The 59,425-nt window shown below is 39.2% G+C and overlaps 1 protein-coding gene across 3 annotated transcripts; it reads left to right on the forward strand.

Moving 5' to 3' along the window:
• Positions 1 to 9,275: 9,275 nt before the first annotated feature.
• Positions 9,276 to 53,030, forward strand: ELF1 (E74 like ETS transcription factor 1; the record flags this gene model as incomplete). Of its 3 annotated transcripts, none has more annotated exons than XM_080689804.1 (8): positions 9,276 to 9,347; positions 31,016 to 31,193; positions 37,002 to 37,109; positions 39,373 to 39,540; positions 42,029 to 42,112; positions 42,827 to 43,019; positions 46,954 to 47,400; positions 52,418 to 53,030. In XM_080689804.1, the coding sequence occupies 8 exons, from the start codon at positions 9,276 to 9,278 to the stop codon at positions 53,019 to 53,021; spliced, it is 1,854 nt and encodes a 617-aa protein (XP_080545930.1). In that variant the 3' UTR covers positions 53,022 to 53,030. The 3 variants fall into 3 exon arrangements, with proteins under 3 accessions (XP_080545930.1, XP_080545931.1, XP_080545932.1); XM_080689805.1 differs by having other exon boundaries at positions 39,445 to 39,540; XM_080689806.1 differs by lacking the exon at positions 37,002 to 37,109.
• Positions 53,031 to 59,425: the final 6,395 nt, after the last annotated feature.

Consider the following 59,425-nt stretch of genomic DNA (forward strand, 5'->3'; position numbering starts at 1 on the left):
TCTTCTTTCACAGATTCTTTGTCTCAATCATTATCCTTTGGAGGTATACATTTAAGCTTGATCCATGGTATATTCTTATTCATCTTTCCAGTATAGGTATGCATATATCCTGTTTTACAAATTTGATTAGTTGCTTCATGAAGAGCCATTTAACCCATGGTAATGGATTTCAGGTTTTTCCTATAGGTAGTGGAAGCCATTGAATAGTTTTAAATAAGTAAGTTAATCGTATTTTAATATATTGGGGAATGTCTCCTGCTCCAGGCTGAGGAAACACTGGAAGAGAGCTAGAATAGAGTTAGAAAGGACAAATCAAATGAATTCATGAAGCAGCTCCCATCTAGTAATACTATGGCCATTACATGATTTATATGACCTTTAAGGTTTTCAGTTGATATGACTCTAACATAGGACTTAGAACAGTATAGATCCTATTTATTTATTTATTTATTTATTTATTTATTTATTTTTACAGAACTGGAGATTGAACCCGGGAACATTCTGTCTCTGAGCTACACCCCCAGCCCTATCATTCATTATTTTGAAATGGTCTCACTAAGTTGTGGAAGGCCTCATTAAGTAGCTGAGGCTGGCCTTGATCCTGTGATCTTCCTATCAGCTTCCCAAGTACTAGGATTACAAGCATGGGCCATCCTGCCTGGCCTTAGGACAGAATAGATTCTAAGAGAGTATTGTGCAAGTAGGACTTGGAGGTAGTGGAGACAGTCACGTAGTACAGTCACATGGAGAGACTTTTAAACAATGGATCAGTAACCTTTTCTACTTTGTCCATACCAGAACCTCACAGTGGGGTGTGTGTGTGTGTGTGTGTGTGTGTGTGTGTGTGTGTGTGTGTGTGTGTGTGTGTTACTGGGGATGGAATGTAGGGGCATTCTACCTCCAAGCTACACCTCCAGCCCTATTTTTTATTATTTATTTTGAAACAGGGTCTCACTGAGTTGCAAAGGGCCTCACTAAGTAATAGTTGAAGCTGTGATCCTCCTGTCTCAGCCTCCCAAATGCTCGGATTACAAGCATGGGCCACCACGCCCGGCTCTCACAGTGTTATGGATGGGAATCTTTTTTTTTTTTTTAAATTAAATTTCAGATGGGGGAAACCATTGCACCAATGCCTGTTTTTTCTAAGATGAAAATATTAACCAGGTGGAATAAACAGCAACAGAAGCGAAATACTATTTCCTTGCAAGTTAATTCTTGTTTGTTAGACATTTTTTAAACTGCCTGAACAGGCTATGCTGATAAGGGCATTTTAGCCTGTTTGTGTTCTGGGGATAGGTATGTTTTGTCAGAGTTCAGCTTTTGGATGCTAAAGAAGAAAGATTCCTCAGTTATTTGCATAAGGCATTAATTAATGGTGTTTGGTAATTATAACTTTCAGACATTTTGAAAAAGGAAAGAAGTTAAGCTTTCTTCACTGACCAAAGTGAAAACAGTATATGATTACTGTTGGACATTTCTCTCTTAGTTTTACATTCTTTCATTTTTGGAACATGCTTAGAAAAAGGGTTAATCTTGAGACCACAGGTATGGACAGGCCAAGGTATGTGAGCTGTTTGGTTGTTGCTAGGTGCTTCAGATGCAGCCTGAGTGTAATCTGACACCAGGTAGGCCCTGGTGGCCTAGGATGGAAATTGGAGAACTATGTGAAAGAACTGGAATTTCAGGTCTGGGGAGTAATTGTGGCCTGCTGTCAGAGTCCTGAAACTGTTCTGAGTGTTCAGCAAAAGGCAAAACATAAAGGAGTCAAGTCAGCTGGTTTGGTTTGATTATACTGGCCTTCCCTTCCCTGCCCTCCTCCCCCCTCCTCCCCCCTCCTCCCTTTTCTTCAAGGTTGAAGCTAAGGTGAACTTGATCAAGTTTAGGAAGACCTGCCTCATATTTGCATATGTCATGGGAAGCCTGACTGAGAGATACCCCCACCCCGACCCCTGCTGGGGATAGAGCTTCCTGTATCACTAGGCTAGTGCTCTGCCACTGAGATGCCCCCTCAGTCCCTAAGACTGTATGCAAAAAACAAATTTGTGTTTCATTTACATTTCATTTTAAAGTTAAGGGAACTCTTTCACCTCTGCATCCCCCCACCCCATTGAAAAATGCCAAATTTAAAGCCAGCCATGGTGGCATATGCTTGTAACCCTAGCACTTGAGAGACTGAGACAGGAAGATTGCAAGTTTGTGGCCAGCCTCAACTAGTTAGTGAGGCCCTCTGCAACATAGTGAGACCCCGTTTCAAAAATAAAGAAGCCAGGCCACACGCTTGTAGCTTCAGCAACTTGTAACACCCTCTGCAACTTAGTGAGACTCTATTTCAAAATAAAGAATATGAAATTGAGCTGGGGGTAGAACTCAAAGGTAGAATGCCTTTGGATTCAATCCCCAGTATCACAAAAATAAATAAATAAATAAAGCCTGATTGTTGTATTAAAGATACTGGGGTGAGCTGGGCATGGTGGCGCACACTTCCCAGCATTTGGGAGGCTGAGACAGGAGAATCTTGGTTTCCAGACAGCCTCAACTACTTAGTGAGGCCCTTTGCAATTCAGTGAGACCCTGTTTCAAAATAAAGAATAAAGCTGGGCGTGGTGGGTCATGCTTGTAATCCCCGTGCTTGGGAGGCTGAGACAGGAGGATCACACAGGTTTGAAGCCAGCCTCAGCTACTTAGGCTCTCAGCAACTTGGTGAGACCCTGTTTCCAAATAAAGTATAAAATAGGTCTGGGAGTATAGTCTGGAGGTAGAAAGCCCTTGGGCTCCACCCCCCAGCACCCCCCCCCCCACACACACACAGAATAAAAAATAAGTCTAGGGCCGGGCATGGTGGTGCACGCTTGTAATCCCCGAGCTTGGGAGGCAGAGACAGGAGGATCGCGCAGGTTCGAAGCCAGCCATGCGCCCTCGCTTAGGAGACCCTGTTTCCAAATAAAAATGTAAAAATAGGTGTGGGAGTATAGCCCGGAGGTAGAAGGGCTTCTAGGAACCCCAGTACCACCAAAAAAAAAAAAAAAAAAAAAATAGGTCTAGGGGTGTCGCTTGGTGGTAGAATGTCCCTGGGTTTTATCTCCAGTATCAAAAAGAAAGAAACTGGGGTGATATATGTGGTTCATTTACGAATTTAGAAGTCTGAAGCTTTGTTTTATAGTTCTGGGGATCAAACTCAGGGCCTCATGCATGCTAGGCAAGTGCTCTGCCACTGAACCTCTAGCCTTCAGAGATATTTTAAAATTTTTCTAAACCTTCTTAAAATTTTTTGAATATTTAAAAATTGAAAGTTTGAGGTGTAGAGGAATTTTCTTTTTTAATTTTTTATTGGTGCATTATATTTATACATTATATTGGGGCAAAAAACTTGTGGAATTTTGTTTTTGAACTAAATTGTGAGATTGCTGAATGCAGTGAGGAATGAATTGTTCCTCACTTTGTGACTTTAGTTTTTATGTATACTAAATGGTTTAGAGAGGGTTTTATTATGATAAAACTTTTATGGTGCATGGTTGGGCTTTGCAACTGTAATGGTGGTACAGCAAAACTCTATCAGCGTGAGATGTAGCCGTGGGTTCTTGTTCTTACCTATTTTAGAAAAGAATAGCCAGAACTTTTTTTTTTTTTGGCTGTAAGCTTAAGGAATTTTATTATTACAAAGACAGAAAGAACAAATATTAGATTAAAGCACAGCATTAAAGAAATAAATGCAGTGTAGCAACTTGAAAATAAGTTACTGAAGTTTTTGGATATAGAAGTTTTTAGAAAGATACATTATCCTTTATCTTGCTCAACCAATAATCCTCTGACTGGACTTGATCTGCCCCTTCTCCAGGGCAAGTCTTTTGATGAGGGGATTCACTATTTTACATCCTGTCTGACCAGAAGTCTTCCTATTGGTGTAAGCTCAAATCTTTAAGACCTCAGGTATCTCTTGAAGGCTTAGGCCCTCTTCCCACATCCTAGTCTGTCAGCTAGAAGTTACTTGCAAACTTGGCATTCTTTAAAATGCTAAGGCCCTGGGCTCCCTATATTTTCTTGCTAATCACCCTTAGTGCTGGAACTCTGCAGAGTTCCTTCCCTGTCTGAATGGCTGCCCACACCCAAGCTCTGACTTCCTAATACCAAAGCTATTTTCAAATACATTTTGAGGCCATTTCCCAATACTGGCACAGGTCTTATATTTTAAAATTACTGCAATGCACCGCCCCTCCCCACCGTTCAGCAAGAACTGAGATTATTACAGTCTTTCCTTGGGAAAGTTCAAATTTGATTGCTTAAATATAACTTTATTGTGGTATTTTTTCCTAATTGCTGTTTCCATTTCTACATTTGGGGGTACATACTGGGAACTGAACCAGAGGCATTTTACCTCCAAGCTACACCCCTAGCCTTTTGTGGTGGTGGTGTTGTCACTGTTTTTTTTTTGGGGGGGGTCTTTTTGGAACTGGCCAAGGCACTGCATTGCCACTAAAGTATATCCCAACTCTTTTTTTGTTTTGAAACAGTCTCACTAAATTGCTCAGGGTCCCCCTGTGATCCTCCTGTTTTAATCTCCCAAGTATTAGCATTACAGGCACGCGGCACTGCACCTAGCTCATATTCACTTTCTTTTTGGCGGTACTGGGATGGAACCCTGGGGCATTCTACCTCCAAGCTACACCCCCAGCCCTATTTTTTATTCTTTATTTTGAAACAGGTCTCACTGAGTTGCAGAGGACCTCACTAAGTAGCTGAGGCTGGCCACAAACCAGTAATCCTCCTGTTTTAGCCTCCCAAGTACTGGGATTACGAGTGTGCACCACCATGCCCGGCAGAGCTAGTGATGAATTGTCTTTCTCTCTCTCTCTCTCTCTCTTTCTTTCTTTCTTTCTTTCTTTCTTTCTTTCTTTCTTTCTTTCTTTTTCTTTCTTTCGTGGGTTTGGGGATGGAACCCGGGGCATTTGGCCTCTGAGCTACACCCCCTGCCCTATTTTTTATTCTTTATTTTGAAACAAGGTCTCACTGAGTTGCAGAGGGCCTCACTAAGGAACCCCGGCTGTCAGCGAACGGTGATCCTACATTCTCAGCCTCCCGAATGCTGGGATTACAGGTGTGCACCACCGTGCCTGGTTTGAGATGAAGTTTTAAAATAAATTTTATATATACATTTACTTAAGTCGTGTTCTAAACCTAATGGCATAAAGGGTTTCGGTAGATTTATGGCCAGGATTGTGTAGGGTTCTGATTTAGATAATGAGAATTCTAGTTTTAGCTCTGTTTTGTTCGTATAGTATAGGAAGAGGAGCAGGAAAGATGACAAAGTATCAGAGACCTAAGCCAGTAAAATGTTTTTGTTAAATTATACATTTTCATCTGGTCATGGTAGTGTATGCCTGTAATCCTAGTACTTGAGAGGCTGAGACAGGAGGATCATAGGATGGAAGTCAGCTTGGGTGATTTAGCAAGACCCTGTCGAAAAGTAAGAAAAAGAAGGGTCTTGGAGGTGTAGCTTCGTGTTAGAGCACCCCTGGATTCAGTCTTTAGTAACTGCCGTCACATTAAACATTTTCAGTTTTATAAGTCTTATAAAACTGAACAAAAATGAACAAAAACTGTGTGCCTTAGCTACAAGTGTCATAGTGCTGGTGGGGAGCCATTTCAGTTTGGGCTTATTACTGTTGACCATTAGCATGTATTATAAGGTGTGGATATGTTGATTACTTGTCCTTATTTTTTAGGATTTCTCTTTTATTCACTTATATTTTTGTGGTACTAGGGATTGAACTCAGGAGCATTCTATCCTGAGCTATACCCCCAGCCCTATTTTATTTTTACTTTGAAACAGGGTCTTGCTAGGTTGATGAGTCTCGCTACATGCTGCGGCTGTCCATAAACACTGTCTCAGCTTCCCAAGTACTGGGTTTAGAAGTGTGAAATTTCTGAAAGACAGTTATTAAACTACAATGAAAGTGTGGACATGCTAGTAAAAAAAAAAACTTCGTGATTACAAATAAAAAAGAAAGTGAAACTTTGTATAGCTGTATTCACGTTGATCATTAGTACAGTCACTTTGTAATTATGAACAAACAGGTTTTAGAATAGCGGTTGGAACCTGTTCTACAGACAAACTTCTGTGTCAGGAAACTTTCCTGGTTTTACATACGTAGATTGTGTGTGTGTATGTGTTTTGTATTGAGGATTGAACTCAGGCATTCTAGCACTGAGCTGTACATCTATTTATTTATGTAAGTATGTATTTATTTACTTATTGTGGTACTGGGGATAGAACTTGGTGATGTTCTACCTCCGAGCTATATCCCCATCCTGGTTTTTATTATTTTGAAAAAGGGCTTTGCTGAGTTGCTGGGGCTGATCTTGAACCTGAGATCCTCCTGTGTTAGCCTCCCAAGTTCTGGGATTACAAGTATGTGCCACCAGGCCTGGCTATTTTTTATTTTATTTACTTATTTATTTATTTTTTGTGGTACTGGGGATGAAACCCTGGGGCATTCTACCTCTGGGCAACATCTCCAACCCTATATTTTATTCTTTATTTTGAAACAGAGTCTCACTGAGTTGCAAAGGGCCTCACTAAGTAGCTGAAGCTGGCTTTGAACTTGTGTGATCCTCCTGTCTCAGCCTCCCAAATGCTGGGATTACAAGCGTGCGTCACCATGCCCAGCTATTTTTTTATTTTTTGAAATAGTATCTCACTAAATTGTTTAGGTTGACCTTGAACCTGTGATCTGGTCTCAGCCTCCCAAATATTGGAATTACACACATGGCACGCCATGCCTGATTTATATCTTATGTATGTATGTGTGTGTGTATATATATATATATATATATATTATTAATTTAAAACAAAATACTTAGAGTGGTGGCTCACACTTGTAATCCTAGCATTTGTGAGGCTGAGACAAGAGGATAGTGGTTCAAGGCCAGCCTCAGCTACTTAGTGAGGCACTTTGCTACTCATTGAGACCCTGTTTCAAATAAAGAATAAAAACTAGGGTTGGAGGTAGAGCTCAGAGGTAGAATGCCCCTGGGTTTCATTCCCAGTACCTAAAAGAAAAACCTAAAAAACAAAAAAAAACCTTTTTTTTCCTCCTCTAAATATGGTACATGGCTCCGAAACTACTAAACTATGCTAACAATACATTCTCAATGTTGGAATTGAACTCTTAATATTAAAAGTAGTGGAATGAATGGTAGTGAGAAACCACAGATTGGAATTGAGTTTAGGGAATAAAGATATGAATGAAATTATTAATCCTTGCCAAGTGTGGTGGCACACACTTGCAATCCCAGTCCTTGGGAGGCTGAGACAAGAGAATCAGGGTTCGCGGACAGCCTCAGCTACTTAGGCCCTTTGCAACTCAGTGAGACCTTATGTCAAAATAAAGAATAAAAAATAGGCCCAGGGTGTAGCTCAGAGGCAGAATGCAACTGGGTTTCATTCCCAGTACCACAAAAAAAATTATTGACCCTAATTTTATTTTGATTTTCACTAAGGAAATCACAATAATCCACAGTTATCTTTAGCACCCAGAAAATATAGGGAATTAACTTTACTGTAATTCGGAAATCTAGAACCAGATTTAGCTAGCACACACTAAACTATTGCAGGGAAACTGATTTACTATGTCTGCTTCATCCCCAAACTTATCTTTGAAATACTTAGTAAATTAATGGCCATCTTTTTTGGGATTCAACTTCTTTTTTGAAATATTTGTATAAAGAGCCGGGCGTGGAGGCGCACGCTTGTAATCCCAGCATTTGGGAGGCTGAGACCTGAGAATCACACACAAAAATATATATGTTTGTATAAAAACTACAAATGCTATTTTAAAGAACTAGATTTTATTTTTTTTATTTATTTATTTTTTTGTGAGTATGCCACTGTGGATTGAACCCAGGGCTTTTCTACCTTCGAGCCATATATCCTTAGCTCTTTTAATTTTTTGTTTAGAAACAAGGTTTCGGTAGGTTGTTGAGAGTCTGGCTAAGTTACTGAGGCTGGTCTTAAACCAATGATCCTCCTGTTTCAGCTTCCCATGTCTTAAACCAATGATCCTCCTGTTTCAGCTTCCCATGTACTGGGATTACTTACACACATACTGGGGTGTGTGCTACCATACCTGGTTGATTGTTTTTATATCTGTCTTTTCACATCTCATTTATGGCCTTAACTATTTGATATAATATTTAATAAAATTCTGATCGACACTGAGTTAAATTATTTTTTTGGGGGGAATGGTAGCTTTTTTCTTACTATACAAACATCTTTGGAACATTTTTAAAGCATTTCTTTCTCCACCATGATATTGTTTTGCTTGAAAGTTGTGTGTTTCTGTTTTTTCAAGTATTACAAAGTGCAGTTCTTTGCATGTTCTAATTTGCCATGACGTGGTCAAGTGCTGTTTCCTTCCTGTTGCTTGCAAGCCTGTGCTAGAGATAAGGATACATTTCAGTGCATTAAAAAAGAAGCCACTGAAGACAGACCTAAGCATGGTAACTCTTAGAGCGTTTTACTTATTAAAGCCTTTTATTTATTTTTTCAACAGAAAATGTGGGCTTTAATCTCTGCTTATTTTAAAAGGCTCTTAAAATAGTATTTAAATACTTAGAAATGTTAGGTCTAACAGGGATGTTGTCTGAACATTTCTTTTATAAAAAAGGCAAAAATAGACATAAAGTACTCATAGAGTTTCAGTTCCTATGTAGATGGTTTGCTAAGTTAGTGGAAAGCAGGAAATTGCTTATATGTCCTTTATTGCAGTTATAAACCTCATTATTGTTGCTAAATTTCTTGTTTTCATCTTGTTTCTTAGTATTCAGTACTTTAACTGAAGTTAACTGAGGAAAAGAGAAAAAGGTTTCATTTTCAGCAGTGAGAGGTGATCTTAGCAGAAATGAAGTCTTCAAAGATAATTATGTCTAACTTTAAAAACAGAAAACCTGTGTTCATTAGTCATGTTGATTTTATTTAACAGCAAGAAATACTGTTTTCTGGTTATATCTTAAAATGGATGGTTGCTTGTTCACAAACTAATTTAAACTGTTTTTTTTTTCAGGCCAAGAAACTTGAGAGGAGAAAAACTGCCTTCGTTTACTTAGATTATCAACAAACCAAGAAAATCTGAGATACCTTCCATAAAGAAAACCCGGTTATATGTAACTTCACAGACTTGGCTAAGGGATTTTACCCAGATTGGTCACTGGACTCTACTACTTGACACTTGTACCTGTTTGGAGTTTTTCTCATGTGGATCTAAGGGGAATGCTTTATTATGGCTGCTGTTGTCCAACAGAACGACCTAGTATTTGAATTTGCTAGTAACGTCATGGAGGATGAACAACAGGTATGAGACCTGAAGAAAATTGGATTTTAATAAATTTGTTATGAATTTTTTATTTGTATTAAAATAATTTACTTTAAAAGACAGAAGCTTTTAAATAAGAATTTGAAATTCAATAATTTGAAGGTAATGCAATTTAAAATAGTATTTTTAGTACTGGTTAATTCATTAGGTATAAATCTGTCCTTAATTTTTTTTTTTTTATGTGTTATAGAAAGTAATACTTTGGGGATTTAGCTTGTTTTTCTATAACAGTAAGTGCCTGAAGTAATTATTTTAAAGTATTTTAAAAATTTCTAGAAAACAATACATTTTAACACATATAATTACTATCTGTAATTCTGGAGCATTTTTCCAAGCAGGTGGAATGTTAGCAGTCCCATCATCACACACCATTTCAGCCCAAAGCATGTGACTCTGAGGAAGTCACCAGCTTCTCTAGATCTGGGTTTCATCATCTGTACGGGGGCTTAAACCAAAGGATTTCTAAATCAGCTCTCATTGAATTTATACATGATGTGCAAATTACTATCCTCAGTGTAAAAAAAGATCTAAGAGATACTAAGTGAAGAACTTAGTATTAATTCTTGTTGTCTCATGTCTGTCCCTACCAAAGGGGCTAGTATTTCTTGGAACTTCATAATTTATTTCATTTTAAACATATTATGTAGGAAATATAAAATATGATGTAGAAGAAATACTGTAAATGCTGGAGGAAGTCAATCAATTTACTAGCAAAAATATTTTGGGACCCAGTAGGCTAAAAATATGAATAATAAGGTTGATTTATATGCTGATATAAGGCTGATTCTAGATACCTAACTTTAATAGATCAATTATGATGTTATGCTTTTATTCTGGAAACAGTTATTTTAAATAATAAAATCGATTCTTAGTTTTGGCAGGAAATTATAATTTCTTAGCTATTTGTAGTGTTCACTGAAGTGAGTCTACAAAATAAAATGTCTATAAATAAACTTATAAAAGGTGAGAATTTGGATTAACTGAACTTCAACTCATGAGGAAAAATGAGGGAGAGGATTGTCTGGTTCCAACTAAATATATATTAATAATTATTTGGATTTAATTTAGAGACAATAGAAAAGATATTTTAGAAGAAGAAAGTGTTTTGAAATTAAGACAGGATGTTTGTATATACTAATGTTTGAAGACAGTATGTTTATTACTCACCCCCTTAGAAAAGATCATATGATAGATGCCAGCCTTGATGTGGTGAGGTTTGATGTTGGGATGTGGCAGCAGAGAACAGAGCCCTAAACCACTCACTGGTATTATGCTCTACTGCAGTGGCTTTTATGCTCTTTTTGACCATGAGAAAATCATTTGATATTATGATACCCTATAAATCCACACACACACACACACACACATACACGCACATATATATATATATATATATATATATATATATATATATATATACTTAAAGTTAGCAAAATAATAAACACTGTGTATGATGCACTTAGTTTATCTTCAAGAGGTTATGTCGAAGAGGTTATGTCTTTGGAATGCGTGCTATTAGCTTAACATGTTACAAATATATATTTTATTATTTTTAAATATATATTTTATTTCCTCTCCCTGTGTGTCTGTCTGTCTGTCTGTCTGTCTCTTTGGTGGTACTGAGGATTAAACCCAGAGCTTATACCTCAAAGCCCTATTTGTTTTTATTTTGAAATAGAGTCTCACTAAGTTAATGGGAGTCTCACTACTTTCTGAGGGTGTATCAAACCTGAAATCCTCCTGTCTCAGCCTTCCAACTACTGGGATTACAAGCATGTACCACCACACCTGGCTCTTCTTTTGTGTTTTTAATATAATGTTTGAGATTCAACCCAGAGCCCTCAGATGCATGCTAAGCACATGCTCCTCAACTTAGCTACACCTGCAGCCCTGTATTTTCTCAAGTTACTTATTTTCATTGAGCAAAATGAATCTATAAGTCAGATGTGGTGGTGCATACCTGTAATCCCAGAACTTGAAAGGCTGAGACAGCAGTATTGCAGTTAGGAGGCCAGTCTCAGCAGTTTAGTGAGAGCCTTAGAAATTTATCAAGACCTTGTTTCAAAATAATAGGATGGGAGTATAACTCAGAATACTCCTGGGTTCAATCCCTAGTTACCTCTCCCCCCAAAAAGAGAGAATATATTAGTTTTGTGCAGATATTATTAAAAGGGCTTTAATTATTAATCATGTGACATAAATATTAAAATCCTTATTATACAGTGAGGACATTTGAGATGTGAAGAGGTTAAATGACTTGTCCAAAATCAGTGTAAGAGCCACAATTTGAACTGTTCTGTTTGACTTTCACTAATAATGTTGTATACTCTTGTGGTGATCCATGACTGTCTTAATGTTTAACAGTCAGTCTTCAAAATGTTTGAAACTGTTGGTGAGGTTTAGAGTTCTTTCAATAAGTGATTATGAGTTTAGCAAACACTTAATTGCTTCATATGCATCTAGCCATTGGTGTCAGTTTCACCATCTTATCTCATCTGTGGTTCTGCCACTTTGTTTATTTTGTATTTAATATAAAATTAATAATTCCATTTATAAGAGAAGTCACCTAATATAAAAATAAATGAAAATCTCTGTTCACCCTTACTTAATCCTGTTCTCTGAGCGGAAACTAGTATTATGTCTTTCTGTCTTTCATTCTTTGGAACCCAGGGGCATTCTACCTCTGAGCTAGACCCTCAGCCCTTTTTATTTTTTATTTTGAGACAGAGTCTCAATATGTTGCTGAAAGTCTCACTGCATTCCCGAGGCTGTCCTTGAACCTGTGATCCTCTCTTTTGTCTCCCATTCCCATGTATTGGGATTACAGGTGTATGCCGCAACACACAGCTTATTTGTATATTTTTTAAGACAGAAGGCTAAGCAAATGTACAATATACTTACAAAACTGTATGCAGAGATTATTTTTAAGATACAGATGAAGTTATGCTAATCCTATTTTGTAACTTGTTTATACTTTATAAGCGTGTGTATGTGTGTGTTTATTATTTATTTTACTTATGGTGCTGAGGATTGAATGAAGTACTTCTGTGGGAGAACGGCATCAATATTGAAATGCAGTTTGCTTCTATATGAAGGTGCTTTGATTTAACGTACATGAGTTTCTAAACAGAAGGAAACTTGGTGATATATTCAAATATTCTAGGAGCTAATCTGATAAAAAACACTTGATAGTTTAATCCTTTTTTGTCTGTATTTGATGTTTTGTGATGACTGAACACAGGGGTATTCTACTTCCAAGTTAAAACCCTTTTTAGTTTCTTTTTTGAAACAGGTTCTCACTAGGTTTCTGAGCCTCACCAAATCTCTTGAGGCTAGTGTAGAACCTGTAATCCTCTTGTCTCAGCCTTCCAGTTACTAAAATTAAAGGTGTGCACCACTATGCCCAGCTAGTTTAATACTTTTTATAGTTTAATATAGTACTCTACGTTTTTTCAGTTGTTGGTTTTTGTTTGTTTGTTTGTTTTTGATGGTACTGGGAGTGGAACCCAGAGGCTTTCTACCTCCAGGCTACACTCCCAGACCTATTTTATACTTTATTTGGAAACAGGGTCTTACTAAGTTACTGAGAGTCTCACTGAGAAGCTGGGACTGGCTTTGAACCTGTGCGATCCTCCTGTCTCAGCCTCCCAAGCGCGGGGATTACCAGCGTGTGCCACCATGCTTGGCCAGTTGTTGGTTTTAAAGGTAGAATTTTTGACAAATTATAGTACTTATGTTTAATAGAGTAGGTCACAAGGGAGAAGCTTGGTGACATGCTTGGAAAAATATGAACAAGCAGAACAAATATTTTTAAAGATTCTTGTTACAATCTAAGAAGGCAGTTTTAGGACTTCCTTTCCTACGATGTAAATGGACTTGCTTTGATTGCTGTTTTGGAGGAGCATAATGGGTAACAGTGTCTTATTTATTTATTTATTTTTGTGGTACTGATGATTGTACAAATGGGCATTTTACCTCCAAGCTATATCTGCTGCTCTATTTTATTTTTAGTTTTGAAATGGAGTCCAGCTAGGGCAATGAAAGTCTCATTACTTGCTGAGGCTGTCCTTGAAGCTGTGATCCTCTTGTCTTAGCCTCCCAAGTAATGGGATTACAGGTGTGGGCCACCATGCCTGACTACCTTATTTTATTTTATTTTATTTGGTACTGGGGGTGGAACCCAGGGGCCTTCTACCTCCGGGCTACACTCCCAGACCTATTTTATATTTTATTTGGAAATAGGGTGTTACTAAGCTGCTGAGAGCCTCTCTCAGTAGCTGAGGCTGGCTTTGAACCTGCACGATTTCCCTTTCTCAGCCTTTCAAGTACTGGGATTACAAGTGTGTGCCACCACACCTAGCTTGCCTTATTATTATTTTTTAACAAGCTTTCAATGGTTTCTTATGCAGTTTTGGGGATTTATTACTCAATGTTAACAATAGGAATAAAAGCAAAGTGCTGAGTATACAGAGAAGGAAACATTTGACTGCACTGTGACTTTGGGAAAGCTTCTTTATGAAAGTTAAATTTGAACTGGATATTGAAGGCCAATTGGTTTGTTCTGCAGATATAGAAGGGAAGGTGTTCCTGAGCAGTAGAATGTACCAAAATGTTAAATGGTTTTCTCTTGATGTGTTATCAGTCCAAACACCGCTAGAAGCTTTTCACAGTGTGCCATGCTCTTACTTCTTGTTCTGCATACCTTTACCAGTATAATTTTCCTGAATGAATGCATTGTTGCTGTTTGCTTAAGAATGCTCACTCATATTTCACACCTGTTGCATATTTCAATCTTAATTATCTTTCAAGTTTATTTATGTTTTTGGTACTAGGGATCAAACCCAGGGACATTTACCTATGAGCTACATCCTCACCCCTATTTTTATTTAAAAAAAATAAGAATATTTTTCATTTTCAAAAATAAGATTCTCACTAAGTTGCAGAGACCCTCATTAAACTGCTGAGGCTTTGGGCGTGGTGGTATACACTTGTATTCCCAGTACTTGGGAGGCTAAGATGGGAGGATTGCAGGTTCATGGCCCTCAACTACTTAGTAAGACCCTGTTCTCCTCCCCTGTTCCGCGCCCCAAGAAAAAAATGATAAAAAATTTGGTTTGGAGGGTTAGTTCAGAGAATTCTCTGGGTTCAATTCCCAGTACCGAAAAGAAACAAAACAAAAATAAACTGCTGAGGCTGTCAGAACCTGCAATCTTGTCTCAGCCTTCCAAGTACTGGGATTATAGTCATATGTCACCATGTGTGGTTATTTTTCAAGATCTGAGAACGGAACTTACTTATTCCAGGAACTCATTCTAAAACAGTTTCCTCAGGAATTAATAATTTTAACTTGTATCACTTTTTGTCAGTGTTACACATTTGCCATGCTAAATTTTCATATACATATTATAAATTTTTCCAAATTAGTGCTAATTACTTGAAGACAGGGATCGCCCCCCCCTTATACCTGAAGCACTTGATATTGAGTGCTCTTAAAAGAGTTTTCCTCCTCCCTTCCTCTTCCTCGTCTTCCCCTTCTTCTCCTTCTCCTTCTTCTTCTCCTCCTCCTCCTCCAATCAACAACTCCAGCCCTGTTTTTTTATTCCTTATTTTGAAGCAGGGTCTCACTAAGTTGCAGAGGCCTCACTTAGTAGCTGAGGCTATTCGCGAACTCATGATCCTCCTGTCTCAGTCTCCAGAGTACTGAAATCACAAGTGGGCGCCACCACACCTGCCCTCTTCTTAATCTGTTGATAAAATGATTTGTTTTATATAATAGATAAAATTTACCTTTTGGTCAAATAATCTGTTGTAGATGTGTTGTCAGTTCTGGCCTTTGTGAGATCAGAAGATCTTTGGATGATGAGAAGTGACGCCTTGCTCTAACTTGACTATCTTTTCTTGGGACATGTTGTTCTCATTCTCATTTACCACATGGGCCAACAGTCATGGAGTCTTTTTTTATAATAGTATTAGGCATTGCCTTATTGTATATGCTTAGCGAAAACCACCTCAAATAACTTTTTGTGTGTGTGGCACTAGTGATTGTACCCAGAGGTTTCTACCACTGAGCTATGCCCTCAGCTTTATTATTATTATTAATTATTATTAATATTATTGTGCTTGGGGTGGAACCAGTTCTACCTCTAAGCTACACCTCCAGCCTTCTTTTATTCTTTTATTTTGAAACAGAGTCTCACTAAGTTAGTTGCAGATGGCCTTACTAAGTTGCTGAGGTTGTCTATAACCTTGCAATCCTCCTGTCTCAGTTCCCAAGTACTGGGATTAAAAGCATGTACCACCATGCCTGGCTTGTATTAAATTTTTAAAAACCAGATTCATGTACTTAGAGTCTGAAAAGTATAATTTTTATATATTTGCTTTTAAAGTTAGACCAGTATGTTTGGCAGTATAAACTAACTGCATAGTATATTTTTCTGCCTGGCTCCTAAGAGTTCTATTTATTTTCCTTTAAATAACACGAGTGGCCGGGCGTGGTGGCGCGCACTTGTAATCCCCGCGCTTGGGAGGCGGAGACAGGAGGATCACGCAGGTTCGAAGCCAGCCGCGCTGGCGTAAGAGACCCTGTTTCCAAATAAAAAAGTATAAAAATAGGTCTGGGAGTGTAGCCCAGAGGTAGAAGGGTTTCCAGGAACCCCAGTACCACCAAAAAAAAAAAACCCACGAGTGCGCATGGTGGCACACTCGTGTTATCCCAATACTTGAGAGACTGAGACAGGAAGATTACAGGTTTGAGGATAGATAGCTTCAGCAAGTAGTGAGACTCATCAACCTAGCAAGACCGTTTCAAAATAAAAATAAAAAATAGGGCTGAGGGTGTAGTTCAGAGGTAGAATGTCCCTAGGTTTAATCCTCAATATCTTAAACACACACACACACACACACACACACACACACACACACACACGAAGGTACTTATAAAGAGCTTGAGTTAATCAGCAAAATATTTATATATTATAAATATAAATTTATATAAAATAAATATTTATTTTTATAAGTATATAACTATTTATTTTTTGTGTGGGGATGGAACCCAGGGGCATTCTACCTCCAAGCTACACCCCCCAGCCCTATTTTTATTTATTTATTTATTTATTTATTTATTTATTTATTTGGTGGTACTGGGGTTCCTGGAAACCCTTCTATCTCTGGGCTACACTCCCAGATGTATTTTATATTTTTATTGGAAACAGGGTCTCTCAAGCCAGCGAGGTTGGCTTCGAACCTGCACGATCCTCCTGTCTCCGCCTCCCATGCATGGGGATTACAAGCGTACGCCACCACGCCCAGCCAAAAATATATATTTTTAATGGCAGGTTTTTCAAAGTATGCAGAAAATTTGACTGTGATATATTGTGGAAAACTTTGTGCTGGTCCTTGGAGATCTATTGCACAACCCTAGCTTGTTTTATGTAATACTTGATTTCTGAAATCATTTAAATGTACTCTGAAAATTGGTAACAGTGGCAGCCATTGGGGAGTGGCATTTCTGTGTTGCCGAGTATAGATAAGTTTGTTCACTATTTTTCTAAGAAAACTCTTTTTATTAAAAATAACTACAAACACCAGGCCTTTCAGTGTAAGATTGTATAGTATACCAACTTTAAAGAGTGTTTATAGCCAGGTGTGTTGATGTACACATGTAATCCTAGTATATGGAGTCTGAGACAAAAGGTTTACTGGTCTGAGGACAGCCTCATTAGCAAGTAATGGGACTCTCATCAGCCTCGTGAGACCCTGTTTCAAAATAAAAATAAAATAGGGCTGGAACTATAGCTTTGAGGTAGAAGGCCCCAGGGCTCAGTCCCCCATATTCTCTCACACACACATACACATAAAAAGAGTGTTTATAGCTGAGTCAGGAGGAGCTCAACTTTGAGGCTAGCCTCAGCAACTTAGTGATAACCTGTTTCAAAATAAAATATAAAAAGAGCTGGATATATGGTTCAGGAATGCCCCTGGGTTCAATTCCCAGCACCCCCCTCAATCAATATTTATTTCTATCCAAATCAAATATTGACAGAATTTTATTATAAAAAATTTTTCTTGCCAGGCGTGGTGGCGCACGCTTGTAATCCCAGCATTTGGGAGCCTGAGACTGGAGGATCCTGGTTCGCAGACAGCCTCAGCTATTTAGTGAGGGCCTCTGCAACTTAGATCCTGTTTCAAATTAAGAATAAAAAATAGGGCAGGGGGTGTAGCTCCGAGGTCAAATGCTCTGGACTCTATCCCCAGACCCGTGCCCCCCAAATATATATAATATATAAATATATATATAAATATATATAAATATAAATATATATATAAATATAAATATATACATAAAATGTATATTATATATATTTTTTTCTTGCCGGGTTTGGTAGTACATGCCTGTAATCCCAGTACGTGGGAGGCTGAGACAGGAGGATCACAGTTTTCAAGACTAGCCTCAGCAATTTAGTGGAACTCTCAGCAACCTAGGGAAACTGTATTTCAAAATGAATAATAAAAAGGGCTGAGGTTGTAGCTGGAAGGTAGAATGCCTCTGGGTTCAATCCTCAGTACCACACCAAAAATAGAAAAAAAATTTTTTTAATTCTTTACTATATGCCATTTACATTATAGCAAGTGATTTATTTATGTTTTAATCTTTAATTCTTACAATAACTAGAAGATATTATTGTTCTTATTTTAAACAGCTATAAGAACAAAATCTTAGGCTGAATAATTTGCCCAAGTTTAAATACCCAGATGGAAGTCTGGTCTTTTTTACACCCTATTTTCACCAGGTGTATATGTGCTGCATTCACTGCATGGTAAAATATTGTGAGATCATGGTGTGATAGAATTGCTGAGTTTTTTGGTTTGTGTTTTTCTTTTCAAAATCAGTGTTTCAAAATCAGAGGATTGTGGGGTGTGGTGGCACAGGCTTGTAATCCCAACATTCGGGAGGCTGAGACCAGAGGATCAGCCTCAGCTACTTAGGCCCTCCACAACTTAGTGAGACCCAGTTTCAAATTAAAGAATAAAACCTAGGGCAGGGGGTGTAGCTTGGAGGTCGAATGCTCCCAGGTTCCATCCCCAGACCTGCCCCCCCAAAAAAAAAAAAATCAGAGGATTGGCAGGGTGGTGCCTGTCTACTGTAGTCCCAGTATTTGGGAGGCTGAGATAGGAATGTTGAAGACCAGCCTCAGCAACTTAGACTCTCAGCAGACCCTAATTAAAAAATAACAAAAGGATGGATATAAGCTGGGCAATAGAATGCCTCTGGGTTCAGTCCCCAATAATGCACGTGCATGCACACCCAATGGTGAAGGAACTCATAAAAATAAGAGGACCTCAAAGTAGTGTCTTCAGACTTTGGGGCCTTGGGGCCCCAGTCTAATCAGAAGGCAGGGCATAGGGTTTTTTCTCAGAGATGTGTTTCCATCCAAGTGCACTATATTTGGTTTGTGTATTAACTGGAGAAGGTTTGGAGCCAGAGCTTTTGGAGACTGGGGAGAGAAAGGTTCCAGTCCACTCTTGATTTTTGTCAAGATTTTTGTCTTGAACTACTTCCAAGTATGCTCATTTTGTACCTCTGTCTTTATAGAAAGGATTATTTTCATTGGGGAAATTTTTAAAGACTGTTACATGCTTTTTATTTCAGGAAAGGTTTTTGCTAGATACTTCATTTTAAGCCATCTACATGGCAGGATGTTTCACAACCACCACGTAACAGATTGAGTTCTGCTATTAGAGAACCTTGGCAAACAAGTTTTATGAGAGCTCTTGGCCCTTTATATTCAAAACCTTGTTAAGCACACATGTTTACTTAAGAGTTGGAATAGTCATCTGTAGTTTCTTATATACCACCTAGGACTTTGGATTGTGCTATATTGCGGAAACAAACTGATTCAGGGGACTAACATATTTTACTGTTGACTCTGGTTGCATTCCTTCTCTTTTTAACTTTATGGTATTGCCACATATGTGATCTGCCACAACAAAAGGAAACTATAGTAGACAATGTTGAAATGTGAAACCGCGGTCACACTGGATGGGTAGAGTAACCCCTACTCCGGTATGGTTGGCATCCTTATGGAAGGGGGAAGTCTGGACAGATACATAGAGTGAGAAGACCATGGAAACGTGAAGACAGCTATCTCCAAGCTGGGCAGAGAAAGTGCTAGAACAGATCTGCAGAAGGAACTAACTCTACCAGCACCTTAATTCCAGACTTTTAGCCTTCAGACCCGTGAGACCATACATTTCTGTTGTTTATTAAAGCATGTAGTTTGTGTGCTTTATTAAGGCAGTTCTAGCAGACTATTGTTAAGTCCTAAGGAAAAAGATTTAGTTTCTCACTTTAAAAGTGTGTGTGTGTGTGTGTGTGTGTGTGTGTGTGACTAAGAATTGCATGGAGGAGCCGGGCGTGGTGGCACACACTTGTAATCCTAGTACTTGGGAGGCTGAGACAAGACAGGAGGATCGTGCAGGTTCCAAGCCAGCCTCAGCCACATTAGTGAGGCTCTCAGTAACTTAGTGAGACTCTGTTTCCAAATAAAATGTAAAATAGGTTGGGGGTTGTAGCCCGGAGGTAGAAGGCCCCTGAGTTCCATCCCCAGTACCACTAAAAAAAAAAAAAAAAAAAAAAAAAAAATTGAGTCGAGGGATGTTTTACCTCTGAGCAATACCCACAGCCTTGTTTTATTTTCATTTTGAAGCAGTCTCCTAAGGTTGGTGAAAGTCTCATCAACTTACATACCTAGGCTGTCCTCGAACCTGTGGTCCTCCTGTCTCAGCATCACAAGTACTGGAATTATAGGCCTGCTCCACCATGCCCAACTTTATGATGATTTTTATTCCACCCTCTTTGAATAAGCTCTTCAGTATTTGAAGTGTGTACTGGGCACCAATAAGTAGAAAAACTCTCTGAGATTTTCGATCTTCATTTTACTCTGCATTTTGCTGGCCTTATATTAAATTGAAAAGATAGATGATAGCGGTTGTGGTGGCACATGCTTGTAGTCCCAGCATTTGGGAGGCTGAGACAAGAAGATGGAGGTTCACAGCCAGCCTCAGCTACTTAGTGAGGCCCTTTGCAACTCAGTGAGATGCTGGAGTGACTCCAAGTGAGGAATCTACCATTTGGTAGCTGGATGACTTTTGGTAAATTATTTTTGTCCCTCAGTACTCAAGGAGGCTTGGTTTCAGGACCCCTGAAGATACCCAAATCTGCAGAGTCTCAAGTATGTTATGTAAAATGGTAATTTTTGCATATAACCTAGACAATCTTCCCATATACATTAAATCATCTCTAGATTAAGTATAGCAAATACAATGTAAATCCTGTGTAAATAGTTTTTTTTTTTTACTATATTGTTTAGAGAATAACAGCAAGAAAAAAGTCTGTACATGTTCAATACAGATGGCAGTTTTTTTGGGAGTATTTTAAATATGTAGCTGCAATAAAAAAAAGAAAAATAAAAACCCATTAAGATGTATGACTACAATGCACCAATAAAAAAATGAAAGGTAAGCTGGGCATGGTGGCGCATGCTTGTAATCCCAGCATTTGGGAGGCTGAGACCGGAGGATCACGGTTCGTACACAGCCTCAGCTACTTAGTGAGGCCCTTTGCAACTCAGTGAGACCCGGTTTCAAAATAAAGAATAAAAAATAGGGCAGGGCGTGTAACTTGGAGGTCAAATGCCCCCTGGGTTCCATCCCCAGACCCGCGCCAAAAAAAAAAAAAAAGTTAGCTGGGTGTGGTGGCACACGCTTGTAATCCCCGCGCTTGGGAGGTGGAGACAGGAGGATCATATAGGTTCAAAGCCAGTCATGTTGGCTTAAGAGACCCTGTTCCCCCCCAAAAAAAAATTTTTTTTTTTTGTGTGTGTGTGTGTCTGGGAGTGTAGCCCAGAGGTAGAAGAGTTTCCAGGAACCCCAGTACCACCAAAATAATAATGATAATAATAATAAACAAAAATGTTTTAAAAGGAATTAGATTAAAAAAAACACACCAACCTGTAGCTGGTTGAATCTATGGATGTGGAACCCAAGGACCTGGTGGGCCAATTGTTATTTCCCACCCCTTGGCCTCCATTTTCCTTTGTATAAAATAGATATTCCACACTGGGTGTGGTGGCGCACGCTTGTAATCCCAGCATTTGGGAGGCTGAGATAGGATGATTGTGGTTCACGGACAGCCTCAGCTACCTAGTGAGGCCCTTGGCAACTAGTGAGACCCTGTTTCTAAATAAAGAACAAAAAATAGGGCTGGGGGTGTCGCTCGGAGGTAGAATGCCCCTGGGTTCAATCTGCAGTACCACACACACACACAAAAAGATAGTTCAGTGTGTCACCTCATAGTATTTTGTAATGATTAGAGTAGTAATCTATGTAAGGAAAATGCCTGGTACCTATTATGTTATCTTAGTTAATAGCAGTAACATAGGCAGTAGTTATGTGGCCACTGTGCATGTTACTTCTTCCCCCTATTAGTGCACAAGAATATTTTCTTTTGTAATGTTATAAGCTCAAACAGTTTTAGAATTCATAACTTTAAAATAATTTTTTAAAACCCAAATTGAGTGAGGTGGTGTGCAGAGGTGCATGCCTATAATTTCAGCACTTGGGGACTGAAACAGGAGAATTGCAGGTTTGAGGCCTGCCTCAACAACTTAGACCCTATTTCAAAATTTAAAAAAAAATAAGGCTGGGGGTGTAGCTCAGAGATAAAATGTCACTCGGTTCAGTTCCCAATATCAGGGGGAAAAAACACAACAAAACAAAACCACAAACTGGAAAGGCCCTGGGAATCAGCTGGTACTTTCTTTTGACTTAAAGGTAAGGTCATGGCATCAGTGTTGAAGAAGGCCATTGGTCTCCTGATCCACACGATTTTTTTTAATACATGTGGTTGTCTTTTAAGTCAGAGTCATGTGTTTCTATTCACTCTCAACCCATTGAATGTCAAATTTTCAAAATCTGCAAATAATGATATTGGCACAGGCACATTGAAATAGGTTGGAGCTGGGCACAGTGGCCCATACCCGTAATCCCTTAGTTCAAGGCCAGTCCCGGAAACTTTGAGACCCTGTGTGAAAATAAAGATAAGGCTAGGCTCAGTGGAAGTATACTATGGTTTCAATCCCTTCATCACACACACACGCGCGCGCGCGCGCGCTTGGTGGCGGAGGCCTGTAATATCAGTACTTGGGAAGCTGAGACAGGAGGCTTGCAGTTCGAGGACAGCCTCAGCAATTTAGATACTCTTTCAAAACAGAGCAAAATATGGGGGTGTAGCTTGGAGATAGAGTACCTGTGAGTTTAACCCCCTGTATCAAAAAGATAAAAATGTTAGAAATCATAATCTAGAACTTACTATGTTATATCATTAATATAATAATTATATAGGTGTTGCACATCTGGGACAATGGGACAAAATTGGGTTAAGCTTTTGCTTCAGAGGAAACATTTTCTGTCTAGTTCTTTCCTTCTTTCCTCCTCCTCCTCTTTTCTGGTGGTGGAGGTGAACTTAGGGCCTCATGTATGCTAGGCAAGAGTTCTCCTACTGAGCTGTACCCCAGTCTGAAATTTTTCTTGGTAAAGAGTTAAATTATTTTATTATTTGAATTGAAATTAAAATGATTGTGTGTGTGTGTGTGTGTGTGTGTGTGTGACTAAGGATTGAAACCAGGGACATTCTACTTCTGAACTATACCCAGCTCTACTTTATTTTTATTTTGAAACAGGGTCTCAGTAAGTTGTGGAGGGCATTACTTGCTGAGGCTAGTAGTGAACCTGCGATCCTGCTGTCTCAGCCTCCCAAGTACTGGCATTACAGGCCAGCACCACCATGCCCAGCTCTAAAGACAGAGGTTTATTTGGGAAAGGGGTGGGGGATACATGTTCAAGGGAGAACGTGGGCCACCTCAAGAAAGAAAGAGGCACCTAAACTAAAGCCAGGCGTGGTGGTGCACACTTATAATCCCAGCACTTGGGATGCTGAGACAGGAGGATCACAGGTTAGAGGCTAGTCTCTGCAATTTAGCAAGGACCTTCACAACTTACTGAGACCTTATTTCAAAAAAACAAAATACAGAGTTGGGTGTGGTGGCACACCCTTGTAATCCCAGTACTTGGGAAGCTTAGACAGGAGGATCATAGGTTTGAAGCCAGCCTCAGCAGCTTAGTGAGGCTCTCATCAACTTAGTGAGACCCTATTTCCAAACACACACACACACACACACACACACACACACACACACACACACACACGGGGTATAGCTTGAAGGTAGAATTCTCCTAGGTTCAATCTTTAGCACCACCAAAACAAAACAAAAACCTCTCAAACTAGAATATGCTCAGTTATACAGAGACTTAGACTATCTCTGTCAGGGAACAAGGAAACTGGTAATAGTAGTTGCATCTGGGGAGGTTGCTGGGGTAAAAATGGTGCTGGTTATATTTGTATTTGATACGGTGTTCCTGACACCTGTAAATTCTGGGGAACAACAGTGAGCTCCTCTAATCTAATTACAGTTTAGTGGAATAGGACAAGGAAGATAACATGTACCTGTAGTTATTTAAAAATTGGGAAGCCGAGTGTGTGGTGCACGCTTGTAATCCCAGCAATCGGGAGGCTGAGACCAGAGGATCGCGGTTCGCGGACAGCCTCAGCTACTTAGTGAGGCCCTCTGCAACTCAGTGAGACCTGGTTTCAAAATAAAGAATAAGAAATACGGCAGGGGGTGTAGCTTGGAGGTATAATGTCCCTGGGTTCTATTCCCAGACCCACAAAATAAATAAAGATAAAATTTGGAAACTATATAGATTCATATAAAATTGTGGAGGTAGCCTTTGTAATATCTCCCCTCTTACCCAAATTTCAGGAACCAGATAGATTTAGATACAGAGAAATACTTGGTTTTACCTGGGCGAGGACTATAGCTGTGACTGGCACTTGACAGGCCTCTGTCTCTTCCTTAGTGGGTGTCCTTGGATAAATTTCTTAACCAGAATCCTTATCTGTCAATGGATAGGGTGATGAGCTCTGTTATAGTCTTGTGTATAGATTGTAGCAGCATAAAATGAAATCCCATGAAAATTTATTGCATTCTAGGCTCAGTCTTATTAGAAAATTAGGAGCTTAAATTGAGCTTTTAGGAGAGAAGAAGAGGTGAAGTGGATGCTTATGCTAGATTGGATTATATAATTACTAATTACCCCCAATGAAAGGGAAATGGAGGGTCAAATGCCTATAATTTCCTTTGGACATTTTATATGATATTTTCTCTGTTGCTTCAGTGTGTGTGTGTGTGTGTGTGTGTGTGTGTGTGTTTCACCATAAAAATTTTGAGCTCCCTAGTTTCTGTTTTAAAACTTACTTTATAATTTGAAGAGCCAGTTGCTTCTGGCTAACTTACTATTTTCTGAAACAGAAAGAAACATTTTAAAATAAAACAACCCATATGTGTTTAGGACTGTTAATCATAAATTGTAGAGAGTAACATTCTTTTTTTTTTTTTTTTTTTTTTTTTTGGTGGTACTGGGGTTCCTGGAAGCCCTTCTACCTCCGGGATACACTCCCACGGGCTATACTCCCAGACCTATTTTTTAACTTTTTTATGTGGAAACAGGGTCTCTTAAGCCAGCAAGGCTGGCTCCGAACCAGCACGATCCTCCTGTCTCCGCCTCCCAAGCACGGGGATTACAAGCGTGGGCCACCACGCCCAGCAGAGAATAACATTCTTAAAAGCAGGGATAGGCTCTGTTTAGTACCTATGATATATTTTAAATTCATTTGATTATGTATGTTTTTAAATTTTTTTCCTTTTTTTGTGGTATTGGGGCTGGAACCCAGGGGCATTCTCCCTCTGAGCTACACCTCCAGCCCTATTTTTTTTTTTTTTTAATTCTTTATTTTGAAACACGGTTTCACAGAGTTGCAAAGGGCCTCACTAAGTAGCTGAAGCTGCCTGAGAACCGCAATCCTCCTTTCTCAGCCTCCCAAATGCTAAGATTACAAGAGTGTGCCCACCACACCCGGCCTTAAACTTTTTTTTTTTTTTTTTTTTTTTTTTTGGTACTGGGGATTGAACCCAGGAGCAATTTACCTCCAAGTGAAACCCACAGTCCTTATTTTTTATTTTGAAACAGAGTCTCAATAAATTGCTGAGACTGTCTTTGAACTTGCAATCCTGTCTTAGCCTCCCAAGTACTAGAATTATAGGAGTTCACCACCACACCCAACTAATTATATTCCTATGATAGAAGTAATATGTAACCTTAGTGTATAGCTCCATGAACATGAATTTTTATTAATTTATTTATTTATTGTGGTGCTGGAGATGGAACCCAGGGGCATTCTACCTCCGAACTACACTCCTAGCCCTATTTTTATTCTTTATTTTGAAACTGGGTCTCACTGAGTTGGAAAGGGCTGGCTACAAATCGCGATCCTCCTGTCTCAGCCTCCCAAATGCTGGGATTACAAGCGTGCACCACCACAACCAGCTTCCATGAACATGAATTTTATGGTCCTGAGGGTGGAACCCAGGGGCCTTTTCTACCTCCAGGCCATACTCCCAGACCTATGTTTATACTCTATTTGGAAACAGGGTCTTACTAAGTTGCTGAAAGCCTCACTCAGTAGCTGAGACTGGCTTCGAACCTGTGCTATCCTCCTGTCTCAGCCTCCCAAGCGCTGGGATTACAAGCGTGCGCCACCACGCCTGGCTTGAGCATGAATTTTAAAAGAAGCTGTTGAGTTATAATGAAACCTTAATATTCTCAGTATAGCTGACTCAAGGAAAATAGCAAAGTACCTGACATTACCCCTATAAGCAGGAATCTTTTCTCACATTTACGATAATAGCACTGTATGAGAAAATGTTTAGTTAAGAAACAGGATGGTCACATAGTCTTGAGGCATCTTTAATAGTTACAAAAAGAAAAATAGCAGCTGCAGTAGAGAAACCTGGTAGATATCCCTTTGAGTCAAAGTTAAGGTCCTCAGCAGTATGATAGATAGTGTTTGGGACCCCCTGAATTCAGATATGTTAAAGGACATAATGTCTTTAAAATTTCTACCAAAACTGCTAACTGAATCTAGTCATGAGAAAATATCCAAACCTAAATTGAGGGGCATTTCTATAAAACAAGTGACACTAAGCACTCTTCGAAAGTGTTTAAGTTAAGGCTTGGTGTGGTGGCACACGCTTATAATCCTAGCATTTGGGAGGCTGAGGCTGGAGGTTCTTGGTTTGGGGACAGCCTCAGCTACTTAGTGAGGACCTTTACAACTCAGATCTTGTTTCAAAATAAAGGATAAAAAATAGGGCTGGGGGTGTAGCTCAGAGGGAGAATGCCCTGGGCTTCATCTCCAGTACTGGGGAAAAAAAATGTTAGAGTGGGGTGTGGTGGCACATGCTTGTAATTTCAGTATTTGGTAGGATGGGGGGGTGGAGATCACGGCGGCGGGGGGGGGGGGGGTTGCAGGTTCACTACCACCCTCAGCAAGTAGTTACACTATAGCCACCTAGTGAGACCCTGTTTCAAAATAAGAAATAAAGACCGGCATGGTGGTTCACACTAGTAATCCCAACATTTGGGAGGCCGAGATAGGAGAATCTTGGTTCTTGGATAGCCTCAGTTGCTTAGTGAAGGCCTTTGTAACTCAGTGAGAACCTGTTTCAAAAATAAAGAATAAAAAATTGGGCTGGGGGTGGAGCTTGGAGGAATAGTGCTCCTGGGTTCCATCCCAGTACTGCAAAACAATCAAACAAATAAATAAAATTGGGCTAAGGGTGTAGTTTGGAGGTATAATACCCCTGGGGTCAATATCCAGCACCCCTCCCCCCAAAAAAGTGTTAAGATTATGAAAGACTGAAGAACTGTTCAAAATTAAATAGCCGGGCGTGGTGGCACACACTTGTAACCCCTGAGTTTGGGAGGCTGAGATAGGAGGATCGCGCAGGTTCAAAGCCAGCCTCAGATCCTTAGTGAGGGTCTCAGCAACTTAGTGAGACCCTGTTTCTAAATAAAATAGAAAAATAGGTCTGGAGTATAGCCTGGAGGTAGAAAGCCCCTGGGTTCCACCTCCAGTGCCACACACACACACACACACACACACACACACACACACACACAAACACACACACACACACTATATATATATATATATATATATATATATATATATATATATAAAAGAGACAATTGTAGATTAAAGGCACTGTCATTAAGATAGAGGATTTACTACATGAAATTTATTATTCTACACTGGCTATTGAGCCAAAAACTTTTTTATTTTTTATGAACTTTGTTAAGACAGTTGGGAAAATTTGAATATGGCAGTTTTTTTTCCTGATTTGGGGAATTGTGCCACCAATATAGAAGATAATATTCATGTACTTGGGAAATAAACACAATAGTATTTTGGGTTAAAGAAATAGAATTTCAGATGGGCATTTTGGCGTACGCTTGTAATTCCAGTACTTGGTAAACTAAGACAAGAGAATCACAGGCTCAAGGATAGCCTCACAAATAGTGAGACTCTGTTTCAAAATAAAAATAAAATAGGGTTGGGTGTTTTGGCTCACAGGTAGAATGCCCCCTGGTTCAGTACCCAAAATGAAACAATGTATGCTTACCACTTTCAAACAAATCAGAAAAAAAGTATTGAAAGAATTATAAATGGATATGACAAAATGGTAGGAGTTTGGGTAATACAGGTTATGGTTGTATGGTAATTCTTTGTGCCGCTTTTGCAACTTTTCTGAGTCTGAAATTACTTCAAAATAGATGGGCGTGGTGGCGCACACTTGTAATTTCAGCATTTGGGAGGTTGAGACAGGAGGACCACAGTTCCCAGACAGCCTCAGCTACTTAGTGAGGCCCTTTGCAACTCAGTAAGACCCTGTTTCAAAGTAAAGTATAAAAAATAGGGCCGGGTGTGGTGGCGCACGCTTGTAATCCCCGCGCTTGGGAGACAGAAACAGGAGGATCGCACAGGTTCGAAGCCAGCCGTGCACGCTGGCTTAGGAGACCCTGTTTCCAAATAAAAATGTAAAAATAGGTCTGGGAGTGTAGCCTGGAGGTAGAAGGGTTTCCAGGAACCCCAGTACCACCAAAAAAAAAAAAAAAAAAAAAAAAAAGGGCTGGAGGTGCATGTAGCTCAGAGGTAGAATGCCTTTGTGTTTCGTCCCCATTACTGCAAAAAATAAAAAAATAAAAAATTCAAAATAAAAAATTGAAGCTGAATGTGGTGGTGCATGCCTGTAATCCCAGTACTTAGGAGGCTAAGAGAGGACAATCACAGGTTTTAGGACAGTCTCAACAACCTACTGAGACCATATTTCAAAATAAAAATAAAATAGGGCTGGTGGTATAGCTTAGAGGTAGAATGCTCCTGGGTTCGAGCCCCAATACCACACACGCACAAACAAAATAAAACAAAAAGTTGACATAGTGGTTTAATGGTTTGTCACTGATGTGTGTGTTGGTGGGGGAGGGTACTAGACATTCTACCAGAAACATTCTACCTTAAAGCTACACCCTCAGCCCTATTTTATTTTTTATTTGGAAATGGTCTTGCTAGGTTGATGAGAGTCTCTACTTAATTGAGGCTGTCCTCGAACCTGCAATCATCCTGTCTTGGCCTCCCTAGTACTGGGATTACAACCACCATGCTTGGCTGACTACTTTTTAATAGGTTGTTAAAAAACTTTCTCTGGGCTAGTTTCCTCATCAATATAATGAGTTGGCTGGACTAGGTTAAGGTTTTTTTTTTTTTTTATATTTAGGGGCATTTTACCTCCAAGCTACATACCGCAGTCCCCTGGTTTTTTTTTTTTATTATTTTGAAAAAGGATCTTGCTAAATTGCTGAGGCTATCCTTGATCATATAGTCCTCCTGTCTCAGTCTCCCAAGTACTGAGATTACAAGTGTATATCACCACATTTACTATTGGACTAGGTAAATTTAAGGGTCTGAAAGGAACTGAAAGATTCTAAAATCTCATGACTTTACAACCAGCTATTAGTGGCAGCAATTTATATCCTTAATATAGCCATGCTTGAAGAAGATAGTAATAGGAAATGAAAGTTAGCTCACTTGCCCATTTTTTTGATTGGGTTATTTGTTTTTTTAACGCTGAGTTTCTTGAGTTCTCTGTATATTCTAGATATTAGTCCTCTATCGGAGGAACAGGTGGCAAAAATCTTTTCCAATTCTGTTGGCACTCAGTTGAGGTTCTTGATAGTTTTCTTTGTTGTACAGAAGCTCTTCAGTTTAATGCAATCCAGGTATTGATCTGTCTTTTGGTTTCCTGTGCCTTTGGGGTCTTGCTGAGAAAGTTTTACCTGTGCCTGTGTGTTGCAGAGTTGGACCTGTGACCTCTTTGAGCAGCTGCAAGGTCTCTGGTCTAATTCCCAAAGGAGAATCTGTAGATGAGCAAATAAGGCAACCTAATTGAGGATGGGAGGGAGGAAGAGGGAAATTCCCTAATGTACATTCACAAATATATAAAAGTCAGTCACTAAGGCAAACATGAGAAGGAGGGAAGGTGGAGGGAAGGGGGAAGGGCTAAATGAGTGATATGCGCATGTATGCCTCTACAGTCTTGTACCCCATTAACATATAGGACTAAAATGAAGCCGGGTGTTGTGGCACATGCTTGTAATCCTAGCATTTGGGAGGCCGAGACAGGAGGATTGCAGTTCAAGTACAGCTTCAGCTACTACTTAGTGAGGGCCTCTGCAACTCAGTGAGATCCTGTTTCAAATAAAGAATAAAAAATAGGGCTGGGAGCCAGGTGTGGTGGTGTATGCTTTAAATCCCAGCATTTGGGAGGCTGAGACTGGAGGATCATGGTTCGCGGACAGCCTCAGCTACTTAGGACCTCCACAACTTAGACCCTGTTTCAAAATAAAAAATATAAAACAGGGCAGGGGGTGTAGCTTGGAGGTTGAATGTCTCTGGGTTCCATCTCCACACTTGCAAAAAAAAAAATATATATATATATACATATATATGTATGTATATATACATATATGTATGTGTGTGTATATATATGTATATATATGTATGTGTGTGTATATATATGTATATGTGTATATATATGTATATGTATATATATATATATATATATATATATATATAATGTATTTCTGGCTGGGGATGTAGCTTGGAAGTAGAATGCACCTAGGTTCCATCTCCAGTACCACACAAAAAAATTTTTTTTTCATGTAAGTCAAAGATGTTAAAATAAGGCTTGTGTGCCAAATAACAGTGTAATATTTATTAAACTCATGGATTTTTCCTGCCGAAGAAACTTTTATTGACATTTTAAAAAATTGTATGTTTCATTTATATGCTATTTCTTGCTTAGGTATATTAATGATATTTTACTAGGTTTTTATGTAATATCACTTAAAAATCTACTTTTTAGGATACCCAGTGAAAACCTGGTATTGAAGACCCATCTGTATCATCTTTTGTTTATGTGATATAGATACACATTCCCTTCAGCCTAGAAGGACTGTCAAGATATAAGTAGCTAATGTTGTAGAAACCAGATTGATGTAATGTGTAACAGGTGTTTGGTTGTATCAAACAAAAGAAAACTTCCTTAATGCTTTATTGCCCCTGCCCCCAGCTTGGTGATCCAGCTATTTTCCCTGCTGTCATCGTGGAGCATGTTCCTGGTGCTGATATCCTCAATAGCTATGCTGGTCTCGCCTGTGTGGAGGAGCCTAGTGACATGATTACTGAGAGCTCGCTGGATGTTGCTGAAGAAGAAATCATAGATGATGATGACGACATTACTCTTACAGGTGTGTTGGGCTCTGAAGAGCACCATTTTAGGCAGTTTCCTTAGTCTTGAGGATGTTGCAGCATGAAAAGGTCCTAACTTGGTTTTGAGTAATTTCATTACCTGCAGAAGCCAGAACCCTGAAGGAAGAAGGAAACTGTATTTTCTGTCATCTGCCCTGTTTCATAGTGCTTTCTTTCTTCCCTCCCTCTTTTTTCTTTTTCTTTTTTCTTTTATTTTTATTTTTATTTTTATTTTTATTTTCATTTTCATTTTCATTTTCTTTTTCTTTCGTGTGTGTGTGTGTGTGTGTGTGTGTGTGTGTGTGTGTGTGTGTTATTGTGAGTTGAACCCAGGGACATTTTACCTTAAGCTGCAACCCAGTCTTTTTTATTTTTTGTTTCAAAAAGTTGTTAAGGGGCCTTACTAACTTAATAGTTGGTGAGGCTGGCTTTGAACCTTCAATTCTTCTGTCTCAGCATCCCAAGTACAAGAATTACAAGCATGCCATGTCTGGCTCCCTTTTTCCTTAAGTATATTGAAATGAACTTTACAAAATAGGAGGCTTGTCAGAGGAATCAAACCATCCCATTGAAGAAGGTCTGTATTCCTATGTCTGTGTTCCTGAGTACAAAATGAGAAGTTTCTTCGTAGGGTAAGAGATAGGAATGTTCTTACTACTTCCACAGAAAGCAAAACAGTAGGCCATTACCTAAATGTATGATAAGGTCCTGAGATTTATAGATTTCTCTTCAGGTTCAGTCAAAACTAGTAAGATATTTCAAACTTGAAGGGTACACTATATAGAAACTGTTACATGCTTTGTAGTTTTGTGGTTTTGCATTACTTTATATTGGCCAGAGATGTTGGGGATTTTTGAGAATTTTTAATTAATTAATTTAGTTTTGGGGTGGTACTGGGGGTGGAACCCAGGGGCTTTTTTTTTTTTTTTTAACCTCTGGGCTATACTCCCTGACCTATTTTATATTTTATTTGGAAACAGGGTCTCACTAAGTTGCTGAGAGCCTCACTAAGTAGCTGAGGCTGGCTTCGAACCCGTGTGATCCCCTTGTCTCAGCCTCCTAAGCGCGGGGATTACAAACGCGTGCCACCACACCCAGCTCTTGAGAAATTATTTGGAAGCAAAACTTTTCATCTTTATTTTTAAAAGAAGTAGTCATATTTTATTGTCACTGTTACATTTTTAAGTATAGGTAACTATAAATTTATTCCGTCTCAAATCAATCTTCTATTCATTGCCTCAGATGTAGCTGGCATCTATTATGAGTTCCTAAAACACTATTCCTGGTTTAGTTTTTCCAACTAGGCAGAAAAGAGAAACTCACAATTCTTCATCTCCTTTCCAGTCTTTCTTTCTGTGTATTCTTGGCTGTATCTACCTCTTACGGATATCACCACTCTAGAACTTTTTTGGCTGCTATGACAAAAAATGTCAGCCGAAGCTGGGTGTGGTGGCGCACGCTTGTAATCCCCATGCTTGGCAGGTGGAGACAGGAGGATCACGCAGGTTCGAAGCCAGCTGCACTGGCTTAAGAGACCCTGTTTCCAAATAAAAAAGTATAAAAAATAGGTCTGGGAGTGTAGCCTGGAGGTAGAAGGGTTTCCAGGAACCCCAGTACCACCAAAAAAAAAAAAAAAAAGTCAGCCCAATATCAAACCCTTTGGCCCTAAGTCTGTGCCACAAAGTTGTTATCCTTCATCATCTTTTCATTATGTAGAATTTGAGGGGATACATTTTGGCTTATAAATGTTTTGAAATATAATAACTATGTTAGACTCCTTATCTCTTAGATACACATGCTAAAGTACTTGAAGATAACATACAGTGTCTTGAATTCCTTCATAATCATCTCTGAGGTGGTGAGGACTTGGGTGTAGTAAGTAGGACATGAATAAAAAAACACTGACCATGTGTTGATAATTTGAAGCTGGGAATGGACACAAGGGGCTTCTTTATGTTACATTCAGTAATATGTTTCATAATTTGGATTTTTTTTGAGATTTCTGTATAACCCCAGATTTTAGATTTTTTTTTTCTTTTTTCTTTTTTTTTTCAGTATTGGAGATGGAACCTTGGGGAATTCTACCTCCGGACTACACCCCCAGCCTGCCCTACCTACCTACCTACCTTCCCTTTCTTTTATTGGGATGGAACCCAGGGCATTCAACCTCTGAGCTACACTCCCAGCCCTATTTCTTTTATTTTTTATTTTGAAACAGGGCCTCACTGAGTTGCAAAGGGCCTCACTAAGTAGCTCAGGCTGTCTGCAAACCGTGAACCTCAGTCTCAGCCTCCTGAATGCTGGGATTACAAGCATGCACCACCACACCCAGATTTTATTCTTTATTTTATTTTATTTTATTTTATTTTTAGTGGTACTGGCGTTCCTGGAACCCCTTCTACCTCTGGGCTACACTCCTAGACCTATTTTATATTTTTTACTTGCTAACGGTCTCTTAAGCCAGCGAGGCTGGCTTTAAACCAGCGCGATCTTCCTGTCTCCGCCTCCCAAGTGCAGGGAATACAAGCATGTGCCACCATGCCTGGCTATTCTTTATTTTGAAACAGGGTCTCACTAAGTTGCAGAGGGCCTCACTAAGTAGCTGAGGCTGTCCATGAACTGAGATCATCCTGTTTCAGTCCCCCAAATGCTGGGATTATAAACGTGTGCCACCACATTTGGCTTCTTTTTATGGTAGGGAGTAAACCTACTGGTATTCTACCTCTGAACTATATTCCCAGCCCTGTTTTACTTTTTATTTTGAAAAAGGATCTCACTAAATTGCAGAGGGCCTTGAAAAGTTGGTAACGCTGATTGCGATAAGTTGCTAAGGCTGGCTATTATCCTAGGATCTTCCTGTCCCTATCTCCCAAATACTGGGATTACAAGCATGTGCCGTCAATACCCAGCTAGATTTCAGATTTTTATATTCATCAAAATGTTTTCTTTTCTTTTCTTTTTTGTTTTTTTGTGTGTGGTACTAGGGATTGAACCCAAAGGTGTTCTACCTCTGAGCAGCATCCCCAGTCCTATTTTATTGCTTACTTTGAAATGGGCTTACCGAATTGTGGAGGGTCTCAATAAATTGCTAAGGCTAGACACAAACCTAAAATCCTCCTGTCTCAGCCTCCCAAGTACTGGGATTACAGGTGTGCAGGACCACACCCAGCAAATTAATTTCATTTTAAGTTGGTTGTTGTGGTGCACATCTGTAATCCTGGTATTTGAGAGGCTGAGAGAGAAGGATAATGGGTTCAAGGCCACCCTCAGCAACTATCGAGGCCTCCAACAATTTAGCGAGATTCTTTTTTGAAATAAAAAGTGAAACAGGGATGGGGGTATAGCTTAGAGGTAGAATGTCCCTGGGTTCAATCCTCAGTACCAAAAAAAAAAAAAAAAAAAAAAAAGAAACAAAAAAGCCTTTCATTTTGAATTATTGATTTGCCTCATGTGTTGGTTACCTGTTTTGTTGCTAAGCACAAAATACCTGACAAGAAAAACTTAGAGGGGGGAAGGTTTATCTTGGTCCTTGCTTTCAGAGATTCATTCCATGGTTAGCTGGCCCCAAGGTAGAAACAACATGGTGGCAGGCTGTATCTGAGTTAAGCAGAGAGAGAGAGAGAGAGAGAGAGAGAGAGAGGAGGGGGACCAGGGACAGATATAGTCCCCAAGGCCTAACTACCCCTTCCAGCCATGCCCCACCTGCCTAAAGGTACTACCCAGCATATCCACTTAAATTATTAATACAAAGCCAGGCATGGTGGCTTATGCTTGTAATCCCAGCATTTGGGAGTCTGAGACAGAAGGATAGCAGTTCGAGGACAGCTTCAGCTTCTACTTAGTGAGGCCCTTTTCAACTCAGACCCTGTTTCAAAATAAAGAATTAAAAATAGGGCTAGGGGGTGTAGCTTGGAGGTAGAATGCCCCTAGTTCCATACCTAGTACCACAAAAGAAAAAAATTATTAATCTAAGCCAGATACCTTTAATAGTGCCATATACCTATAATCCCAGTTCTTGGGAAGGTGAGATACGAAGAGTACAGGTTCAAGGCCTGCATAGTAACTTAGTGAGCAGGAGACTGTGTTTCAAAATAAAAAATAAGGAGGATTGGAGTGTAGCTCAGAAATAGTACTCTTTGTGTCTAATCTCCAGTAAAAAACACACACACACACACACACACACACACACACACACATACACGTTAGTAATCCCATGAAAAGAATTAATTTCACTGATGAGGTTAGAGTGTCCATAATTCAGTTATTTCACTTCTGAACATTGTTATGTTGCCAGCACATAGGCTTTTCTGAGGGATATTTCCTGGCCAAACCATAACACTTCCTATCAAGTTTGATATAAATTTGAATGTACAAAAATGTAAATTGAAAATAAAGAGGGAAAATATATAATGAAAAAAATACTACTTTTATCTAATTGTACATTGGAGTTCCAGGTAAGTTTTTGTTTGGAAAAAGGGTTGTGCTGCTAAACTTTTAAAAAAGTCTTTGAGTTAAGCATGGTGGCACATGCTTTTAATTCCAGCACTTGGGAGGCTGAGTCAGGAGGATCACAGGTTCATAGCCAGCCTCAGCTATTTAGTGAGGCCCTCTGAAACTTTGTGAAACCATGTTTCAAAATAAAGAATAAAATAGGGTTGGGAGTGTAATTGAAGATAGAATGTACCTGGGTTCAATCCCTGGTACCAAAAAAAAAAAAAATCTATAGACCTCACTTTTACCTGTTATGGAGATTATTCTTCTATTGCAAATTCTGATTTTATATTTACTTTTGAGGCCTTGTGTAATATTAAAAGTTTATCTTTAGTTACATATGGCTGATCCATTCCTGAATCTGAGTCATGATTGTGTGTGTGTATTCAGACTTTTAGAAATAACATGGGGCCAGGCATGGTGGTATACGCTTGTAATCTCAGAGCTGGGAAGGCTGATACGCACAGGTTCAAAGCCAGCCTCAGCTACTTAGGCTCTCAGCAACTTAGTGAGACCCTGTTTCCAAATAAAATATAAAAATAGGTCTGGGAGTATAGCCTGGAGGTAGAAACGCCCCTGGGTTCCACCCTCAGTACCACCAAAATATAAAAAATAATAATTAAAAATAAATAAATAATGTGGAGTTTGTACCTTTGTTTTATATCCATGGTAAAGTTCCACAAAATACACCAGAGAAGAATGGTACCAGAATACTATAATTACCAAAGGATGTTTCGATTCTACCAATGTGACTGTGCCTAAAACTTATTGGAAATGGTGGTAACTTACTAATTAGAGAAAAACAGAAGACTTAGAGATTAATGAAGACTAGTTTTCCCTTCAGTGATCTAAGAGTATTAGCATTAGTAGTGCTGAAAACTACCTAAAGATATCAACCCCATCATTTTATAGCATTAGGCCTAGAGAAACAAAATGACTTTCCCATTGACATACTGGTTTTAGTGACACAGTTAGGGTTTCTGTTATTCCAGGACCCTTCTGCTCCAGTCTAATCCCCATCCTTATAATTATTCTGGAAAATGTAGGAATAATCAGGGAAATGATTAGTGGTTTCCCTCTAGAGTATGAGCTCATTTTGCTTACCTGTCTACTTCTAGCATGCTGAAAAGAATTTAAAAAGAAAAGGTCATCACTTAATAGATTCCGTATTGCTTTATGTGTTGAGTTTTATGTTGATCTTATATATAATATATATATGTAAACTCAAATATTAATCCTGGGTCAGATCAGCAGTATATGAATTTCAGAACAGGTATTTTATAGCTAATTCCCATTTTTCTCTAAATGTATCATAGTTGAAGCCTCATGTCATAATGGAGATGAAACAATTGAAACTATGGAGGCTGCTGAGGCACTCCTCAACATGGATTCTCCTGACCCTATGTTAGATGAGAAACGACTAAGTAAGTGGTTATGATTGTTCATGCTTGAGAAACGACTAAGTAAGTGGTTATGATTGTTCATGCTTATGTACCATGTAAAGTTATTAACATCTCTCTTTATTCGATGGTAAATAGCAAGAGATCAGAGACCATGTTTTATTATTTTCGGATTCCTGATCACATTTTAAGCTACAGTACTAGTTGAAGCACCTTTGCTAGAGTGTTTAGTTACGAAGACCTCTTAATTTGGGAAATGAATCTTTTAGGAATCAGAAAGTGATTCAACAATTACCAAATACTAGATTATGCAAACATTACTTCCTTTGCCTCATTGGTAAATCTATCAGGGTAAGCCCAGACTATTATAATTTAGTCATCTGTATAGATAATCATCAATGAATAAACAAAGTAACTGAAAATTGTATTAGCCCTTTATGGTATCATATCATCCAGTTTTTTTTTTTTTTCCTGCTGTTCTGGAAATTGATCCCAGGGCTTCACGTATGCCAAGCAAACAATCTACAACTGAACTACAACCACTAGCCTCTGTTTTATTATTACTATTAGTAGTATTAGTATTAGTAGTAGTAATAGTAGTACTGGGGATTGAATCCAGAGGTATTCCACCTCCGGGCTACACCCCTAGCCCTTTTTATGTTGAAACAGGGTCTCACTAAGTTGCTGAGGCTGGTCTTGAACCTGCAATCCTCCTGTCTTAGCAGCCTCCAAGTACTGGAATTATAGGTGTTTATACCATGCCTGCCTTTTTTCTTTTTTTGAATTGGGGATTGAAGCTAGGGGCATTCTACCACTCAGCTATAACCTCAAGATCAACCCCTATTTTACTTGAAACAGGCTCTTGCTAAGGTGCTGAAGGAGGTCTTGAACCTATAGTCCCTCCTGTCTCAACCTTCTAACTACTGGTGTGTGCCATCATGCCCAGGCACATTATTCAGTTTTTAATCCATGTTATTATTTGGGCTTTTCTGACAAGGAAGCAATCAAATTAATTATTACTAGCTGGGCATGGTGGCACATGCTTGTAATCCCAGTACTTGGGAGGCTGACACATGAGGATTGCAGGTTTGCAGCCAGCCTCAGCTACTTAGTGAGGCCCTCCACAACTTAGTGAGACCCTATTTCAAAATAAAGAATAAAAAACAGAGCCGGGGGGTATAGCTCGGAGGTGGAATGTTCCTGGGTTCCATCCCAATACTGCAAAAAAAGAAAAAATTATTACTAAATCAATTCAATATTTTATAAATGCAGAGTAGCACTGTGTTAGGCAAAACAAGATATACAAGTGAGTAGTTACTATTCTTTTCCCCAACCTATAGCTTAATTTTGAAGTTAGTTACTTGTGTGAATAATTGTAAAAGCCAAAAATGATGAAGGCCATGAGAGTGATAGCAAAGCGTTCTGGAAGCAGTGAGTACTCTAGATGAGAGCATCAGAGACAGGACTGGAGGGAATGTTTGGCTTGGGCTAAGAATGATAAGTAAGCTTTTAATAGGTAGAAGAGACAAGAAAGAGCCTTCAAGCTAGAGTGAATATATCAAGCCACAGACACAGACTTGTAAAAAGAATAAAAATTTGAGAGGTAAAAGTTTTGGTACAGCTGAAATGCAAGCTTTATGGTGGGTGGGAGATGTTTGATTTTTGACTGGAAGCTTTGAAAGGCACACCATTGAGGCTGGGTTGCTCTTGCCTTTTTCCCTCAGCAAATGATAGGAAGATATTTCTCCTGAAAAATTTCCTTCTGATTTTCAGGGTATAACCCAGGCATGATAGTTCATGCCTGTAATCCTAGCCCTTGGGGGACTGACATGGGAGGATCATGGGTTTGCACCAGTCAACAATTTATCTAGGCACTCTGCAACTTAGTTAAGACCCTGTTTCAAAATAATATAGGACTGGGATTGTAGTTCAGAGGCAGAATGCTCCTGGGTTCAATCCTTAGTACCAAGGAAAAACATTTTTCCCCCCAGGGTGTAAAGATTTTGTATAGAGGAATAATGTGATCCGATTAGATTTAGGTTTCAAGAGATAATTGTAATATGGAAAGGAGAGACAAGATAGCCTGGTGATAGGAAGTAAGAAAGACAGACATTGAAATAGATTAAGTTTGGACTGATCTAGGTTACTTGATTTTAGGGCAGAGGAAATAAAAAGCAGAGAATAATTTAAGATTTTTTTTTACTCTTCATAAAAACTGGAAATTAATGAAATTAATTTGGTTTATAATACACAGCTTATTGTAATTAGTTGATTTTATTTCCATTAGATAATAATATATTTAGTTCATCTGAAGATGACATTGTTGTTGCTCCAATCACCCATGTATCCGTCACATTAGATGGGATTCCCGAAGTGATGGAACCTCAGCAGGGGCAAGAGACATATGCAGACTCCCCAGGAGCCTCATCACCAGAACAGCCTAAAAGGAAGAAAGGTAAGTGGTTGATACGTCTAGGGCAATCAAGCTTTGTTGCAGAATCTAAATGTAATTTTTATTCAAGGATATTTCTACAGCAATTGAAACATGGGAGAAAAAAATTGAGGGCATAAAACAAAAATTTTTTAGAAATAAAAAAAGGAAGTTTTTTTTTAAGGCAATTACTTAATAGAATCAGTAGTAGTATCATCATCATCAGTAACAGCAGCAGTACAGGGGATTGAGCCGGGGCATTTTACCTCTAAGCATTATTATTATTATTTTTTAAAGTACTGGGGATTGAGCTCAGAGGCATTCTACCTCTGAGTTATACCCCAGCCCTATTTTTTATTCCTTATTTTGAAACAGGGTCTCACTATGTTATGGAGGATCTCACTAAGTAGCTGAGGCTGGCTGTAAACCATGATCCTTCTGTCTCAGCCTCCTGAATGCTGGGATTACAAGTGTGCGCCACCATGCCTGGCTTACCATTTTAAAAAAATATATACTTTTATTGGTACATCACAGTCTCATATCATAATATAAATCATGTTGATAGTGGCGTACATGCACACAGCACTTGGTGGGCTTTCCCCTCTCCCTCCCCACTCCCCCTTCCCCATACAGGATACTGAGATTGGCATTGCTCTTCTCACATGTTTATATATTGTTAATGGAAATGATTTCTTCATTGAGTCTCCTTCTCCCCTCTTCCCCCAGACCACCTCCCTGGCTCCACTGAGATCTCTCCTCCATCTAAAGTCTCTCTGGTATCCCAGTTACTCCCAGGTTTCTGAATATGAGAGAAAACTTAGACCCTTCACTTTCTGTCACTGGCTAATCTCATTTAACATAATGTTCTCCAGGTCCATTCATTTCCCTTCAAATAACATAATTTTGTTCTTCTTTATTGCTGAATAGAATTCCATTGTATGTATATCCCACAGTTTTGCAATACATTCATCTACTGATGAACATCTAATTTGTTTCCACAATTTGGCTATTGTGAATTGGGCTTCCATGAACATGGATATGAATATATTACTGTAAATTCTCTTTGGAAAGATACCCAGGAGTGGTAAAGCTGGATAAAGCATCATTTCTTACAAATTGTGTGTTGTGATCTGCCATTAATATTCAAATATTTTTCTTTTAGTAAACAGAATTTTTTTTTTTTTTTTTTTTTTGGGTGGTACCGGGTGTGGAACCCAGAGACTTTCTACCTCCGGGCTATACTCCCAGGCCTTGAATCTGTGATCCTCCTGTCTCAGCCACTGAAGCGTGAGAATTAGAGGCATGCACCACCATGTTCAGCTTTTTTTTCACTTTTTAGGGTAAATATTTATTATTTATTCATTTATTTATTTATTTTTTGCGGTATTGAGGGTTGAACCCCAGGAGCATTCTACCTTTGAGCTATCCCCCACCCCTAATTTTTTTTCCCTTTTAAGTAATATCAACTTCATTTTTTTAATGCATTGCTGGGGATTGAACTCAGGGTCTTGGGCATGTTGAGTAAGCACTACCCCTGAGCTTTTTTTTTCTTTCTTTCTTTTTTTTTTTTTTGGTGGTACTGGGGTTCCTGGAAGCCCTTCTACCTCCGGGCTACACTCCCAGACCTATTTTTTTTAATATTTTTTAATTTGGAAACAGGGTCTCTTAAGCCAGCGCGGCTGGCTTCGAACCTGCGTGATCCTCCTGTCTCTGCCTCCCAAGTGCGGGGATTACAAGTGTGCACCACCTTCCTTCCTTCCTTCCTTCCTCCCCCCCCCCTTTCTTTCTTTTTTTGTAGTACTGGGGTTCCTGGAAACCCTTCTACCTCCGGGCTACACTCCCAGACCTATTTTTTTTTTTTATTTTTTAATTTGGAAACAGGGTCTCTTAAGCCAGCGTGGCTGGCTTCGAACCTGCGTGATCCTCCTGTCTCTGCCTCCCAAGTGCGGGGATTACAAGTGTGCACCACCACGCCTGGCTACCCCTGAGCTTTAAGTAACATTAAGATCAGTGTCTAATGCCCTTTTGTCAACTAGTGTGGAGCCATGTCTTTGGAGTAGAACCAGTCTGCAGATTACTATTTATGAACCAGCCCAATCTTCCTTCCCTCCCTCCCTCCCTCCCTTCCTTCCTTCCTCCCCCCCCCCCTTTCTTTCTTTTTTTGTAGTACTGGGGTTCCTGGAAACCCTTCTACCTCCGGGCTACACTCCCAGACCTATTTCCTATTTTATATTTTTATTTGGAAACAGGGTCTCTTAAGCCAGCAAGGCTGGCTTTGAACCTGCGTGATCCTCCTGTCTCTACCTCCCAAGCACGGGGATTACAAGCGTGTGCCACCACGCCCGGCTATATTTTTATTCTTCATTTTTAAACAGGGTCTCAATAAGTTGCTAAGTAGCCAGCTGTGAACCTGCAATCCTCCTGTCTCGGACTCCCAAGTACTGGGATTACAAGCATGTACTACCATGCCTGGCTTAGGGTAAATATTTATGCAGAGCTATTCTGATTTCAGGGAGAAAAACTAAACAGCCACGACCAGATTCCCCAGCCAATACACCAAATATATCTGTAAAGAAGAAAAACAAAGATGGGAAGGGTAAGTACTACTCTAATTTCCATAAATTCTTATAGATCAAGTAGTGTTCAGTTTGCTTTCTATTGTCTTCATATTATAAGTAGAAACCACCAGTTTTCTTCATATATTGAAATGGAATTTATTGCTGTCAGTGCTTATAAAATTGCCAATTTCTGTTAAGAAATGGTAATAAGGTAGTCCAAGAAATCCATTTGAGTTATTCTTACTTACCTGAAAAAATACTTCATTCTTTCATTTAATGATGAGGCTCTTGCAAGAGTTAAGACAGGTCAGATTTTTCAGTTTGTAGAAACTGTATTACATTGTCTTGAAATTCTAGTGATTTTATCATTGTTGCCCATATTTGAAGAAGACTCTTATCATCAATCTCCTGTCTGTAATATAAAGAGAACAATTATGGAATGGTTTTGTGTAACTCTCTCATGCTTCTTTTATGTGATGGTTCTTAAAGAATCAGAAAAATATTTCAAAGTGCACTCTCCCTGAGTCATCACAAACCTGATTAAAAGACTGCCTCTGTTCAGACATTTTATATGGAACTAATAAAAGATCTTTATTAGGCCCTAAGAATTATAATCATTATATCAGTAATACTAATTGAATTATGTGACTTTTTTGTGTAAATGTAGATAGAACTTAAAAGATTTTTAGTTATGTTTTATTGTGCTCTTTATGAAATGTTGGTCATTTAAAAATACGTTGTTTTTATTTCAGGGAACACAATTTATCTTTGGGAGTTTTTGTTGGCCTTACTCCAGGACAAAGCTACCTGTCCTAAATACATCAAATGGACCCAGCGAGAAAAAGGCATTTTTAAACTGGTAGATTCTAAAGCAGTATCTAGGTTGTGGGGGAAGCACAAAAATAAACCTGATATGAATTATGAGACCATGGGAAGAGCACTCAGGTATGTGAAGTTTTTGTTATGTTAAGAATATACTTTTTACACCGGGCATGGTGGCTTACGCTTGTAATCCTAATCAGCATTGGGGAGGCTGAGACCGGAGGATCACGGTTTGCGGACAGCCTCAGATACGTAGTGAGGCCCTCTGCAACTAAGTGAGACCCGGTTTCAAAATAAAGAATAAAAAAAAAAAATAGGGCAGGGGGTGTATCTCAGAGGTCAAATGCCCCTGGGTTCCATCCCCAAACCCGCAAAAAAAAAAAAAAGAATATCCACTTTGAGACAGGCATGGTGGCACATGCTTGTTCTAGCATTTGGGAGGCTGAGACAGGAGGATCATGGTTCTCCAACAGCCTCAGCTACTTAGTGAGGCCTTTTGTAACTCAGTGAGACCCTGTTTCAAAATAAAGAATAATAAGCCAGGCGTGGTGGCGCACACTTGTAATCCCAGCATTCGGGAGGCTGAGACCAGGAGGATCGCCGTTTGAGGACAGCCTCAGCTACTTAGTGAGGCCCTCTGCAACTCAGTGAGACACAGTTTCAAAATAAAGAATAAAAAAAAAAAAATAGGGCAGGGGGTGTAGCTTGGAGGTCAAATGCCCCTGGGTTCCATCCCCAGACCTGCACAAATTCATAAATACATACATACATACATACATACATACATACATAAATACATACATAAAACAAAGAATAATAAATAGGGCAGGAAGGTGTAGCTCAGAGGTAGAATTACCCTGGGTTCCATTCCCAGTACCACACACACACACAAAAAAAGTCCTTTTTGGTAGGTGCAATGGCTCATGCCTTTAACCCCAGTACTTGGGAGGCTGAGACAGGAGGTTCATGGCCAGCCTCATCAATTTATTGACGCCCTCTGCCACGAAGACCCTGTTTCAAAAATAAAACAAAATAGAATAATGCTGGGGGTGTAGGTCTATATTAGAAGGCTCCTTGGAGCCAGGAGTGGTGGCACATGCTTGTAGTCCCAGCATTGGAGAGACTGAAACCAGAGGATTGCAGACAGCTCCAGCTACTTAGGCCCTTTGCAACTCAGTGAGATCCGGTTTCAAAAAAATAGGGGAGGGAGTGTAGCTCAGAGGTTGAATGCCCCTGGTTTCCATCCCCAGATATGCAAAAAAAATAAATAAAATTAAAAAAAAGAAGGCTCCTTAGATTCAATTCCCAGTATCCAACACCCCTAACACACAAAAGAATATCCCTTTCCTAGATATTGAAAAAATAGCTAACGTTTTTAAAATTAAGGAATTAAAGAAGTGGTAAATTTTATTTATCGACATATCAAAACTATAATTCTTATAGATAATTAAAGTCTTATTGCAATATAGGGTACGTGTTCTTCTAAAAAGCAAATCTTTATATAAACAGGTCCAAGTTGAATAATCCTAAACAAAATTCCAAAATCTAAAATGCTTCAAAATCTGAAACTTTTTTGTTTGCAGTACTGGGCACTGAACTCAGGGGCATTCTACCTCCTCTTCTTTATTTTGAAACAGGGTCTCTCTAAGTTGCAGAGCGCCTGAGTAGCTGAGGCTGGCCTTGAACCTGCAATCCTCCTGTCTTGGCCTCACAAGTACTGGGATTACAAGCATGAACCACCATGCCTGGCAGTCTGAAATCTTTTGAGAACCAAAATGATTATTGATTTTGAAGGGTTGGGGTTTTAGCTCAGTGGTACAGCACTTAGTATTTGTGAATCCCTGAGTTCAATCTTTAGCACTGCAAGAGAAACAGAGAAGGAAAGAGGGAGAGAGGGAAAAAGGGAAATAGAGTGAGTTTTGGGATTTCTTTATTATTATCATTAAATTTTGAAATAGAGTTTCAATAAATTGCTGAGACCTGCTATGAACTTGAGATCCTCCTGTCTCAGCCTCTCAAGTACAGAGAGTACAGGTGACTGCCACCTTGCCTGTGAGTTTTAGATTTTGGAGTATTTCTAAATTCAGATTTTTGAATTAGGGAGGCTCAACCAGTAAGTTCTATGCAAATATTTAAAAATAAAAAAAATCCAAACTATGAATTATCTTTGGTTCTAAGTGTTTCAGTTAAAGGAATATTCAATGTGTATTTTATTTATTAATTTTGTGGTATTGGGGATTGAACCCGGGAACATTCTACCTCTGAGCTATACCCCAGCCCTATTTTTTATTTTATTTTGAAACAGGGTCTCATTGATTTGCAAAGGGCCTCACTAAGTCTATTATGTAATTTGTGTGTGTGTGTGTGTGTGTGTGTTGCTGGGCATAGAACCAAGGGGTATTCTACCTCCAAGCTACACCCTCAGCCCTATGTTTTATTCTTTATTTTGAAACAAGGGCTCAATAAATTGCAGGCGTCTTCACTAAGTAGCTGAAGCTGTCTGTGAACTTGTCTCGGCCCTTTTTTTTTTTTTTTTGTGGTACTGGGGATAAAACCCAGGGGCTTTTATCTCCAGGCTACACTCCCAGACCTATTTTATATTTTATCTGGCAACAGGGTCTTACTAAATTGCTGAGAACCTCACTAAAATAGCTGAGGCTGGCTTTGAACCTGCACGATTCTGTCTAGGCCTCCCAAGTACTGTGATTACAAGTGTGCACCACCACGCCCGGCTTCCCAGCCCTATTTTTTATTCTTTACTTTGAAACAGGGTCTAAGTAGATGAGGTTGGCTGTGAACCTGTGATCCTCTGTCTCATCCTCCCAAGTACTGGGATTACAAATGTGTGCCACCACGCCCAGTTTATCATCATTTACTTTTGAAACAGGGTCTCACTAAGTTGCAGAGGGCCTCACTTAAATTGTTGAGGCTAGCCGAGAACCTGTGATTCGAACCTGTGATTCTCCTGTTTTATCCTCTCATGTACTGAGATTACAGGAGTACTAGCTGAGCTCGGTTGGACCAGTCATTTTTCCTCTTCTTTTTTTTTGTACTGGGCATTGAACCCAGGGACATTTTGTCTCTGAGCTATACCCTCCCCCCCTTTTTTTTGGTGGTACTGGGGTTCCTGGAAGCCCTTCTACTTCCGGGCTACACTCCTAGACCTATTTTTATATTTTTATTTGGAAACAGGGTCTCTTACACCAGCACGGCTGGCTTCAAACCTGCGCCATCCTCCTGTCTCCGCTTCCCAAGCGTGGGGATTACAAGTGTGCGCCACCATGCCTAGCTACCTTCCACTTTTTTTTTTTTTTTTTTTTTTTTGGTACTGGGGGAGGAACCCAGAGGCTTTCTACTTCCGGGCTATAGTCCCAGACCCATTTTATATTTTATTTGGAAACAGGATCTCACTAAGTTGCTGAGAGCCTCACTAAGTAGCTGAGGCTGGCTTCGAACCTGTGTGATCCTCCTGTCTCAGCCTCCCAAGTGCGGGGATTACAAGCATGCGCCACCACGCCCGGCTCCCTTTTTTTGTTTGTTTTGAAACAGGGTTTTGCTAGGTTGCTGAGAGTCTTACTACTTGCTGAGAATGTCACTGAACTTGCAGATCTCCTGTCTGTCTCCCAAGTGTGCACTGCCAACCTAACTGACCAGTCACTTTTCAGCAGTTTTCTGTTTTCTTTCTTTACTTTTTTTTTTTTTTTTTGTGGCACTGGGGATGAAACCCAGGGGCAGTCCTCAGAGCTACACTCCCAGCCCTATTTTGTAGTCTTTTTTTATATTTTGAAACAGAGTCTCACTGAGTTGTAAAGGACCTCGCTAAGTAGCTGAGGCTTTCAGAGAACTGAGAATCTCCGGTCTCCGCCTCCTGAATACTGGGATTACAAGCGCCTGGCAGTTTATCCTATTTATGATAACTGCTCTTTATTCGGAAATGGTTTCACTTGTTTGGTTCCAATTTTAAAGTTTTGTTTATGATTAGAAAAACTGGATTTTGTTGACTATTATTTTGTGTTTGAGTGAATAAGATACTTAAGAAATTTTCTGCTTTGAATAGGTACTATTACCAAAGGGGTATTCTGGCAAAGGTAGAAGGTCAGCGCTTGGTATACCAGTTTAAAGAAATGCCAAAAGATCTTATATATATAGATGATGAGGATCCAACTTCCAGCATAGAATCTTCAGATCCATCATTATCTTCAACAACCACTCCAAGTAGGAATCAAACAAGCCGATCAAGAGTATCTTCTAGTCCAGGAATAAAAGGAGGAGCCACTACTGTTCTAAAACCAGGGAATTCTAAAGCTACAAAACCCAAAGATCCTGTGGAAGTTTCGCAGCCATCGGAAGTTTTGAGGACAATGCAGCCTTCACAGTCTCCATATCCTACCCAGCTCTTCAGAACTGTTCGTGTAGTTCAGCCAGTCCAAGCTGTCTCAGAAGAAGCAACCATAAGCAACAGCATGCAAGAAGAAACATTAAATTCTTCTGTTCAGAGTATTAGGTGAGAAAACCAGTTACGCACATCATCATGGTGTTTCTGATCACAGCCATTGTTTGTTACTAGGTCAAGATTCAGAAGTAAACATTTTAAGCTAGAACTCTTGGTCAACAGATTATTACGTCAACCATCTGGTTGTATTCCTTCTTTTTAAACTTTGACATTACTTGATTTATTTTAAGTTTAGCCCACTGGCTCAATCCATATAAGGAGTGACCCAAATATATGAAAATACAGCGAATAGTTTTAAGTTAGGTTCTTTTTCAAACCAAGTGAAAATCTTGCAAAAATTCAATATAAATTGACAAACTATGATATTTAAAATGCATTGAGTTCAAGAAATAAGTGGTAGTCTGCAGGAACATCCAAACAATATTAAACTTCAAACAAAAGTTGAGCATAGTGGTGCACACTTGTAATCTCAGCGTTTGGGAGGCTGAGATAGGAGGATTGCGCAGGTTCGAAGCCAGCCTCAGCTACTTAGTGAGGCTTTCAGGAACTTAGTGAGACCCTGTTTCCAAATAAAATATAATATAGGTCTGAGACTGTAGCCCCTGGGTTCCATCTCTGGTACCACTAAATAAATAAATAAATAAATTTCAAACAAATGGGGAGGCAAATAATCTAAGGTCTTCTTTTTTGGACTTTACAGTATCAGAAATTGAAAGGTACCTTTTTTGTTAGACTTGCTTCAGAGATCTAAAAGATGCTAAACAAAAAACTGACAAAGAAAACTCTGTCTGCTTTGGACTGGTCCTTTGAAGAAAGTTAGGACTGGTCTTATTTGATTGAGAATGGAGGCAAGGAAGGAAGAAAGGCAGAAAATTAGATGGGTATTAATAGTGTTTTTGTTTTTGTGCTTATACTGTCATGAATTTCTAGAACATATATAATCTCAAATAAAGAGTCTTTCCAGAGCCAATAAAAATGATTATTTGTTATCGTTAACAAACTTCCAGCCTATATCTCTATATCCAGAATATAAATGATTTGACAAAATTTGTATATTTTAGAATATGAATGTATAAGTACTTAGGTTTATTTGTTTGTTTTTTAGTACTGGGATTGAACCCAGGGGCATTCTACCTTAGCGCCACACCCGCAGCCCTATTTTATTTTTTATTTTGAAACAGGGTCTCACTAGGTTTCTGAGAGTCTCACTACATTGCTGAGGCTTTCCTCAAACCTGAGATCATCCTGCCTCAGCCTCCCAAGTACTGGGATTACAAGTGTGCACCACCAGGCCTGGATTTCTTTATAAATTTTAATTGTGAAAGCCCTTAATCTTCAAATGATGTGTGCGTGTGCGTAGGTGTGTAGAGCTGGGGACTGAATCCAGGGGCATTCTCCACTAAATTGCTGAGGTTGGCATCAAATCTGCAATCTTCTCTCTCAGCTTCTTAAGTACTTGGATTACAGGTGAGCAACACCACACACAGTAGCATGTGTGTCTTCTAGTAGGTGGCCCTATGCTTTTTCAAGAAAATGCCATCTTAAAAAAATTTTTTTTTTTTTTTTTTGGTGGTACTGGGGTTCTTGGAAGCCCTTCTACCTCCGGGATACACTCCCACGGGCTACACTCCCAGACCTATTTTATATTTTTTATTTGGAAACAGGGTCTCTTAAGCCAGCGCGGCTGGCTCCGAACCAGCGCGATCCTCCTGTCTCCGCCTCCCAAGCGCGGGGATTACAAGCGTGCGCCACCACGCCTGGCAAAAATTTTTTTAACAGAAACATTGAAGGCCTAATGATAGCTCTAATTAGCAATATGGAAAATTTCCAAGTACATTATTATTTGTGCTCCCCCTTTAGAAGGAAGGGGAGAGATGTATATCAAAGAGTTCGACCAGCTGGGAGTGGTGGCACACACTTGTAATCCCAATACTTGGGAGGCTGTGACAAGGGATCACAGGTTCACAGCCAGCTTTAGCAACTTAGGCCCTCCGCAACCTAATAAAAACCTGTTTTAAAATAAAGAATAGAAAATATGTTTGGGGATGTAGCTTGGAGGCAGAATGCCCCCAAGTTCCATCCCCAGTACGAAAGACACACACACACACACACACACACACACACACACATTTATCTTCACCTGAAGTTTTTTTTTCAGGACTTAAAGAGGTAGCAGTATGTTGTAATAGTGAGGCACCTAGGCTGTACAGTCAGATGGCCTCTTTTTTTATCTGGTTGCCTTGGGTAAGCTGTTCACCTTCTTTTTGCATCAGTGTTGACACATGTTAGAAGGAGATAATATATGTTCTAGGTGGCAAAGATATATGTATTTATAGATACAATTTGTGTGCCAAACATATGCAAAGTACTGTTTTATCTGTTTATACATGTATGTATTCCCTTGGCCTGGGAAGCCCTTGGGATTTTATTTTGAAAATGGTATCTGGGTTCGTCATGGTGGTGCACGCTTGTAATTTCAGTACTTGGGAGGCTGAGACAGGAGAATTGCAGGTTCACAGCCAGCCTGAGCTACTTAGTGAGGGCCTCCGCAACTCAGTGAGACTCTTTCAAAATAAAGAATAAAGCCGGGCGTGGTGGCTCACGCTTGTAATCCCAGCATTTGGGAGGCTGAGACCTGGAGGATCGCGGTTCGCGGACAGCCTCAGCTACTTAGTGAGGTCCTCTGCAACTCAGTGAGACCAGTTTTCAAAATAAAGAATAAAAAATAGGGCAGGGCGTGTAGCTCGGAGGTAGAATGCCCCTGGGTTCCATCCCCAGACCTGCAAAATAAAATAAAATAAAATACAAAATAAAGAATAAAAAATAGGGCTGGGGTGAGGCTTGGAGGTAGCTTGCTCCTGGGTTCAATCCCCATACCTAAAAAAAAATTATATATATATATATATATATATATATATATATATATATATATATGGTATCTGACTGTAGGGTACCTGGCTCAGATTCTCATTTCACCTAAGATACTCCCATTCATATGAGAAGAAGAAAAAGGGAGACATAGTTTATTTTGGAAAAGCTTCCTGGCTCCTAAAGTGATTTGTGTTTCCACTGAACACATCTGTCCTTGACTAGTATTAGTACATCTGGTCTTTATTCCCATGTATATTCTAGCCGTCTATTAAAATCTTTATTAAACTGGGTATGGTGGTACATTCCTGTAATCTCAGTACTTACGATGAGGATCACAGGTCTGAAGCCAGTCTCAGTAACTTAGCAAGGCCCTCAGCAACTTAGAGCCTGTTTCCAAATAAAAAAATAAAAAGGTAGAATGACCCTAGGTTCAATCCTTATTATCAAAAAGAAAAGAAGAAATCTTTGTTACCCAATTCATGTTCTCTTCTAGCTTTGTCCTTCAAGAGGCTGTTCATAGCCTGTTGTAGACTGACGCTCACAGTGATGACTTGAGTGACATCCGAACTTGGGAGTCAGTGAATGGGTAGGCTCTAGTCATCCTGTGTCTTCCCACATTTTTGAACTTCTCTTGAGTTTCCCTGAGTCTTTGTTTTGTCTTTCCACATAGCCCATTCATTTTCAGTTTCATTACTCATGTATGTGACAAGCCACATAAATTTAGCTTTAATCTTTTAGTTTATAGGGATTACTCTAGCAGCCATTTGAGGTAACCGTGTAGTATATCTTTCATAAAATAACTTCACAGAATTTGGAAATAATAGTTGAGAACTAGTTGTAGTTTTTAATCCTATCTGTTTTATATAGTTCATGTCTATAACTATAAATTTCACAGGTATGAACTTTTGTTGTGTAATTCTAGGGTTTGAACTCAGGGATATTCTATCTCTGAGCTACATGCCCAGCCCTTTTTTTTATTTTTTGTTTTTGAAATAGGAACTTGGTAGGTTGCGAGGCTATCCTCAAACCTGCAGGTCCTCTTGTCTCAGCCTCTGAACTACTGAGACTAGGTGTGCCTTGCGCCACCATGCCTGGCTAAACTTTTAAAATTAGATAGACTCATCTCTTTTATGAAACTTTTCCCTCAATAATAAGATTTAATAACATGAATTGGGTTTTGCATTAAAATATTTTATGTTAAATTGTAGCTCTATGAATACAATTTGTAAAAATTATTTGGGTCTAGGATACTGCTGAAAAATGCTTCTGTTTTATTTTTGTCAAAGCTCAGCCTTATTTTTCTTCTCTACTAGCCTGTGAAGTCTCATAAATTAATTATAGCCATGGGTTGTTTTATATAAATTTTGTATGAACTGTGAGCTATTAAAATGCTAAGAGTTGAGCCAGGCGTGGTGGCGCATGCTTGTAATCCCTGAGCTTGAGAGGCTGAGACCGGAGGATTGCACAGGTTCCAAGCCAGCCTCAGCTATTCAGTGAGGCTCTCAGCAACTTAGTGAGACCCTGTTTCCAAATAAAGTATAAAATAGGTCTGGGAGTATAGCCCAGAGGTAGAAAAGCCCCTAGATTCCACCCCCAGTATCACACACACACACACAGCTAAGAATTTTGTTGTGTACATTTAAGACAGGGTGTTTTGTTTTTTTAGTTAAGTGAGCATTTTCCTTCTAAATGTTACTTTAAAAACAGGTTGGAAACAATTATATGAAATTTGGTAATTGTTATGGATGAGGATGTTGATTATTTTATCCTACAAATTTTAGAAGAGTAAATCAAACACCTTTGCTCTTAATTTCCTAATTTCAAGCAGCTCATGTGTAACTTTCTAGGTAATCATTTTGATATTCTTTTCCTTCTCCACCAAAATTGGTTCATCAGTTGTGTTAATGTGGCACTATAAACTTTTTTCATAGCACTCATCAAAAGGTATTAAATGGCCTCAGAGTTTTGTATTAGGCATTTAGGTAGGTAGGGGTGTGTGTGTGTGTGTGTGTGTGTGTGTGTGTGTGTGTGTTTTAATAAAACATCTAGCATGATGCTTGTTATGCTGTGTTAAAAATATGGGAAGTAGCATGTGAAATGCATGACTTGTATTTTCTCAGAATTGCTGGTCAAGTATTAAAGTTTTAAGTGATGAAGATTATGCTAATTGTTTTACTTTTATTTATAATCCCAATAGGACTATACAGGCTCCAGCTCAAGTACCAGTGGTTGTGTCTCCTGGGAATCAGCAGTTACACACAGTAACACTCCAAACAGTGCCACTCACAACGGTTATAGCCAGCACAGACCCATCCGCAGGTGCTGGGTCTCAGAAATTTATTTTACAAGCCATTCCATCATCACAGCCTATGACAGTACTGAAAGAGAATGTCATGCTACAGTCACAGAAGCCTGGCTCTCCTCCTTCAATTGTCTTTAGTCCTGCCCATGTACAGCAGGTTCTTACTAGCAACGTTCAGTCCATTTGCAATGGAACCGTCACCATGACTTCATCCCCCTCCTTCAGTGCTACTACACCTGTGGTGACCCTTTCTACTCGAAGTTCCCAGCTGGTTGCTCACCCACCTGGCACTGTAATTACTTCAGTTATCAAAGCTCAAGAAACATCAACTCTTCTACAGGAAGTAGAAAAAAAAGAGGTTGAAGAGCACTTGAAAGAAGACACAGAGAAGAGTGAGCAACAGCCACAGCCTTATGTGATGGTGGTATCCAGTCCCAATGGATTTACCTCTCAGGTAGCTATGAAACAAAATGAACTGCTGGAACCCAACTCTTTTTAAGTAACGTACCAAAGGAATTATAAACGATCATTTTTATAATTGAACTCATTTTCACTTGTGTACAAACTATCTGATTGATTCTAAGATAAAATCACAAAGGTTCCTAATTTTGTAATTGTTAAAAATAATTTAGCGTTAAGTTTTACTTTGTTAGATGAGGGAGGAAAGTCCAAGTGTTTCTCTTTATACTCCAAATGTTTCAGAATTCAGTTGTGAAGGAACAGGCATTTTATACTATGAAGACATTCTTTTGAGTTTTTTTTTCAGTTGCTATATCATAAGCATTTTTAAAGTTTCTTTTCTAATTTTACATTGTATTAGCTTTCCTGATTCTTTTGTAAATACTTAAATATACAGAGGAAATTTATATAGGATACATTTTCATTCCATTAGTGTAAGTCTTGACTTTTCAAATGCAGGAAACTTATTTTATACTTTGTTAAAATTATGTCTCTTAGATTGACTTTAGTTGGCTGTACTGTTTAAGGAACTATGAATAAGTAAAGTAACATTAAAAATTGAAATTTGCCCATAATGTGGTCCAACTTGTTTTAGAAGCAAGGTAGTATAAAAGCCTGGCCCAAGTAAGAGTGGTTTTACCACCAACTAGCAATGTAATGCTAGGCAAGCCATTTGATCTTTTGGGGCCTTAGTTCTCATGGAAAGAAGGGTGATACATTGGAGTAGACTGAAAGTTCTCCCTTCTAGTTTTAAAGTTTATGATTCTAACACCTGTACTTAAAATTATGTCAACTGAAACATCAGATTATTCCCTACTGTAAATATAGCCAAAAAATACTAGAAAAGTAAGTGACCATGCAAAATTCATTCTTGTTATCAGTTAAGATCTGCCATAAATTCTTTGTAAACTCTTCATTCATTAACTCTTTGGACCACCGTGTACTGTGGTCCATTAGTAAACTTACACTGGCAAGTGCTAAATGATATACTGCTGTTCTAAGAGAGTCAAGGCTCTTACGGGCTACGACAGCAACCTGAGTCTTGAGCTAATCTGGCTAAGTAGTCAGTTGTTATATAAATACAACTGCTTTATATTTTGGATCATTTTTATTGGGGGTAGAAGGGAGAGGGAAATTGCATACAGTGATAACACATATATTCATGTTTCTGAAATGAAATAGTTTTTAGATTACTTTTTCAACTGTAAATAATGTACATTTAATATCACAAGAAAAATTGTTTTCTGCAAATTTTCTAGTAAAGAACTTTTTGTAGATGAAAAATCATGTTTAGAGGTCTAATGTTATATGTTTTCATATTACAAGGTAAATTTGTATTTAAACAAAAATTTAAAATTTGGAATCCTCTAAATGTTTTTGTATCTTTAATTGGTTTGTTATTAAATAAATCATGTAAAAATTCTCAGTATTTGTTTTTAGGCAAATATTCCATTTCTTTTTTTCTTTCTTCTTTTTTTGTTTTTGTTACTAAGACTTGAACTCTGGGTCATTCTACCTCTGAACGATACACCCAGCCCCTGTTTTTAATTTTTATTTAATTTTGACTAGGGTCTTGCTAAATTGCTAAGGTTGGCCTTAAAGCCTGTGATCCTCCCAAATACTGGGATTACAGGCAAGCACTACCACAGGCAAATGTTTCTTATAGGCCAAATATACAGAGACTGTTGCTAATATTTACAGTGTTACTAAATGTTTATATAACAAACTCCATTAGTCAGAATTGCAGGATGTCATCCTTTCACTTTTCCTTTTATCATATGGCAGTTCTAAACAATACACAATGGGTTACCAATAGCTCAGTCTATTTTCTGCTGTTATAACAGGATAATTCCTATTAGGTAACTTTATAAAGAAATTTATTCCTCACAGTTCTGGAGGCGTGGAAGTTCAGTATCAAAGTATTGGCATTTCCCAAGCCTTTTTACTGTGTCATTCAATGGCAGAAGACAGAGAAAGAGGGGTCGGCCGGCCTTCCTTCCTTCCTTCCTTCCTTTTGCAGTACTGGGGATGGAACCCAGGGCATTCTACCTCTGAGCTACACCCCCAGACCTATTTTATATTTTATTTGGAAATAGAATCTCACTCAGTTGCTTGAGAGCCTTACTAAGTAACTCAGGCTGGCTTCGAACCTGCGATCTTCCTGTCTCAGCCTCCAAAGTACTGGGATTACAAGTGTGTGCTGCTACACCAGTTTACATACATACATACATACATACATACATACATACATTTATTTATTTATTTATTTATTTATTTATTTATTTATTTATTTATTTATTTATTTATACTTTTGTGGTATTGGGGATAGAACTCAGGGGACTTCCATCTCTGAGCTACATGCCTAGAACTATTCATTTTTAATTCAGAAACAAGGTTTCACGCCGGGCGTGGTGGTGCATGCTTGTAATCCCCGCGCTTGGGAGGCAGAGACAGGAGGATCGCGCAGGTTCGAAGCCAGCCGCGCGCTGGCTTAGGAGACCCTGTTTCCAAATAAAAAAAAAATGTAAAAAATAGGTCTGGGAGTGTAGCCCAGAGGTAGAAGGGCTTCCAGGAACCCCAGTACCACCAAGAAAAAAAAAAAAAGAAAAGAAACAAGGTTTCACTAAGTTGCAGAGGGCCTAAGTAAGTATCAGAGGCTGGCCCGGAACCTGCAATTCTCCTTTCCTTTCCCAGCCTCCCAAGTACTGGGATCACAAGTGTGTGCCAACATGGGGCTACTTTTATAACAAATTCACTCCCAAGATAATGGCAATAAACTATTATCCATTAATAAACTTTTATAGGTCCCAACTACTAACACTTTATATTTCAACATGTTTCAGAGAGGACATTCAAACCACAGCAACCAAGCTCCAAAACCAGAAAATAACAAATATTCTCAGCATTAAAATTAAACATACTTACAATGACAGGTTTTCTAGTTATAAACTTGGTCATTTAATTGCAAAACTTCAACACAAAAAATATAAGGAACCTATAATTCAATACCCCTATACCGAATAGTAACTAACTTTCTCATTTTATTATAATTTAGTATTATTCTAAAAGCTACATAAAGCATGTATTATATTAGTATACTATAGTCAAGGTCAATAAAACCTTTCTAACTAGGTTATTAGTACTGTAGTTTTTTACTGCACAAATATCAGTGAATACACATTGTCTTGGTTCATTTGTGTTGCTATAACAAAATACCTAAGACTAAGCTGGGTGTGGTTGTGCACACTTCTAATTCCAGCATTCTGGAGGCTGAGACTGGAGGATTGCATTTCGCGGACAGCCTCAGCTACTTAGGCCCTCCGCAACTTAGTGAAACCCTGTTTCAAAATAAAGAATAAAAAATAGGAGCCGGGCGTGGTGGCGCACGCTTGTAATTCCAGCATTCGGGAGGCTGAGACCTGGAGGATCACGGTTCGAGGACAGCCTCAGCTACTTAGTGAGGCCCTCTGCAACTCAGTGAGACCCGGTTTCAAAATAAAGAATAAAAAATAGGGCAGGGGGTGTAGCTCAGAGGTCAAATGCCCCTGGGTTCCAATCCCAGACCCACAAAAATAAATAAATAAATAAATAAATAAATAAATAAATAAATAAAAAATAGGGCAGGAGGTATAGCTCCGGAGGTCGAATGCGATAGGGTTCTATCCCCAGACCTGCAAAAACAAAACAAAACAAAACAAAACAAAAAAAACCAAAACCCTAAGACTAGGCAGTTTACAGTGAGCATAAATTTATTCTTTTGGAGACTGTAATATCAAGGTGCTGGCAGGTTTTGCAATTCAGATTCCATGGCTGGCCCAAATATTATAAAGACAATGAAAGTTGCCATAGAATTTAGTAGGAAATGAAAATCTCTTTTTTTTTTGGCGGGTCTGGGGCTGGAACCGAGAGGCTACAACCCCTGCCCAATTTTTTATTTTGAAACAGGGCCTCACTAAGTAGCTGAGGCTGTCCGTGAACCGTGATCCTCTGGTCTCAGCCTCCCGAATGCTGGGATTACAAGCATGTGCCACCACACCCGGTGGGGTGAAAATATCTTTAATAATTAGGACTAGGTAAGTTAAAAATCTATATAGGGGAGAAAATGAATCTTATTCCTGAACTCAGTTTTCAGGAAGAAAGTATTCTCCCAGTTTGGAGAGAAAGCCTTATATATGACATAATAAAAGCATTGATCATAAAAGAAAAGTTGGATCACATTAAACTTGTATTAAAAGACAATATTTAAGAGAATAAAAAAATAGAAGAAACTTAAATGTGACTGTGAAGTGACTAAACCATATAAATGCTATATATTAGTATGAAAACTAAGATTTCTTTTTATTTTTTGTGGTACAGAGAATTGAACCCAGGAGTGTTCTACCTCTGAGCTATACCCCCAGTCCTATTTTATGTTTTATTTTGCAACAGGTTCTTACTAAATTGCTCAGGCTGGCCTTGAACCTGTGATATTTCTGTCTTAGCCTCTCAACTACTGGGATTACAGGTGTGCACTACCACACCAGGCTAACAATTCACTTTTTTTAAAAAAAATTTTTTATTGAAAAATTCATTTTTTTCTTTTTTTCTTTCTTTCTTTTTTTTCTTTCTTTTTTTTTTTTTTTTTTTTTTGCTGGTCTGGGGATGGAACCCAGAGGCATTCGACCTCCGAGCTACACCCCTGCCCAATATTTTATTCTTTATTTTGAAACAGTGTCTCACTGAGTTGCAGAGGGCCTCACTTAGTAGCTGAGGCTGTCTGCGAACTGAAACCCTCTGGTCTCAGCCTCCTGAATGCTGGGATTACAAGTGTGTGCCACCACGCGCAGCAACAATTCATTTTTAAAAATGGTCATGTGCCGGGCATGGTGGTCCACGCTTGTAATCACAGTACTTGGGAGGCTGAGACAGAAAGACTGTAGGCATGGCCATTGTCAGCTACTTAGGCCCTGTTTCAAAATAAAAAATAGGGCTGGGGATGTAGATTAGAAGTACACGATGCCTCTGGGTTCAATCTCCAGTACCATACACAAAAATAAGTCATACCTTGGTATCTGAATTCATAATCTCTTCCCCTACTCTGCAGTCAGTGGATTCAAATTAATTTCTTCAACCTGTATTAATCTTGTCTCATTAGTCATCAGTATACATCATCAATATACAGACAATATACTTAAAAAGCGCAAATTTTTATTACTGCCTTTAAAGATCCTATAATGAATCTGCAGCATAAGAATAACACCCAGGCTTTTTGGCTTACCACACCTATCATTTAGCTCTATTAGCTGTTTCTCTAACTTGAATTTAGTCTATGAATTTTAGCACTCAGTATGTTTTCAAACACATCTTAATTTTTTCCGTCGGAACTTTTGACTCTCTCCATCATGCCTCATTCACCTTCCCAGATTGGGCTCAAGTATCACTTTTTTTTTTTTTCTTTCGGTACTGGGGAATGAACCCTAGGGCATTCTACAGCCAAAGGACACATCCAGCCCCAACAACCCCTTTTGCGGTACTGGGTTACCTGGGGATGTAAACCAGGGGCATACTACCTCTGAGCTACACCCCCAGCCCTATTTTTTATTCTTTATTTTGAAACAGGGTCTCATTAAGTTGCGGAGGGCCTCACTAAGTGAAGTAAACCTGCCATCCTCCTGTACACTGTTTCAGCCTCCCAAGTACTGGGATTACAAGAGTCTCCGCCCCGTTGTTTTTTGTTTTGGTGGTACTGGGGATGGAACCCTTCTACCTCCGGGCTACACTCCCAGACCTATTTTATATTTTTTATTTGGAAACACGGCCTCTTAAGCTTCGAACCTACGCGATCCCCCCGTCCCCGCCTCCCAAGCGTGGGGATTACACGCGTGCGCCACCACGCCCGGCTCGCCGCCCCGTTTTTAAATTTTATTTTTAAACAGTCTTGCAATGTTGCTGATAGTCCTCCTACAGTGCCGAGGCTGTCCTCTAACTTGCCATTCTCCTGTTTCAGCCTCCTAAGTACTGGGATTACAGGCATGCGCCACCACGCCCGGTTTAGGAATCCCATTCTTGAAACGATTCCTAAAGTTAAGGGCTAAGTGCCCTTCCTTCTTATCAACTGACTTCTATCACTCTGTCATTTAAAAAGGAACTGTCTTAAACTCTTTGAGGGTATTAACATCTTTGATACCCAGAGTTTAGGGTTTGGATGCAGTAAATACTCAAGTTGTTACTTGTTTACGTCTACAAAACCTCACTCCCGCCACCTCCCCATTCTACCCGTCTGGTGGCACCTGATGGCAGCGCCTCCCCTGCCCTCAGGGGTGGAGGACCCAGGCAGCGCTGAGACAATCTGAAGCCTCCCGTCTGTCTCTCCTTTTCCTTCCCCTCTCCACCCCGCCCCGTCAGTGTCTTCGGGTATCATAGGTTTTGCAAAAACAACTAGCGAGAACACTTGGACTGTGGAGT

Source organism: Muscardinus avellanarius (assembly GCF_963383645.1).
Source record: "Muscardinus avellanarius genome assembly, chromosome: 2".
NCBI classification, from domain to species: Eukaryota; Metazoa; Chordata; class Mammalia; order Rodentia; family Gliridae; genus Muscardinus; species Muscardinus avellanarius.